General features: G+C 37.8%; 3 protein-coding genes across 4 annotated transcripts; 1 reads left to right on the forward strand and 2 right to left on the reverse strand.

The window, feature by feature from the left end:
• Nucleotides 1-4,923: 4,923 nt before the first annotated feature.
• Nucleotides 4,924-5,433, reverse strand: LOC117326531. The gene has a single exon (XM_033883287.1). It carries the CDS (start codon nt 5,431-5,433, stop codon nt 4,924-4,926), a length of 510 nt encoding a protein of 169 aa, XP_033739178.1.
• Nucleotides 5,434-12,860: 7,427 nt separating this feature from the next.
• LOC117326027 (DNA excision repair protein ERCC-6-like 2) lies at nt 12,861-42,836 on the reverse strand. 2 transcript variants are annotated; one of them, XM_033882611.1, is made up of 27 exons: nt 42,686-42,836; nt 42,062-42,256; nt 41,396-41,477; nt 40,850-40,975; nt 40,048-40,301; nt 39,455-39,561; nt 35,988-36,116; nt 34,369-34,452; nt 32,352-32,479; nt 32,045-32,144; nt 31,464-31,523; nt 31,006-31,121; nt 30,060-30,175; nt 29,612-29,695; nt 28,940-29,085; nt 27,677-27,913; nt 26,951-27,022; nt 23,755-23,900; nt 22,860-22,955; nt 21,382-21,481; nt 20,093-20,245; nt 17,711-17,921; nt 17,234-17,413; nt 16,869-17,020; nt 15,797-15,945; nt 14,915-15,093; nt 12,861-14,211 (listed from the first exon to the last, which is right to left on the reverse strand). In XM_033882611.1, exons 1-27 carry the CDS (start codon nt 42,717-42,719, stop codon nt 13,340-13,342), a joined length of 4,308 nt encoding a protein of 1,435 aa, XP_033738502.1. In that variant the 5' UTR covers nt 42,720-42,836; the 3' UTR covers nt 12,861-13,339. The 2 variants fall into 2 exon arrangements, with proteins under 2 accessions (XP_033738502.1, XP_033738500.1); XM_033882609.1 differs by having other exon boundaries at nt 17,675-17,921.
• Nucleotides 42,837-45,039: 2,203 nt separating this feature from the next.
• On the forward strand, nt 45,040-50,141 carry LOC117326030 (E3 ubiquitin-protein ligase Topors-like). The gene is made up of 2 exons (XM_033882614.1): nt 45,040-45,110; nt 47,963-50,141. Exon 2 carries the CDS (start codon nt 47,985-47,987, stop codon nt 50,097-50,099), a length of 2,115 nt encoding a protein of 704 aa, XP_033738505.1. The 5' UTR covers nt 45,040-45,110; nt 47,963-47,984; the 3' UTR covers nt 50,100-50,141.
• Nucleotides 50,142-60,570: the final 10,429 nt, after the last annotated feature.

Consider the following 60,570-nt stretch of genomic DNA (forward strand, 5'->3'; position numbering starts at 1 on the left):
CGTGATATACCATCCTACTGTAACACAGTCACACACCGTGATATACCATCCTACTGTAACAGTCATATACCGTGATATACCATCCTACTGTAACACAGTCACACACCGTGATATACCATCCTACTGTAACAGTCACACACCGTGATATACCATCCTACTGTAACAGTCACACACCGTGATATACCATCCCACTGTAACACAGTCACACACCGTGATATACCATCCTACTGTAATATAGTCACACACCGTGATATACCATCCTACTGTAACAGTCACACACCGTGATATACCATCCTACTGTAACAGTCACACACCGCGATATACCATCCTACTGTAATATAGTCACACACCGTGATATACCATCCTACTGTAACAGTCACACACCGTGATATACCATCCTACTGTAACAGTCACACACCGTGATATACCATCCTACTGTAACAGTCACACACCGTGATATACCATCCTACTGTAACAGTCACACACCGTGATATACCATCCTAATGTAACACAGTCACACACCGTGATATACCATCCTACTGTAACAGTCACACACCGCGATATACCATCCTACTGTAATATAGTCACACACCGTGATATACCATCCTACTGTAACAGTCACACACCGTGATATACCATCCTACTGTAACAGTCACACACCGTGATATACCATCCTACTGTAACAGTCACACACCGTGATATACCATCCTACTGTAACAGTCACACACCATGATATACCATCCTACTGTAACAGTCACACACCGTGATATACCATCCTACTGTAACAGTCACACACCGTGATATACCATCCTACTGTAACACAGTCACACAACGTGATATACCATCCTACTGTAACAGTCACACACCGTGATATACCATCCTACTGTAACAGTCACACACCGCGATATACCATCCTACTGTAACAGTCACACACCGTGATATACCATCCTACTGTAACACAGTCACACACCGTGATATACCATCCTACTGTAACACAGTCACACACCGTGATATACCATCCTACTGTAACAGTCACACACCGTGATATACCATCCTACTGTAACAGTCACACACCGTGATATACCATCCTACTGTAACACAGTCACACACCGTGATATACCATACTACTGTAACAGTCACACACCGTGATATACCATCCTACTGTAACAGTCACACACCGTGATATACCATCCTACTGTAACAGTCACACACCGTGATATACCATCCTACTGTAACAGTCACACACCGTGATATACCATCCTACTGTAACAGTCACACACCGTGATATACCATCCTACTGTAATATAGTCACACACCGTGATATACCATCCTACTGTAACAGTCACACACCATGATATACCATCCTACTGTAACAGTCACACACCGCGATATACCATCCTACTGTAACAGTCACACACCATGATATACCATCCTACTGTAACAGTCACACACCGTGATATACCATCCTACTGTAACAGTCACACACCGTGATATACCATCCTACTGTAACAGTCACACACCGTGATATACCATCCTACTGTAACACAGTTACACACCGTGATATACCATCCTACTGTAACAGTCACACACCGTGATATACCATCCTACTGTAACAGTCACACACCGTGATATACCATCCTACTGTAACACAGTCACACACCGTGATATACCATCCTACTGTAACACAGTCACACACCGTGATATACCATCCTACTGTAACAGTCACACACCGTGATATACCATCCTACTGTAACAGTCATATACCGTGATATACCATCCTACTGTAACACAGTCACACACCGTGATATACCATCCTACAGTAACACAGTCACACACCGTGATATACCATCCTACTGTAACAGTCACACACCGTGATATACCATCCTACTGTAACAGTCACACACCGTGATATACCATCCTACTGTAACACAGTCACACACCGTGATATACCATCCTACTGTTACACAGTCACACACCGTGATATACCATCCTACTGTAACAGTCACACACCGTGATATACCATCCTACTGTAACAGTCACACACCGTGATATACCATCCTACTGTAACAGTCATATACCGTGATATACCATCCTACTGTAACACAGTCACACACCGTGATATACCATCCTACTGTAACAGTCACACACCGTGATATACCATCCTACTGTAACAGTCACACACCGTGATATGCCATCCTACTGTAACACAGTCACACACCGTGATATACCATCCTACTGTAACAGTCACACACCGTGATATACCATCCTACTGTAACAGTCAAACACCGTGATATACCATCCTACTGTAACAGTCACACACCGTGATATACCATCCTACTGTAACAGTCACACACCGTGATATACCATCCTACTGTAACAGTCAAACACCGTGATATACCATCCTACTGTAACAGTCACACACCGTGATATACCATCCTACTGTAACAGTCACACACCATGATATACCATCCTACTGTAACAGTCACACACCGTGATATACCATCCTACTGTAACAGTCACACACCGTGATATACCATCCTATTGTAACAGTCACACACCGTGATATACCATCCTACTGTAACAGACACACACCGTGATATACCATCCTACTGTAACACAGTCACACACCGTGATATACCATCCTACTGTAACAGTCACACACCGTGATATACCATCCTACTGTAACAGTCACACACCGTGATATACCATACTACTGTAACAGTCACACACCGTGATATACCATCCTAGTGTAACAGTCACACACCGTGATATATCATCCTACTGTAACACAGTCACACACCGTGATATACCATCCTACTGTGACAGTCACATACCGTGATATACCATCCTACTGTAACAGTCACACACCGTGATATACCATCCTACTGTAACAGTCACACACCGTGATATACCATCCTACTGTAACAGTCACACACCGTGATATACCATACTACTGTAACAGTCACACACCGTGATATACCATCCTACTGTAACAGTCCCACACCGTGATATACCATCCTACTGTAACAGTCACACACCGTGATATACCATCCTACTGTAACACAGTCACACACCGTGATATACCATCCTACTGTAACAGTCACACACCGTGATATACCATCCTACTGTAACAGTCACACACCGTGATATACCATCCTACTGTAACACAGTCACACACCGTGATATACCATCCTACTGTAACACAGTCACACACCGTGATATACCATCCTACTGTAACACAGTCACACACCGTGATATACCATCCTACTGTAACACAGTCACACACCGTGATATACCATCCTACTGTAACACAGTCACACACCGTGATATACCATCCTACTGTAACACAGTCACACACCGTGATATACCATCCTACTATAACACAGTCACACACCGTGATATACAATCCTACTGTAACAGTCACACACCGTGATATACCATCCTACTGTAACACAGTCACACACCGTGATATACCATCCTACTGTAACAGTCACACACCGTGATATACCATACTACTGTAACAGTCACACACCGTGATATACCATCCTACTGTAACAGTCACACACCGTGATATACCATCCTACTGTAACAGTCACACACCGTGATATACCATCCTACTGTAACAGTCACACACCGTGATATACCATCCTACTGTAACAGTCACACACCGTGATATACCATCCTACTGTAACAGTCACACACCGTGATATACCATCCTACTGTAACACAGTCACACACTGTGATATACCATCCTACTGTAACAGTCACACACCGTGATATACCATCCTGCTGTAACAGTCACACACCGTGATATACCATACTACTGTAACAGTCACACACCGTGATATACCATCCTACTGTAACACAGTCACACACCGTGATATACCATCCTACTGTAACACAGTCACACACCGTGATATACCATCCTGCTGTAACACAGTCACACACCGTGATATACCATCCTACTGTAACAGTCCCACACCGTGATATACCATCCTACTGTAACAGTCACACACCGTGATATACCATCCTACTGTAACACAGTCACACACCGTGATATACCATCCTGCTGTAACAGTCACACACCGTGATATACCATACTACTGTAACAGTCACACACCGTGATATACCATCCTACTGTAACACAGTCACACACCGTGATATACCATCCTACTGTAACACAGTCACACACCGTGATATACCATCCTACTGTAACACAGTCACACACCGTGATATACCATCCTACTGTAACACAGTCACACACCGTGATATACCATCCTACTGTAACAGTCACACACCGTGATATACCATCCTGCTGTAACAGTCCCACACCGTGATATACCATACTACTGTAACAGTCACACACCGTGATATACCATCCTACTGTAACAGTCACACACCGTGATATACCATCCTGCTGTAACAGTCACACACCGTGATATACCATCCTGCTGTAACAGTCCCACACCGTGATATACCATCCTACTGTAACAGTCACACACCGTGATATACCATCCTACTGTAACAGTCCCACACCGTGATATACCATCCTACTGTAACAGTCCCACACCGTGATATACCATCCTACTGTAACAGTCCCACACCGTGATATACCATCCTACTGTAACAGTCCCACACCGTGATATACTATCCTACTGTAACAGTCACACACCGTGATATACCATCCTACTGTAACAGTCACATACCGTGATATACCATCCTACTGTAACAGTCCCACACCGTGATATACTATCCTACGTATCGTTGCAGAGAAATGTCGTAAGAGACGACTAAATGTTGACCATGGAAGAAGTTCTGTTCAGGGGACATTGTAGAACTCAAGTATAAGGCTTGACGTATCCCACTGCATTTAAATCGTGTGGTAGCCCTGAGGATTCGAGGATTTTCTTCCTTGCCCTCTGATTAGAAGGGACATTGATGACGAAGAGAAAGATCTGCTGTATCCATTGCAACTGTTGTGATTGATCTATTCATCTCACAATGGACATCCGTCCTTGTATGACCACGGCTGTTAGCCTCACCCTGGATACCGGTCCTTGTATGACTATAGCTGTTGGCCTCACTCTGGACACCCGTCCTTGTATGACAACGGCTATTGGCCTCACCCTGGACATCCGTCCTTGTATGACCATGGCTGTTGGCCTCACCCTGGACATCCGTCCTCGTATGACCATGGCTGTTGGCCTCACCCTGGACATCCGTCCTTGTATGATCACGGCTATTGGCCTCACCCTGGACATCCATCCTTGTATGATCACGGCTATTGGCCTCACCCTGGACATCCATCCTTGTATGACCATAATTGTTGGCCTCACTCTGGACACCCGTCCTTATATGATCATGGCTGTTGGCCTCATTCTGGACATCCGTCCTGGTATGACCATGGTTATTGGCCTCATTCTGGACACCCATCCTTGTATGACCATAGCTGTTGGCCTCACCCTGGACGCCCGTCCTTGTATAACCACGGCCGTTGGCCTCACCCTGGACATCCGTCCTGGTATTACCATGAGTGTAGTTGTTATATTTAATCCTGATCAATAAATAATTTAAGGACCAAAAGTCCCATACTGACGGGTCAGAGTTTCTTCTGAGCTAGTTGTCCATACTATCAATTATTTCCATTGCATGTATTGATATTTCTATGCCAAATCTTTAGGGAAATAAAACGTTTGGTACCTAAACAACATCTTCTAAACAATTTGCTGATATCCTAAATGTCTCTTAGGAAAGAACATTCATTTGCCGTTTACTGTAAACGAATTTATTTTAACGCACTCAAACCTGATTAGCGAGATGATGAATAGGTGCATCTACACTTCTTGTAGGAAACAACACACAACTAACTTCAACTAAAGCAATCGAATACAGCTGAAAGCTCTATGATAATATAGTACGTTTGTCCAAAAATTTCGGTACCAATAATTTGTGACCTGAAATTGTCTAATTAAAATTTATAATGACTAAGATATCATTTAACAAAATCATTTAAGTTCCATATTCGCTACTAAAGATTCACCAAGAGCCATTGACCTTTGACTTCTTGCGATGTCATTTGTCTTTTCTGGCGTAATACACTTAGTATAGACAGTGAAATACGGCCCTGTCGAGTCTCGGACTGGCTGTGTGGTCCCCTGCTACTCCGAGTACGTCTGCACCGACCGTGTGCTATAGAAACAATACATTTTAATTAGGGTATCCCGATAAAGATACAATGCGTGATGTGTTGTTACGATCATTATCTCAATCATTCCCAGACTACCATTTGGTACATAAATTTATGCCGCGCGCGTACAACCACAAACCACATACGTAAATTGTAGGAGATGTCTTTGTTTGTTTCATAATTTTGAGTTGTTGACAACAGAAAGTACCTGTAATCTAGCTGGACACACCAACGTAAAATCTATGGAAAAAAATTGAACTAAAGTACAACATGTGATTTGAATAAAAAAAATAATTAAATATTAATATATTAATCAAGGTAGTTTCAGCACATGCCAAAAGATGAATTAATACTGCATCGACGAATCTTTTACGTCAGTTTAGTACTATTGGAGCAAAACTGTGGAAATCAAGAAAGTAAAACAGTATATCAAAATAGGACTAGGTATACAGGGGCGGGGCGGGGCGGGGGGAGGGGCGGGGCTCGCCATAATGGGATATATTCCGGCCTTTGTGTATGCTGAAGAATTCTAAACATTGAATACGTGTGTACATTTAAGAATTCAAACATAGATGTACGAATGCGACAAAATCTAGGAAATGAAAAACTGCAACGACGAATTTGACATTACAACCAAGTATTGAACAAAATGTCCACATGTGGATAATACGTCTGACCATGAAGTTGTGATCTTGGTCAATCTTTAAGAACGAAGAAACGCTAGACAATCCGACCACCAGAAACATCTGTAGTTAAAACCATCAAGTTCTAGTGTAGCATTTAGTACGGGACACCTATCAAACTGACTCGTTCGAATTCAGGAAAGTATGACAGCCGCTCAAACTAAACTTATGTGAAAATACATCCAACCGTGGCAGACAACGATAATCCGGTTGGCTATTGATAAAGACTATATACAGAACGAAACATCCTGATACTTCAAACAATGCTGTCTCGGAGGAATAAACTTTGGCCTATTTCATGGATCCGTTTTGGAACCAAAAACAACCATTCCAATTCAATTGTTTCATACATATTTATTTTGGTGTACTTAAATCTTAGCTTATGACCGAATTCTCGCAGATTAGCGCAATGACAATCAGGCCTAACTGATAATGCTTGCCATAAAAAACAATACATAGGAACTCCAATAGGCGCATTATTCATGATTTAGCGGAAGGCCTTCAACGCGATAATCGTTAATATAAGAATACCCATACCATTAGATACGATTAAAGTAAAGATGGCCAAGCTAGGCAAGACTTCGTTCAACAGGAAGCACGTGTTTATTGGACGTGAAAGTCTCGTTGAGATCTATCACGTTGCATTTCATTTAGAATATAACGCTACATTTGTTATTCAAAACACCAGGGCAACATATATCGGTTACCCATATATCAATCCATCCTAAGAGTTAGCGTCAGTCTCATCCATGGAAAACGGTCAGTGGTTCCCGGACTTCAAAAATAGGTGATAACAAACACTCGGATTCCTTTCAGTTACCAATCGTACATTTTGTTGACAGTGACATTTCTGTTCTTTGTTAATATTGATAGATCTGTATTGGTCCTCTCTCAGTTTGTAGTTAAATCTCTGCTTCTTCTATCTAAGGTATTTTCCATGTCTAAGTTGACTCGATAGGTCAGGCCAGTCGATTTCAGGAGTGGCTTCGTGATTTTTGCAATGGAAAAAACACCAAACGCCAATTTCTTGTTGGTTTTTTTTTCTTCTTTATTCTTTTATGATGATTGACCATCAATATTTTATCCTCTGTGAAATAAGGTCGGCGTTTTGGGATCATGCTCACTGATGTGCTTTATGGTTTTTCACTACCGGAGGCCCATCGCATGCAATCCAGAGCAATTAGGGTAAAGTGTCTTGTCCAAGGACACAACCACGACAACACAGACGGGCCCGTTTCTCAGCTTCCCGAGAAATACAACCCGACACGGGTAGGGAGCGTCGAACCTCGGATCTTCGTTTGAGGTTACGTGGCCAGCGCTCTAACCGACTGAACTATCGCAATCCCCTCACTTGAGATTACGTGGCCAGCACTCTAACCGACTGAGCTATCGCGATCCCCTCACCTGAGGTTACGTGGCCAGAGCTCTAACCGACTGAACTATCGCAATCCCCTCACCTGAGGTTACGTGGCCAGCACTCTAACCGACTGAGCTATCGCGATCCCCTCACCTGAGGTTACGTGGCCAGCGCTCTAACCGACTGAGCTATCGCGATCCCCTCACCTGAGGTTACGTGGCCAGCGCTCTAACCGACTGAACTATCGCAATCTCCTCACCTGAGGTTACGTGGCCAGCGCTCTAACCGACTGAACTATCGCGGCCTCCTGGCAAAGTGGAAGAGGGAAATATAGTGTACCTTTCGTTTGTACATATTTGTGCGTACTTGCATGTAGTTAGATTTTTGTTTTCGTTCAATGGAATTAAATCAAACTTCATATATCAGTAGAGTATGAGAATACCTCGAACACCTTCTTGTTTCAGGGTGCCCAAGTCAAGGTCTTTGTCATTACTTCATATCTCACGAATTCACTATCATATTGGTCAAGCATGGGAATACCTCAAGCATGGGAATACCTCATGTTTTCATGTTGGTACGCAAGGGATTTGTATCGTTTGCAATGACTTCTTATAAATAAATCACTTGTTCACATTCTAGGTGATTTTACCAGTTTTTCAATCTCCATTTACGATTTCCTCTAATTTCTGTAGCCAAATACATTTCCTCTGGAACAGTGAAATGTTGTGCTAATGTAAGTTTTGTGTTGTTGTTATTTTCATTACAGTAATCATGGTAAAATACTCTCAATTAAGAAATATTACAACTTTTTTCTTTCTTTTTGAGCCGCCTCTTCCAACAACAGTTCAAACCAAATGTTGACCAAATGGAGTCATTCTTAAATAAGAATAAGGATTTTTAAAGAATTTGCTAAACATCTGTTTCTCCCTATTGGGCACCACCTATCCTTCCCCAGTAAAGCCTCCTCACTTACACATCGGATATCCTTTGACAATAATGCTTCAGACCAAATTTGATCAAAATCTACTCAGTAGTTCAGGAAAGTAGGATTTAAAGATATACCTCAATTTCCCCTATTGGGGTCTGCCCCTCCAGCCCTACAGGAGCCACACACTTCGTTTATGCAACACTGATGATGGACGATGGATGCCACACCATGGCATAGAAAATTTCAGAAAGAATCTAATTCACTCATATCAAATGGAAAAGTATTGTCAACATTAATGTTTACCATGACGCCTAAAGCAACCCCCTCCTTTTACTTAGTTAGAACTTTTCTTGACAGCATACAATGCATACACAAAAATATCCTTTAGCCCTTTAGAAGATTCATCCCAGAATTTTTTCCTACCACCTTTTCTCACTCAAGGAAATGCATTGGCCCAATCTCAAGTTTCCTGTATCGGAAAGTGTTTGCTTGATGTACAATAGTGAGGAACCTCTTCTCCAAAGAGGATAAAGCATCCACTCTCATCGGGGAGAAGAATGCCCCCAAGGACTCACAGAAGGCAAGAATACTAGCCACTGCGACTTTGTTGACACTATGTTTACAAATATCAAACTAGCAATAGGAGAGGTAGATGCTATGATCTTCATTGAGTTGTTGAAGATATTGAATTTTTTGTGATATGTAAATTGATCCTATTAGCACCTACAGATATCAGCAATCATGTGATTGCCAATGTGATGCTTTACATAAAAAGAACATCTTCCAGATAAGAAAATACAATATGCCTTTTCACTTGTATGGTAGATTTCTAGAACTCTTAATTGGCCAACAATCTGTCATTCACAAACCCCAACAAACAAAACCAATTTTGAAAGCAAAAAAAAAAGTCATTCACAAACTCCAACACCATATACATGTTAGCATTGTAGTACTGTACCCATATACACCACACTATATGGCACAGTACATGTGTATATCTCAATATCCAAAGGACAAATGTTTGATTTTACATGTAAAATGTTGACTAGATCACAAAGGTTATCTCCCTTTAGTTCCGAATGTGGAAATAATACAAGCACCATTATTATCATATATATAAACAGGTTTAATACAGTTTTAATATATAATATACATGTACTACAAAAGTCTTAAAATCATCAATCATTCAGAAACTCTGATTAACAAAAACAACTTTGAAAGAAAACAAATCTCATTCAAAAACTCTCAAAAAAATGATTGTTTTAAAAATAAACAGTGATTCACATAATCTGTGAAACGTGAAGATTTTGAGATAAAACTGACATGCTGCTGATGAACACTCAAAAATAGCATACAAAATTTATTTCATTCACAAACTCTGACAACCTTCATGATTTTAAAATTTTGAAAAACTTGCTCACTTCATATCTATTCATTGAAATTTAGATTTTGTAAAACATCTGCCATCTATTGAATTTGATATAGATCAGTATCATCCTAACCTGCTAAATCACATATCATCCTAACCCGCTAAATCACACATGTTCCTAACCCGCTAAATCACATATCATCTTTACCCGCTAAATCACATATCATCCTAACCCGCTAAATCACACATCATCCTAACCCGCTAAATCACATATCATCCTAACCCGCTAAATCACATATCATCCTAACCCGCTAAATCACACATCATACTTAACCCACTAAATCATATATCATCCTAACCCGCTAAATCACATATCATCCTAACCCGCTAAATCACATATCATCCTAACCCGCTAAATCACATATCATCCTAACCCGCTAAATCACATATCATCCTAACCCACTAAATCACATATCATCCTAACATGCTAAACCACATATCATCCTAACCCACTAAATCACATATCATACTAACCCGCTTAATCATATATCATCCTAACCCGCTATATCACATATCATCCTAACCCGCTAAATCACATATCATCCTAACCCACTTAATCACATATCATCCTAACCCGCTAAATCACATATCATCCTAACCCGCTAAATCACATATCATCCTAACCCGCTAAATCACATATCATCCTAACCCGCTAAATCACATATCATCCTAACCTGCTAAATCACATATCATCCTAACCCGCTAACTCACATATCATCCTAACCCACTTAATCACATATCATCCTAACCCGCTAAATCACATATCATCCTAACCCGCTAAATCACATATCATCCTAACCCGCTAAATCACATATCATCCTAACCCGCTAAATCACACATCATCCTAACCCACTAAATCACATATCATCCTAACCCGCTAAATCACATATCATCCTACCATGCAAAATCACATATCATCCTAACCCACTAAATCACATATCATCCTAACCCACTAAATCACATATCATCCTACCATGCAAAATCACATATCATCCTAACCCACTAAATCATATATCATCCTACACACATGCTTCAAGCTTCAAATTAGCACCATAGGATAAACTGTCATGCAAGAGCTTGTTTTCCATTCTATGAATATTCTAAATTAAAAAAAAAAAAAAAAAATGAAAACTGTGTCTTTGAGATTATATAATATCAATGCTACCAACATCGAATTATGATTGAGAAGTTATCTTCTACAAAAAGCTTTGGTTATTGTTAACTTCAGCAGTATGACCATGACCCTAGCAGTAACCTTAACTCTAGGATATCTGTGATATTGACCTTTGGTTGTGTGATGTTACACTGGTCAAGCATGTATGGTAACCAACAAGCACCATAATGAAGAATTTCTGTCAACAATATATTTTGTTCTTGTGGCCATTTCAAGCAAACATATTTAAACATAGCTTCCACTTTTAAACAAATCTTATACATGTCACTATTATATATTATAGAATGCAATCTAATCAAAACATAGATGCTCATTATCACTACGTTATATGAACGTTCATGTAACGTAGTGAAAATGACCATCTAGATTTGAATTAAATTGTATACAATGGTACACCATCTAATGAATGTAGGTTGATGGAATTCATTCTTTTATTAAAATACTCCTACATTGTACGTAATTATTAATTACTGTCAACTCACACACAATTAAAGTTCAGCAGAATTTGTTTAAACAAAGCTGGTAGATTATATATGTTAACATGGGTTTTTGATGCCTTGCATTGATCTGGTCTATAAGAGTATTTACCTGTAAAAAAGCCCCTTCTTCATTTATGCAGTTTTGAAATAGTAAGGTAAGGAATAAGCCCTCCCCAAATTTCAATACTAAACTTTTACACTAGCAAAGGAGTGATTATTTGAGGATAAATATGGTGCTAAACTTTTACACTAGGGGATGGGCGTTATTTAAGGATTAACATCAATTATTTTTTCTGTTATACAGTCATAACAGAAAAAACTGGAGTGTACTCTAAATAAACCGCGAAGCGGTTTATGAAGAGAGTACACTCCAGTTTTTTTATGTTATGACTGTATAACAGAAAAAATAATTAATGTTAATTCTTATAATTTAATTTCGTCTTATACACACCAAGATATTTCACTTTCTTTGACGAACTCTTTTCTGTGATAAATTATTACGCAACGTCATCAGCCAATCAAAAATGACGTTACATTGCGCAACGTCAAAAAATTTGTTATGGAGGTATAACAAAATTATTTCAGCCAATGAAAATGCGTGTTTCATACAAAATTAAATTATACAACAATAAAGAATCTTGACACTAGAAAACTAATGCAGTTGCTATTATCCTCAAAATTCCTGGGGATACTTTCATGAAATTTGAACTCAGGCTCAGGAAATATTTTCCCTCTGACCAATACTGTATAGTTGGTTATCTTCAAGGAGGATTTAATTTTGTACCAGCAAATGTATAGAAGTGTTTACTGGTGAATCTTCACAGGGCAGTGTTGTGCAAAATTGAAATGCCCACAATCTAGTTTTAGTTTTGTATTTGTAATGCCCTATCAACAGCTAATGCCCATGAATTGGTAGCACTGACTAGGGCATCCGTGACATATTAGCTCCATGAAATTTAACAATATATAGTACATTTTTGACCCATTTAAAGTTTCATGAGATTTGATATAAGTAATAAATCATCCTCTGTGTAATACAAGATTCAAAATGGAAAATGTCAAATGGTCGCATAAGTTTCCAAGCATTCAGTAATACTGATTATTAAAACAAACTTGGTGTCTGTTCTGCCAAACTTTTACTGTCATCTTTTATTTCCACAACAGGTAAAACTTTGTCTTTTTTTCTCATTTTTCCTTTTGCAAAGAGGCTTAAGAAATCAGCATCTCCATCAGAAATGAGTTTGTCTACCCCCGCTTGTGGCAAGGCTTTCTTCTTTTTCTTCCATTTGAGAGGGTCACTGAAGCAGTCGAAGCTGTCATCCTTCAGTGTGCTGTCATTGAGGAGTTCAATATTGGATTCTGACACTACGACTGAAGTATCACGATCTGTCGTATCACCTGGAGGAACATTCCTGTCTCTCCCCTTACCTTCAGCACCTTCCCTCTCTCTTCCTCTACCAGGGGCAGGTTTCCTCACTGATTTGGAGGATTTCCGATCACAAAGGAATATACTGTCTATGTCCTCATAAACAGAAACATCGAGAGTACATTCATCAGTTTTTCCAGAGACTGTGTCCTTTTTTGTATCTACACCAATCTCCTCCAGCAGTTCAGTAGAGAGAGGCCCTGACTGGCAAGTCCTCAGTCCCTCGTCCTCTTCCTTGTCCGAGTCCTGGACTGACCACACAGGTGACATGGCTAGACCATGAATCTTGGCTCCACTACTATGACTACTATTACCAGTTGTCCTTTTACTGGGTCGACGAGTTCTTGTTGTCATTGAAGCATTTCCTTTCCTCTTTTTTACTTTCCTACCAATTTCTAAACTGTCTGATGGATCACTGTCCCGACTGCTGGTCCGTGTTATGGTCTTTGCTCCAAGAGATTCACTGTCAGACATGTAGCTGACCCCTAAAGTGGGGTTATCTTTCATTTTCCTTGGGGGTTTGGAAGATCTACTTCTGTACAAGGAGTCTACAAAAAAACATATTAAAAGGAAATAGATTATCCCAATATTTTACATTGTTTATAAAATTTATAGGATTAAATTTCCATAGGATTAAACATTTTTTTAACCAAATAAATAAATGTACCTTTATATATCGGTGTAATTAAATCCCTTTTCCCCCAGAATATAGGGCTATAGTCACTAAAATGTCCATCAATCATTTAATATCTTATCTAGATACAAGTCATGTGGTGTAATCAGGAAGATTTTAACATTCATTCTCAACTTTTCATATGATTTGCTGCCCAGATCTTATCAAAGATAAAATATCATGTTATAATACTACAATAAGACCTCGCTATTATATATTATATATATCGCCACCTTCTGTTCTCCACGATTTTGGTGACATAACAAGTTTGGCTGTATATCAGGTTTGCTGATCAAACCAGAGTTTGCTGTCCAAACACTTTAGCTAGCTTTTCCATAACAACTGTACATGTGTATACCCAAAATATGCTAAAATTATATTTCCCAAATGTATTATAAAATGCATTTTGCATTCTGCGAGCTATCATCCCAAGCAGGTAAATATGTCTAATACCCAGGAAGCTCAATCCTCGGTCAAATTTGTTGTAGTGAGGGATTAACTGAATAACAACAGCATACATGTAAAAAAAAACTACTGTATCATTCTGAGAGTGAACAGGATTATGTATAAGTGAATACCATTGCTAGGCGACGCCTGTTGCTGCTGTGGAGATTCTCTGAAGATTCTGGACAGATCTGGGTTAGCCTTCACATAAAAATCCTCCAACATCTTAGTCCTGGTACTGCGATCTGCCAGTAACACTGTCTGGGCAAAGTTCACTAACGATTCCTGTCCAGCCATCTGCTGAAACTGTCGTCTACAACAATATATATTTAAAAAAGTTATAATGTACAAAGCAAATAAATTCTGAGGATCTGCATCAAATAGTTTATATAAATATGTTTCATATCAATTTCATAGGTCTCAATATTAATCCCACTAAAAAGTTTGTAAATCAAATCAAAGTTATTGTCCAAACGGAAGTTTCTCATTTGCTAATACATGATCCCTTCCACAAATTGTGCCAAAGGTTGTGAAAATGTAGGCATGTTTGCCTGATTGAGTTAACTGAATTAACTTTCAACCACCCATTTTGGAATAGATTTTAATAACATAAGTTAGAATGACTTTACCTCTGAATCCTATAATGTTTCAGAATTTGGCTTTAAATTGGAAATTAGTGATTTTAGTAGGTATTCCATAGCACAGTCCTAGAGAAAACAATTCACTATAAGTATGCAGGTTAGTAACAGAAAAAAATATAAGTATATATATTAGTATACATCTGGTATTATGTTGTGTGTTGCTTTGGTTTCAAATTCTGTTAGTGTTTTGCTTTGGGTGAATGTTGAATTAGCCTGATGTAGGCGTCTGTGCTTTGAGGTGAATCTCCACAGTAGGATGTCTGAAACTTTTAGTTATGCTAGAACTTATATTTTTAGTTTGGTTTTTGGTATGACATATACAATATCCATCGTGTTTTGATGGATGATGTTAACCACCCACTGTAGAATACTTACTGCCGTATTCCTCTGGGGGTCTGACCAATCAGGACTTTTGAATTACCGATCACTTCAACTCTGGATCTGTCAATGTTAGAGCTACCAGCGGACTTTTTCTTTCCCCGACCCTTACTTTTTGGAGGTGGAGTTTCACCCTCTGATGATGACTAAAACAAAAAGTTAGTAAGTTTTGGAATCAAATGTCCCTAACATTTTATTGTGGTCAGTCATATAGTGAAAACAATTATACACAGACTCTAGTTAAGATCGATGAGTCACAGTCGTGTTTTAACGGAAGTAATTCTATGTCAGAAACGATTGAGAGATAACTCTTCGAAAAAGTTGAGGTCGAAATAAAAAGGGTAGCATTATGAAATATCCATTCTCCATATGGGTTGAGTATCAAGCTAAAATTAAAGAAATTTATTTCATGAATGCTTAAATATCTGAAAGTCAATAAAAAATGATGAGAAATAATCAGACTTTGTACATGAATTTGCATATTTTAAAAATATATTTCAAAGACACTGAATCAAAATAAACATGTAATTTTCATGGGATACATTTTTGTAAACGGTGCTGCATCACATGTCATTTTCATAGAGCTTTAGTGCATGAATAAGCAGAGTGACATGCTATTTTCTTTCCCGAATTGAATCTGGCATTAACTCTTCTTTCAACATAACCAAAGTTAAAAAAGTTAAAAAAGTTAAATTTTCACCACAGACACGATCCAGCCATAATACCCACATCAAAGAGAAATTTACAACAGCCAATAACATCATACAGCCACACACAACAGAGAGTGAAAACCCATACATACATACATATACGTTAAGATATCTCCCATCAGTTGTTAAATATTCAAAATTAAAGAAATATTGGCCTGAATTAACAGTCTTTTCAACAGCCAGATGATATATTGTCAATTGAAGATTAATGTTGCCAAATTTATATGAGTCCAAATTCAGCATTGAAAGGAAAGATAATACCTTTATTGTACACAAAACATGCAGAACAGACAAAAACAGACAGATAAACAATATTATTATGATTTTAAAGTCATGGTAGTTCTGTGACTTTGACTTACATCAGAGTAGGGGGCGCAGTAAGCGGCTGGGGCTTGTGAATTTTGATTGAATTCATATACGTCTTGAATAGCACATCTGGTCATGTGATCCTCAGCTTTACTGGCCCCAATGACCTTCTTGTTCTGATGAACATGGAGAACTCCACATTTCTCTGTAGATATACCACAACAAAAATCTCAGCACTTAAAAGCTGTTACAGTAACAACCACAGTGTGTATTTTATATATTTCTTCATAAATTTAATAAATATATCTTTAAAGCAAAAGAGAAAAGAACTTACACAACTTCTAGTAGAATACACAGATTCTCCTATAGCTATATATACATTAAGAACAAATTAATTTACTGAGATAACACTACCTACCAAATACTGCTCCAACAGAGGAAAAGCTAAGATTGGAACTGGGTATCTGACCATGGTCACCATCTACACTGTCAAACTGACCACTGCTATCAGGATTAATTTTCATCCTCTTTGTTGATTTTGGCTTTATGGACTTCACTTCCTGTACTTTGGAAGTCTTTTTCTCTTTTCTGGTCCTCTCTGAAGGGTAAATAGAAATTGTCAGACATTTTAATGATATTATACTTCTAGCCCAAACCCTCTAATCGATTCTACAGTCTGGTTGTTTTTGAAAGATTAATTATCTTAGAGTTACATGTATGAAAAACATTAATTGTCTAAAAGAAGCAAAACTGCTCAAAAAAGCTCAAACTGTGACAGGGTCGTTTAGAGATCATGCAGACACAATAGTCAGACCACTACATTAATGTCTATATCATAATAAATGTTGACTGTCGGTACCCCTATTAACAGAACTGGTTTCCATTTCTATGTCACCTGTAGACGAATGTCTGCCTTCTTCATTCAATGTTCCTGGCTCTGCCTCTGCCGGTGACTCCCCCTCCATCATATCGTTGTCCGACTCATCGTCACTTACAATGGATACGTCCTCTCCAGAGTCGTCTTCGTTCTGTTTGGGAGACTCTACTGGAGGAATGTATTTGGCCAAGTCATATCCAGCTAGACCCATCTCTAAGTTAGTATTTCTCTGTTAAAAACAACTTTAATGTTACTAGCTTTCTTCCAAAATAAATTCAGAAGTTTTGCATTTTGTTTTTCAATGCAAAAGCTAAGTCATATGGAGAGCTACAATAGCATATCGCTGTAAATAGGAAATGTTGTAAGCTTTGTTTTTCAATTCTAAATGTAAAATTGTGAAACTTCTGAATAAAAGATCATTTAAACAAAGCATTAAGCTAAATCAAATACCCAACAAAGATACAATTAGTGGCTGATGATCGAAAATTATTTGTAATACATGTAAAACAAGAGGCCCAGAGGGCCTGTATCGCTCACCTGGATTTCATGAGATATGAAACAAGAATGATGATTAAGTATATTTGTCACTGCATGCCAGGTATTGCTATGTCAATATATCATACGCATTTTATATGGGTACATGAGGATTTGATGTAAAAAAATGCATTAATCCATGAAATAAAAATTAACTTTTGGCACAACCCCATAGGGATGCTACCACACAAATGTGAGTGATATCCATCGCTTAGTTTCAGAAAAGAAGTTGTTTAAACCAATTGACCCCTTTTGACCCCGCCTTCTGCACCCCGGGGGGAGTGGGGGTCAGTTCCTTCCTTTATAAAATTTTGAATCCCTACCCAATAGTGATGCTACCAGGCAAATATGAGCAATATCCATTGCTTGGTTTCAGAGAAGAAGTCGCTAATATCAATATAGCCCAAATGACCACATTTGGCCCTGCCCCTCAGGCCCTCAGGGGGTCAGCTCCATCATTTGTACAATTTTTAATCCCCACCCCATAGTGATGCTACCAGGCAAATATGAGCGATATCCATCGCTCGGTTTCAGAGAAGAAGTCGTTTATATTAAGAGCCAAATTGACCCCTTTTGGCCCCTCCCCTCATGCAGACCCCTTGGGGGTCAGCCCCACCATTTGTACATTTTTGAATCCCCGCTCCATAGGGATGCTACCAGGTAAATATGAGTGATATCCATTGCTCAGTTTCAGAGCAGAAGTCGTTTATATCAATTCTGTAAAACTGACCCCTTTTGGCCCCGCCCCTCAGACCCCAGGGGGTCAGCCCCATCATTTGTACAATTTCAAATTCCTACCCCAAGGTGATGCTACCAGTAAAATATGAGAGATATCCATTGTTTGGTTCCAGAGAAGAAGTCAATTATATGAATATAGCCTGATTGACCACATTTGGCCCCACCCCTCAGGCCCCTGGGGGGGTAAGTCCCATCATTTGTACAATTTTAAATCCCAACCCCATAGTGATGCTACCAGGTAAATATGAGTGACAGGCATTGCTCGGTTTCAGAGAAGAAGTCGTTTATATCAATAAAGCCAAATTGACCACATTCGGCCCCACCCCTCAGGCCCCTGGGGGGTCAGCCCCATCATTTGTACAATTTTGAATCCCCACCCCATAATGATGCTACCAGGCAAATATGAGCGATAGCCATTGCTTGGTTTCAGAGAAGAAGTCGTTTATATCAATATAGCCAGATTGACCACATTTGGCCCCGCCCCTCAGGCCCCTGGGGGGTCAGGCCCATCATTTGTACAATTTTGAATCCCCACCCCATAGTGATGCTACCAGGCAAATATGAGTGATAGACATTGCTTGGTTTCAGAGAAGAAGTCGTTTATATCAATAGCGCAAAAATGACCCCTTTTGGCCCCGCCCCAGAGGCCCTCAGGGGGTCAGCCCCATCATTTGTACAATTCTGAGTCCCCTACCCATAGGGATGCTTCTGACCAAATTTGGTCAAATTCTGATGTGTGGTTATGAAGAAGAAGTCAATTGTTGACGGACGGACGGACGACGGACGACAGACGGACGGACGGACGACGGACGACGGACGCAACGGTATGGCATAAGCTCACCTTGGTCCTTCGGACCAGGTGAGCTAACAAAACAGTATTAAAAATATTGATACAAAGACTAAGACGTGTAATAAATGTACTTGAGATGTACATACATTTTCTACAAAAGGGTAATTCGTGTTAAATTTATAAAACCGATTATGATTGATAATCGATTGATTTCAAGTTTTCGATTGTTAATTCTGAAAGTGAAACTGATACCCATCACTAGACACAATGGCCAAATCTCCCCTGTACTACTGTGACTGTGAATTACCGATACCATCACTACTGTCTGTCATTCTTACCTGAAGTATATCCATAGTCAAACATCTGTCTCCACTGTGGAGCTTAAACATGTTTTTCACACCAAAGAGTTCACCTTTCTGGTCACTGTCACCAGAAATAGCATTGAAGTATCTCTTTGCATTCATAGTTCCGACGGCAACACTGTCCAGTTGCTGCAATGAACAGGAGAGTAGATAAGAAAATTTGGTGTCTTAAACAAATGGTCAGAGGAAATTTTGTTCAATGTTGAATTCTAGCTTAAGAATGTGTTCCACTCTGGGGTACATATCAACATAGTGCTTCAAATCTATCAAAGGGCAAGAACAGGAACACTGCATGGAGATCTCCAGCTTGGAAAGACATTCAAAACTGGAGATTTTTGGTTTGTACCTTAAAAATTAAATTTGTTTAACATCTTTACTGCTTATAAGCATTAGTATTAACACAACTCTCCTGAAATCAGCTCATTTTAACGTGCTAAACATATTAGATATTATTTCGAGTAGTTACTTACCTGTATATACACCTGTGTCAGGTAAATGTCCTCTATGTTACTTACCTGTATATACCTGTGTCAGGTAAATGTCCTCTATGTTACTTACCTGTATATACCTGTGTCAGGTAAATGTCCTCTATGTTACTTACCTGTGTACACCTGTGTCAGGTAAATGTCCTCTATGTTACTTACCTGTGTACACCTGTGTCAGGTAAATGTCCTCTATGTTACTTACCTGTGTATACCTGTGTCAGGTAAATGTCCTCTATGATACTTACCTGTGTATACCTGTGTCAGGTAAATGTCCTTTATGTTACTTGCCTGTGTATACCTGTGTCAGGTAAATGTCTTCTATGTTACTTACCTGTATATACCTGTGTCAGGTAAATGTCCTCTATGTCACTTACCTTTGTATACCTGTGTCAGGTAAATGTCCTCTATGTTACTTACCTGTGTCAGGTAAATGTCCTCTATGTTACTTACCTGTATATACCTGTGTCAGGTAAATGTCCTCTATGTTACTTACCTGTGTCAGGTAAATGTCCTCTATGTTACTTACCCGTATATACCTGTGTCAGGTAAATGTCCTCTATGTTACTAACCTGTATATACCTGTGTCAGGTAAATGCCCTCTATGTTACTTACCTGTATATACCTGTGTCAGGTAAATGTCCTCTATGTTACTTACCTGTATATACCTGTGTCAGTTAAATGTCCTTTATGTTACTTACCTGCGTATACCTGTGTCAGGTAAATGTCCTATAATACTTACCTGTATATCTGTGTCAGGTAAATGTCCTCTATGCTACTTACCTGCTTGTACACCTGCCTTAGATACATATTCTCCTCTATTGATCCTGCCGAGATCAGGCGATACACCTGGACATTTCTTCTCTGACCAATGCGGTATGCCCTATAAAGAACGAAATCCTTGTATACCTTTGAGATACTATGACAGCAAACAATACTGTGTATTCTTATCAATATCATGTCAACAAAATCATATACTATTGGACCAAGCAATATTTGCTCTTTCTCCTGAAATATTTTCAAGATTTTCAAGGACAGATGAACTGGAACTAGATCAGTGTTAAATAAATCACATTCCACAACTATAGTTTTAAGCCCTTACCTGTGTCAATCATAGCTCTTGATTTACAATTATTGTGATGTCACTTTAGCATACAAGGCCACATATTTTCATCTTCAGTTAATGAAAAGTTCACATAACACCAGGAAAAAAGTTTCCGACACAAAATCACTTCACATATCCCCAGGGAAATGTTTCAGACACAAATTCAGTTCAAGTAACCCCTGAAAAGTTTTTTCTGACAAAATTTCTGACTCTAGAAATCAGTTGGCATACGTACATTACTGTTAGACCAGAACAAATATTTTGGACTCAGAAATAAGTTTCCAAACACCAGATTTTTTTTTACTCAGAAATCAGTCCACATAAATTAACACAAGAACAAATATTTACTGTCTTTTTTTTTTTTTATAGTCGGGTGGTACAGTGGTAACACACATGCCTTCACCTAGGCGGCCGGGGTTTGATTCCCCGATTGGAGATGAAAAGCTATGGGGTTACCTGCCTGACCATCGAGGGCTTTCTATGAGTACTCCGGTTTCCTCCCACAGTAAAACCCCCTGCTCACTTCCATCCGGACCAACAAGCTTGATTAATACTAGTTTTATTAAATTGTTTTGCAATTGTTGTAAAATAAATAAAGTTAACATTTAAGATTGTTTTGGTTTTTTATAATGTAGTCACACACTAAGTGTAAAATCAAACATGGAAAAAAGATCAAAAGGTTAAGCAGTAAACTGTATTTCAGGTCAAGGTCGAAGGTCAAATAGAGGTCACAATATTCCTATATACCGTAAAAAACTCATGTAATTTGCACATTTTTTTTTGTACTATACAGTATGCATGAAATATTTACCATGTACAATATGTTTCAGAAATCTGCATAATGATAAATGAACAGAAAGACAGCTATGAAATAAATTAAAAACATATCTTCTTAACTTTGTTCATAGTAGGGTTACAACAATGAATGGATCACTGTCTGAATTTAAATTGTTTTATTTGATAAACAAAATAATAATTTTGGGTTCAATCTGCCTCAACACAAGTCAAAAACCAATTGTGAGTGATTCAAATTTTTTTTACTTACAGTTTATATCTGAAAATTTGGTATTTACTTGATGAAATCTAACATGAATTTATAAGGAAACTAACAAAGAAACAATTATATATAACATCCATTTACCAACATGATGCTAACCTGTCTTGAGCCTGAAGGTCATGGGTTGGATTCCAGTTGGGGTCAAATATTACCACTCTGTTAGCACCAGTCAGATTAAGGCCAAGTCCACCAGCTCTGGCAAAAGTGAAATTCAAATTATTTAAAATTTTATTTTCAAAAAAAAAATCATAGAATTAATAAATGATTTGGGCTAGCTTTGTAACACTAGATATATTGCATGCTGGAATACTTTAAGAAAGTTAATAAGTATTTAACCTTTATTCAGGGAGTACAATGGATTCAATTGTTTTGCCTAATACTGCTAATAAACATTTAGTTAGACATACTAATGTAATATTCATTAATTGAAAACATAAAGATTGCTTATCTTAGCATATATATCTATAATTTTAAACTGATGAATTGATCTCAAAATGTCGCTGGACAGGTTCTCTTCAATGTACTACCGATAATGGCTGCAGATCAGAGAAGGGGAGACAACTTTAATTGGGGATGTACTGTATCCAGTGTCTTTTTTTTTTTCTCACACACTGCAGTATTTTACAGACTCATATCAAGTTTTCAGGGCCTATTTGACTTTAACTTGCTACTTTCTGTAACTTTTGTAGTTGAAGACACCTTCAGAAATTGTGGCACAGCTGGCTGGAATATCAGGCAATAGCTTATAACTAGAGTACTTTGAAACAGCTACAGTAGACAAGCTAGTACATTGTAATTGAACAGGAATTAATATATACTAGCAAATATGTTAAAAAGATTCATTTCACTCCATAAATATTATGTCACATGTAAAGTATCCAAATGTTTTGAAAATTGTCTGGTACGTATCACCTCGATGTATATATCTTTTAAAATACCTAGCCTCAACATATTACCCAGTTCTTGATATGAATTGAGCATAAAATATACTTACTTTGTTGATATGAGGAAGATAAAGATGGAGGGATCCTTGTTAAATTCACGGACCAATTCCATCCGCTTCTTGACACTGGTGCTGCCATCTAGCCTACGATACTCATAGCCTGTAGTCATCATGTACTGCTCTAGGATGTCAAGTACCTATACAGCAATGTAGGTTGTGTTAATAGTTAAATACCGACGTAGTAGTGAGGGACAACTGGCACCCACTCGCTCTAAAGATAGTAACATCAGGTTAATATACTGAAATATTAACTCGCACACAGAAAAGTCTCAAATAATATCTAGGGATATTTAATTAAAAATAAAAAATACATTACTCAACACACACAGCAAATTCAGTCTCAAAGTCCAATATAAAATTCATGAGTTACTGCGATAAAAATATTATAAATTTACCTGTGAACCATGACAAAAATACAAGTTCTGTGTATAGGCAGTTGGACACTAAGATACTTGTTTGATAGGAAGATTTGATTGTAAGGGTCTGACTTGGTAATCAAGACTTCCTGTTTTGAGAGAAGTTGGTGTGTAGGTTAGAGCATGGTATAAGACTTACTCTGGCTGTAGAAGATCGGTGTTAGAGGTAGAGTTGGTAACTAGACTTACCTTTGTGGTAGGAGAGAGTGGGGTAGGGGATTTGTAACTAACACTCACCTTTCTTAAGAGATGGTGTGAGCAGTTAGAGTTTAACTATAAGGACTTACCTGTCCTGTAGGAGAGAGTTGTGTAGGGTTAAGTGTTAACTACATAGACTCATACCATTGCACCTATCAAAGAATTGTAAGTCAGGGTTAGATTGGTAACTGACTATATATATATAAGTTGACTGTTTCATAAGAAAATATTTAGTAAAGTTGTACCCTGGAAAAGAAATGAGACCAATGGGTACATAAGAGTGATGACAAGATTAATCTCAGCGATGTAAAGGGTTAGGAGTTGGTAACTAAGGACTTACCTTTGTGATGTAGGAGAGAGTTGGTGGTGTAGAGGGTTAGGAGTTGGTAACTAAGGACTTACCTTTGTGATGTAGGAGAGAGTTGGTGGTGTAGAGGGTTAGGAGTTAGTAACTAAGGACTTACATTTGTGATGTAGGAGAGAGTTGGTGGTGTAGAGGGTTAGGAGTTAGTAACTAAGGACTTACATTTGTCCTGTAGGAGAGAGTTGGTGGTGTAGAGGGTTAGGAGTTGGTAACTAAGGACTTACCTTTGTGCTGTAGGAGAGAGTTGGTGATGTAGAGGGTTAGGAGTTGGTAACTATGGACTTACATTTGTGTTGTAGGAGAGAGTCGGTGGTGTAGAGGGTTAGGAGTTGGTAACTAAGGACTTACCTTTGTGTTGTAGGAGAGAGTTGGTGGTGTAGAGGGTTAGGAGTTGGTAACTAAGGACTTACCTTTGTGCTGTAGGAGAGAGTTGGTGGTGTAGAGGGTTAGGAGTTGGTAACTAAGGACTTACCTTTGTGCTGTAGGAGAGAGTTGGTGGTGTAGAGGGTTAGGAGTTGGTAACTAAGGACTTACCTTTGTGCTGTAAGAGAGAGTTGGTGGTGTAGAGGGTTAGGAGTTGGTAACTAAGGACTTACCTTTGTGCTGTAGGAGAGAGTTGGTGGTGTAAAGGGTTAGGAGTTGGTAACTAAGGACTTACATTTGTGTTGTAGGAGAGAGTTGGTGGTGTAGAGGGTTAGGAGTTGGTAACTAAGGACTTACCTTTGTGCTGTAGGAGAGAGTTGGTGGTGTAGAGGGTTAGGAGTTGGTAACTAAGGACTTACCTTTGTGCTGTAAGGAGAGAGTCGGTGGTGTAGAGGGTTAGGAGTTGGTAACTAAGGACTTACCTTTGTGCTGTAGGAGAGAGTTGGTGGTGTAGAGGGTTAGGAGTTGGTAACTAAGGACTTACCTTTGTGCTGTAGGAGAGAGTTGGTGGTGTAGAGGGTTAGGAGTTGGTAACTAAGGACTTACCTTTGTGCTGTAGGAGAGAGTTGGTGGTGTAGAGGGTTAGGAGTTGGTAACTAAGGACTTACCTTTGTGCTGTAGGAGAGAGTTGGTGGTGTAGAGGGTTAGGAGTTGGTAACTAAGGACTTACATTTGTGTTGTAGGAGAGAGTTGGTGGTGTAGAGGGTTAGGAGTTGGTAACTAAGGACTTACCTTTGTGATGTAGGAGAGAGTTGGTGATGTAGAGGGTTAGGTGTTGGTAACTAAGGACTTACCTTTGTCCTGTAGGAGAGAGTTGGTGGTGTAAAGGGTTAGGAGTTGGTAACTAAGGACTTACATTTGTGTTGTAGGAGAGAGTTGGTGGTGTAAAGGGTTAGGAGTTGGTAACTAAGGACTTACATTTGTGTTGTAGGAGAGAGTTGGTGGTGTAGAGGGTTAGGAGTTGGTAACTAAGGACTTACCTTTGTGATGTAGGAGAGAGTCGGTGGTGTAGAGGGTTAGGAGTTGGTAACTAAGGACTTACCTTTGTGATGTAGGAGAGAGTTGGTGGTGTAGAGGGTTAGGAGTTTGTAACTAAGGACTTACCTTTGTGATGAAGGAGAGAATTGGTGGTGTAGAGGGTTAGGAGTTGGTAACTAAGGACTTACCTTTGTGCTGTAGGAGAGAGTTGGTGGTGTAGAGGGTTAGGAGTTGGTAACTAATTAGGACTTACCTTTGTGATGAAGGAGAGAGTTGGTGGTGTAGAGGGTTAGGAGTTGGTAACTAAGGACTTACCTTTGTGCTGTAGGAGAGAGTTGGTGGTGTAGAGGGTTAGGAGTTGGTAACTAAGGACTTACCTTTGTGCTGTAAGAGAGAGTTGGTGGTGTAGAGGGTTAGGAGTTGGTAACTAAGGACTTACCTTTGTGCTGTAGGAGAGAGTTGGTGGTGTAGAGGGTTAGGAGTTGGTAACTAAGGACTTACCTTTGTGCTGTAAGAGAGAGTTGGTGGTGTAGAGGGTTAGGAGTTGGTAACTAAGGACTTACCTTTGTGCTGTAAGAGAGAGTTGGTGGTGTAGAGGGTTAGGAGTTGATAACTAAGGACTTACCTTTGTCCTGTAGGAGAGAGTTGGTGGTGTAGAGGGTTAGGAGTTGATAACTAAGGACTTACCTTTGTCCTGTAGGAGAGAGTTGGTGGTGTAGAGGGTTAGGAGTTGATAACTAAGGACTTACCTTTGCCCTGTAGGAGAGAGTCAGTGTAGAGGGTTAGGAGTTGGTAACTAAGGACTTACCTTTGTGCTGTAAGAGAAGAGGAGCACCTTGCTATGGTCCCTACTAAATACAGACAGCAGTCCTTTCAGGATCTATGAAAGGGTCAGAAGTCAAATATTTAATTAGGTATGGAACATCTTTATTAATATTTTTCTCTGAACCATGAGAGTGCAAAATCTTTTTCAGCATATCCTTCACTGACAGTAACATGCCTTTTGTGTAGAAATTAGGTATAGATATTCATAACAGTTCCATCAATGCAGGAGGTACATGGCATGACAGGCCTTCTTGAAGAAAGACTTTAAATAGGTCGCTGCATATATACACAAATCCAATTTTTCAATCATCCTATCATTCCCCCACATCATAACTTTGTATTTTATTTTTATATATTTTTTTTCTCATTTATATTTATATTTTATTGTCATGGAATCAATAATTGGAAAGCAAACTGGGTATTGCTAAAGCAGTACATGTCCCCTACCGGTCCCTGCTAAAAAATGTAAGTGACCTTGACCCATAATCACTGTTACTTGAACTTGTTTATTAATATATTATGTCATTTATCAAATTATCATTGTGTGAAATTTGATCAAAATCCCTAAATGAATGATACCGTTAGAGCGCTGACAAATGCTGACATATGTTACATACATATGTACAGGTCAGGCAGCATATAACCAAATAAAATACAGGTGGTTGGGATATTCTGCGTTTTACTGTTAATAGATAATAAATGATGGTACCTTCATCTTTCCGCAGTATTTGGGATCAGACAGGGTACGGAAGGCAGCCTCTCTGGTTTCACTGAAAAACTCCGGGAATTTTTCCTGGATATACTTGATAACCTCTTTGGAGAATTCAGTTAACTGTTTGTCTGACTTCTCAGAACGAACTAACAAAGCCACATGGTTAGCTATTTTCAACAGGATGTGCATGAATGTGAATCGCATCTGCCTGGTAGACACACCATCTGGGGTTTTCTGTAATATTTATCAAACAAAATTCACATACAACATACATCGTATGATAAACAATATCTATGTTATTATAAACACTGCTCAATATTTTTTTTTCATTTTTTTTTAAACAGCATACATTGCATGATGAATGTCATACAGTTCATGACTAATTTAATGACATAAAAGGAAAGTGGATATTTTTCTAAAACCAATTGTAAGTCAGTGGATATTAAATTTGTACATATATCACCAATCACTTATCTAGTGTTAAGAATATGAAGCTGAACAATACATTTTCTCTGTAACTTTCTTACACTTGAGATTTTCACAGAGAACTTTTACTTTAAACGGTGATTTAGAAAATAAATCTGCAAACTCTATTTGTCAGCCTTTGAATGAATGACCAAACCAGTTGAATCTAGTTCAATGAGAAATTAAATATCAAACCACTTGTAAGTTGTATAGTACCAATAACAGCTAATACTTATTCACTGACATTGTGGCAGCTAATACTTATTCACTGACATTGTGGCAGCTTATACTTATTCACTGACATTGTGGCAGCTTATACTTATTCACAGACATTGTGGCAGCTGATACTTATTCACTGACACTGTGGCAGTTAATACTTATTCACTAACATTGTGGCAGGCAATACTTATTCACTGATATTGTGGCAGCTAATACTTATTCACTGACATTGTGGCAGCTAATACTTATTCACAGACATTGTGGCAGCTGATACTTATTCACTGACATTGTGGCAGCTTATACTTATTCACTGACATTGTGGCAGCTTATACTTATTCACAGACATTGTGGCAGCTGATACTTATTCACTGACATTGTGGCAGCTTATACTTATTCACTGACATTGTGGCAGCTGATACTTATTCACTGACATTGTGGCAGCCGATACTTATTCACTGACATTGTGGCAGTTAATACTTATTCACAGACATTGTGGCAGCTGATACTTATTCACTGACACTGTGGCAGTTAATACTTATTCACTAACATTGTGGCAGGCAATACTTATTCACTGACATTGTGGCAGCGGCCTTTGATGACATCACTTCCACAATCACAAGGCTCGTCCATATTCAGCACAAACCTCATCCCAGGGTGAGTGAGAACAGCCTGATACACTGATGTCTGGAAGTCTGTCAGTTTACAGAACACTATGTTGTCATCTGAAAAAGGTACAAGCCAATTTAAAGATGCCTGACCAATATGTGTCAGAGATTGACAGACCAATCTTTGTCAATAGATATTGGACACACAGATATTCATAGCAACAGATATCTGATATGCAGATCTGAGTCGATGTGTATCAGATACAAATATCTGAGGCCACTAATGTAGGTGTTTGACAAACATTTGAGTCGATGTGTATCTGATACAAATATCTGAGGCCATTATGTAGGTGTCTGACAAACATTTCTGAGTCAATGGGTATCAGACACAGATCATAGTATATAGGTACATAATTATATATCTGACACATATATCTGAGTCAATAGGTACAATGTATCAGACACAAATATTTGAGTCAATTTTCAAGTCAGGAATTTGACAAACAATTAGTGTTAGTGGAAGTATGTACATATTCTCCAGTCAGTGGAGACATATATTGTAAGTTGTAGTATACCAGTGTCCTGTATATCTAGATCTATTCCTACAATGTTGTATGTGTCAGAAGCTTGTATATAAACCAACCTTTATTGGGGAGTTGTTCAGATATCAGATCTTTTGTCCTCCTCAGTAACATCTTGCCTCGCCTCTCTCCAAACTCCTGATTTTCTATAATGTATTACACACCATTCAACAAAAGTCATCTAGACAATTCCTGACAAAGTACTTGAAAACTGTTTCCATGACAACCATACAATTGGTTGTCATCACAAGCTATAAAATGTTCAAGTATATATCATACCTAGAGAAACTATTACAATGTACATTCAATTACACAATATCAAACTCCTGTGTCTTGACTAATCTAACTGAATAATTATTAAGCAATTACATTGTATAACAGAACAGTAATACAACAAATTACATTGTAAAACAAAACAGTAATACTGTATAACAAATTACATTGTATAACAAAATAGTAATACAACAAATTACATTGTATAACAAAATAGTAATATATATCAAGCATTACTTTTTCTTGCAAATGCCAGCTCTCTTTTTGTCACGGTTTTCTTCTGTCCCTTCTCTATTGGGTCCACATAATCTTCCTTGAAATCTGACAACAGTCCAAGGCATCCTGGCTGAGCCCTTAAGGATGTATGAAAGTCAATTAAAGACCATGTTCAAGGGAGACAATTCATAGCAATATAAGGTAATAGTATCAAAGACTAACAAAATGTATAAAGAGTTTTAACAGAGACTTCTCAGGGAATCACAAATTCCATAGGTGAGGATTTTTTTACCTGAATGACAACATCATTGCCAACATGGTAACTCAAATTATTATTCTAATAATGTTGCATTCGCAGAAGACACAATATCATTATGGTATTCAAAGGAATTTACTTTCTGGCAAAGTTCTTACAGATACAACGTGATGGAACAGGACAGATATGGGTAGCACTATATGCCTCTCCATTTCATGGCAGGGGCATAAAAAGTAATATTGTATTTTCAAAGCAAGTCTACTAACAAAGTATTGTACATAAATTGTGTAGCTAGCATTATTAGAGAGAGATTTCATCTCCTTTATTGTCATATCATACTGGTACATATGTACTTACCAATCTAGGATGCTCCAGACCTCTATCATACTGGTACATATGTACTTACCAATCTAGGATGCTCCAGACCTCTACCATACTGGTACATATATGTACTTACCAATCTAGGATGCTCCAGACCTCTATCATACTGGTACATATGTACTTACCAATCTAGGATGCTCCAGACCTCTATCATACTGGTACATATGTACTTACCAATCTAGGATGCTCCAGACCTCTATCATACTGGTACATGTGTACTTACCAATCTAGGATGCTCCAGACCTCTATCATACTGGTACATATGTACTTACCAATCTAGGATGCTCCAGACCTCTAGCATACTGGTACATATAAAAATTATGTACTTACCAATCTAGGATGCTCCAGAGCTCTATCATACTGTTTTGGAGGGCTGTCCCTGTCAGCCCAAACCTCCTCATACACTTCAATTTTCTCAAAGATTTTGTTACTTGAGCTGTCAGGCCCTGTTAAAGGAGAGTGAAAACTAGGGTAATCAGGGTTCATACTTTAACCTAATAAATATATATACAAATACTTTTCAGATACTGTTCAACATTTTTTTTTTTTTTTTTAATTCCAACTGCTGGTGTGAAAAGCACCCGTTTTAAGATACAAGCATATATGGTAACACAACTATAGAACCATGTCACTGTGTGGATAGAAGGTGTGAGTCCTGAAAATTTAGTTGATAATTTTAAGATATTTGATACAGCTTAATGATCTGACAACAAAGCTATTATACGGCTGATGATACTAAGAGTAAACCTGGCTGTATGTAAAGTATACTGTACTGAACCATAATGTACCTTGATCCTATGGACCTCATCCACGAAGACAGCGTCCCACTGTATATCGTTGAGTTCCTTCTATTTAAATAAAATCAAACACATTTTATTGAAGATTAAATAATACGATAGCCTGTAAAAGATGTAAAACAGCATATTACTAGAAAAGAAAATATACGTCTTTTCTCCACAAATGTGCTGAACATCAAGTAATTACAGCATTGATTGTGTGTATGTGGAAGTGTTTGAAAACACTAAAATGGTTAGAAACAAAATGCCAAGTGGTTCTGGAGTAAATGCATTGCTAAAATCCATGCATCTATAAAATGTATCAATAATGCATCTATCAAATGTATCAATACTCCTTTATATCTGTTTTTATACAAAATTTTTGGCTCAGTCATCAAGTAGGATTAACCCCCCCCCCCCCCCCCCCCCCCCCATGTCAACATCATTGCCCTGCCCTACCCCATCCCATGTCAACAACATCGCCCTGCCCACCCCCACCCCATGTCAAGATCATCGCCCTGCCCTACCCTCCTCAAACTTTCATTTGTTCACAGTATATGCTCACCCATCAATACAGGAAGTTACCTACTTACTCTATTATCACGAAATGTTTCGTAAGTGGTCACCACCACCTCATACTTTCCACGCTGAACATCTGATAGGCAACGGACCTTTTCTGTTGCATGGTATTTTCTGTTGGAATAAAACATGTTTTACTTGTACCTTCTGAAATTTAGTGAAAGAAATAAAAATGTTACTATTCTTACTGGAAAGAAAAGGTCTTTTACAAACCAAGACAATTTCACTTTAAAGAGTAAATGTCAATCATACATGGTCCTTTACAGTAACAGGAATTAGTATTTTCGGTAACATTCACACACAAAATGTAACACATCGTACCCTACAGTGAAATATCCCCACACCTCCAGTTCATCCAGCCAGTTGTATAGTACACTCCCTGGACCAATGATCAAGAACGGTCCATGCTGAGGGACTCCAGTGTCCGACAGTGACACAGCATCAGACATCTGGTGGAACAACGAAAGATAAAAAGGTTCAACAAATATCTTAATCTATCTTTATTGAGTATCATGATCCATAAATCATTCCAAAAAACTCATTAATTACCACTAAATACACTCTACAAAATATTCAATATTTTCATACTTTCAATGTCTGGCATGATCCTAAATAACCATAACACACACATTCTACTTGTCTCGCACAACTCATCCACCATACGTACTCATGTCTCATATCTCACCTGTCACACACACTCATGTCTCATATATCTCACCTGTCACACACACTCACATCTCATATATCTCACCTGTCACACACACTCATGTCTTGTATATTGCACCTGTCTCACACACTCACATATCATGTATCTCACTTGTCTTACATACTTATGTCTCATATATCTCACCTGTCTCACATGCTTATGTCTCATATATATCACCTGTCTCACATACTCATGTCTCTCACCTGTCTCATATATCTCACCTGTCTAACATCCTCATGTCTCATATATCTCACCTGTCACACACTCATGTCTCATATATCTCACCTGTCACACACTCACATCTCATATATCTCACCTGTCTCACATACTCATGTCTCATATATCTCACCTGTCTCACACACTCATGTCTCATATATCTCACCTGTCACACACTCACATCTCATATATCTCACCTGTCACACACCCATGTCTCATGTATCTAACCTGTCTCACACTCATGTCTCATATATCTCACCTGTCTCACACACTCACATCTCATGTATCTCACCTGTCTCACACTCATGTCTCATATATCTCACCTGTCTCACACACTCACATCTCATATATCTCACCTGTCACACACTCATGTCTCATATATCTCACCTGTCACACACACTCACATCTCATATATCTCACCTGTCTAACATCCTCATGTCTCATGTATCTCACCTGTCACACACACACATGCCTCATATATCACCTGTCACATCCTCATGTTTCATATCTCACCTGTTACACACACTCATGTCTCTTATATCTCACATGTCACACCCTCACATCTCATGTATCTCACCTGTCACATACTCATGTCTCATGTATCTCACCTGTCACACACACTCACATCTCATGTATCTCACCTGTCACATACTCATGTCTCATATATCTCACCTGTCACACACACTCACATCTCATATATCTCACCTGTCACACACTCATGTCTCATATATCTCACCTGTCACACACTCATGTCTCATATATCTCACCTGTCACACACTCGTGTATCATATATCTCACCTGTCACACACTCATGTCTCATATATCTCACCTGTCTTACACACTAATGTCTCACCTGTCTCACACGATCATGTCTCACATATCTCACACACTCACGTCTAATATATCTCACCTGTCACACACTCATATATCTCACCTGTCTTACATACTCATGTCTCATATCTCACCTGTTACACACACTCATGTCTCATATATCACACCTGTCACACACTCATGTCTTGTATATCTCACCTGTCTCACGTCTCATATATCTCACCTGCTTATGTCTCATATATATCACCTGTCTCACATACTCATGTCTCATATATATCTCACCTGTCTCACATGCTCATGTCTCTCACCTGTCTCTTATATCTCACCTGTCTCACATCCTCATGTCTCATATATCTCACCTGTCTCACATCCTCATGTCTCATATATCTCACCTGTCTCACTCACATCTCATATATCTCACCTGTCACACACTCATGTCTTGTATATCTCACCTGTCACATGTCTCACATATCTCGCATGTCTCACAAACTCATGTCTCATAGATCTTGCCTGTCTCACAGGCTCATGTCTCATACATTGTATATCTTCCCTTTTTCACACACTCATATCTCACTAAGAGATTACCTGTCTGATGAACTTAGGTTTCTGCTTCTGTACATCTATTTTGTTCCCTTTCTTGTGCAATAGAGCAGACAGCAAACCAATCACCTAAAAGCATTTAGAAAGTTTACAGAGATTTGGAAGTTATACATGTATATTACACTGTGACAGACATTTTCATACAGATTACGACACACAATTAGGACAGTAATGATCATACGAAAATAATCCACGAGTATAAACTACATAATATATACATTTCATTATCTGTAGACAGAACAGAATACCTTAAATGACCAAACAGTGTACCTGAGAAAGAGCAACTTGAACAAGACTGCACAAGCAGTTTATCTGAACTAGACTAAACAGTTTACCTGAACAAAACTGAACAGTTTACCTGAACAAGACTGAACAGTTTACCTGAACAAGACTGAACAGTTTACCTGAACAGGACTGGACAGTTTACCTGAACAAGACTGCACGAGCAGTTTATCTGAACTAGACTGAACAGTTTACCTGAACAGGACTGGACAGTTTACCTGAACAAGACTGCATGAGCAGTTTATCTGAACTAGACTGAACAGTTTACCTGAACAAGACTGAACAGTTTGTACCTGAACTAGACTAAACAGTTTACCTGAACAAGACTGCACGAGCAGTTTATCTGAACCAGACTAAAGAGTTTACCTGAACAAGACAGCATGAGCAGTTTATCTGAACTAGACTGAACAGTTTACCTGAACAGGACTGGACAGTTTACCTGAACAAGACTGCACGAGCAGTTTATCTGAACTAGACTGAACAGTTTACCTGAACAAGACAGCATGAGCAGTTTATCTGAACTAGACTAAACAGTTTACCTGAACAAGACTGAACAGTTTGTACCTGAACTAGACTAAACAGTTTACCTGAACAAGACTGTACGAGCAGTTTATCTGAACTAGACTAAACAGTTTACCTGAACAGGACTGGACAGTTTGTACCTGAACTAGACTAAACAGTTTACCTGAACAAGACTGAACAGTTTGTACCTGAACTAGACTAAACAGTTTACCTGAACAAGACTGCATGAGCAGTTTATCTGAACTAGACTAAACAGTTTACCTGAATAAGACTGAACAGTTTGTACCTGAACAAGACTAAACAGTTTACTTGAGATAGAACAACTTGAACAAGACTGCACAAGCAGTTTATCTGAACTAGACTAAACAGTTTACCTGAACAAGACAGCATGAGCAGTTTATCTGAACATGACCAAACAGTTTACCTGAACAAGATGGAACAGTTTATCTGAACAAGACTGAACAGTTTATCTGAACATGACCAAACAGTTTACCTGAACAAGATGGAACAGTTTACCTGAACAAGACTGAACAGTTTATCTGAACAAGACTGAACAGTTTACCTGACAGGGTAGAAATCCATTTTAAAATATTTTCAAGGCCCTAATCAAATCTCTAAAGGAATCTTAATGCTCTAAACTTCTGTGTGTTATTTCAACTATTGACCATATGTATGTCACTGGGCCCAAAAGTAAAATCCAATCCTTAAGCAACACAGCATTGCAAGGAGTTTTCAAGACTGTATTGCAACCTACTTGAAGATGAGCGAATAATCTACATCAAGATGGCCAAAGAATTTACCTGAACAGTTTTTCCGAGGCCCATATCATCTCCCAGGATGGCGCCTCTATCCTTCCTGTAGTGACTATACATAAACTTAATGCCATCCCGCTGGTAATCTCTCAAGTACTGGTTGATTGTTGCAGGTACCTGTCATTTTGATGATTTAAAATATTGTAACAAAACCAAAAATATTATTTCATAGAAACAATGCAGTAATTTCCTGTATATATCCTGAAATAATCCCCTCCCCTAATGTTAAAGTTTGGTACTAAATTTATCCTCAAATAAACCCCCTCCCCTAGTATAAAAGTTAAGTACTACATTTATCCTCAAATAAGCCCCCTCCCCTAGTATAAAAGTTTAGTACTACATTTATCCTCAAATAAGCCCCCTCCCCTAATATAAAAGTTAAGTACTACATTTATCCTCAAATAAACACCCTCCCCTAGTATAAAAGTTAAGTGCTACATTTATCCTCAAATAAACCCCCTCCCCTAGTATAAAAGTTTAGTACTACATTTATCCTCAAATAAACCCCCTCCCCTAGTATAAAAGTTAAGTACTACATTTATCCTCAAATAAACCCCCTCCCCTCGTATAAAAGATAAGTTCTACATTTATCCTCAAATAAACCTAGTATACATCATCCTCAAATAATTTATAAGCTTACTCTTATAGCATAAAAGCCTGAGGAGGGCTTTTTAATGAACCACTTTTAGCTTACTACAAAAATTTCAACTTTTTTTTTTTTAATTTAGGGCGCATTTATGGGCAGGGGCTTACAGCATATTTGTGGGCAGGTAGTTATATGAGGATAAATATGGTACCATTAATGTTCTTACTTCCCATCACTGATAATTGTCAGATCAATTCTGGTCTGAAGAATCTCTTAATTAAAGTACTATTAGAGTTGACCAGTGTCATTTTATCATTTATTATTTCTTCAAAGGAATTATTCTTTTCAGACAAACACACACATGAAAGGGAAGAAAATATGGCATTTTGTTTTGATAATCAAATTAATCAAATTTCAAAGAAATTAACTTCCTTTTTTATGGTAATTTAATAAGAAAAATGTTTTTCACTGTTACAGCTTGTAGCTCTATCTGTATAAAGTAAGAATCACTTGGATTTTAGAATTTGATATAGAGTTAATGCTTATTACACTTCAAGATGTCTAAAGTAACTTCTAAATACAGTGTGATCAATGGAATGATCTCTTAATGATGAATGGACAGATATATACCGTTAGTATCAATTAGTAGATACAATCTGTCAAGGCATTTGACGTTTTAAGTTAACATTGTTGGAAGTGTAAATGTTGACATTAAATCTGAAATTAGATTATCAACAGCAACTATTGCACATTAATAAGACACAAAAACAATGAGTCAACCCTTTAACATTTTGTAGGATATTAAAATAAGACAAGAGGCCCATGGGCCTTAACGGTCATCTGACTCAAAATTAAAGACCCTTATACTATTGTAGTATGCATTCTCTGTAGCGAGTAAAGTGGCACTGTTGGCCATGGCGGCCATCTTGGATTTCTGACCGACCTGAAAAATAGCAACACTAGGTCAAGACCATCTCAGGATCATTTCTGGTAAGTTAGAGCTAAATCCCACTGATGGACTTTGAGAAGAAGTTTTAAATAGGTGTTGTTAAGGAAGAACCATGATTGTGCAATCATGTTACAAAATGGCCGCCGTGGCTGCCATGTCAAATTTTTTAAGAGGCCGAAAAATAAAAACACTTTGTTGGCTCTCCTTCCTTAACATCCACACCAATTTCCAGCTCAATGGCACCAGTGGAACTGGGGAAGAAGTTTAAAATGTGTTTTTCAAGATGGCTGCCATGGTGGCCATCTTGGATTTCTGACTGACCCGATAAATAACAACACTTGGTCAGGATCATTTCTGGTAAGTTAGAGCTGAATCCCACTGATGGAATTTGAGAAGAAGTTTGAAATAAGTGTTATTAAGAAGAACCATGATTGCTCAATCATGTTACAAAATGGCCACCGTGGCTGCCATGTCAAAGTTTTTACGGGGCCGAAAAATAACAACACTTTGTTGCCTCTCCTTCCTTAACATCCTCACCAATTTCCAGCTCAATGGCATGAGTGGAACTGGAAAAGAAGTTTAAAATGTGTTTTTCAAGATGGCTGCCATGGCGGCCATCTTGGATTTCTGACTGACCCGATAAATAACAACACTTGGCCAGGACCATCTCAGGATCATTTCTGGTAAGTTAGAGCAGAATCACACTGGTGGAATTTGAGAAGAAGTTTTAAATAGGTGTAGTTAAGGAAGAACCATGATTGCGCAATCATGTTACAAAATAGCCACCATGGCTGCCATGTCAAAGTTTTTACGGGGCCGAAAAATAACAACACTTTGTTGCCGCTCCTTCCTTAATATCCTCACCAATTTCCAGCTCAATGGCACCAGTGGAACTGGAGAAGAAGTTTAAAATGTGTTTTTCAAGATGGCTGCCATGGCGGCCATCTTGGATTTCTGACCGACCTGAAAAATAACAACACTTGGTCAGGACCATCTCAGGATCATTTCTGGTAAGTAAGAGCTGAATCCCACTGATGGTATTTGAGAAGAAGTTTGAAATAGGTGTTGTTCAGAAGAACAATGATTGCGCAATCATGTTACAAAATGGCTGCCGTGGCTGCCATGTCAAAGTTTTTACGAAGCCGAAAAATAACAACACTTTATTGGCTCTCCTTCCTTAACATCCTCACCAATTTCCAGCTCAATGGCATGAGTGGAACTGGAGAAGAAGTTTAAAATGTGTTTTTCAAGATGGTTGCCGTGGCGACCATCTTGGATTTCTGACCGACCTGAAAAATAACAACACTTCCTCAGGACCATCCCAGCATCATTTCAGGCAAGTTTCAGCTCAATCTGACTAGTGGAACTTGAGAAGAAGTTTAAAATGTGTTTTCAAGATGGCGGCTGTGGCGGCCATCTTGGATTTCAGACCGACCCGAAAAATAACAACACTTGGTCAGGACCATCCCAGCATCATTTCAGGCAAGTTTCAGCTCAATCCCACTGGTGGAACTTGAGAAGAAGTTTGAAATGTGAAAAGTTTACGCACGGCGGACGGCGCACGGCGGACGGCGCACGACGACGGACGAAACATGATGACTATAGGTCATCCTGACCCTTCGGGTCAGATGACCTAAAAAGGGGTAAAATTAATTTGTCATCAACTTTTGAGAGACATGAATATACATAAGTCCACAAAAAGAGAAAATTTTAGAAAGCTCTCTACTACAGTAATTTTGAAGATAAAGTTGAAATTATTGGAGTTCGAGATAATGAAGTTTCATTGTATAGATTAACACTAAACTATTTTTAATTTCCAACTGGCAATACAGCCAAATTTCAGTTATTATATTATCAATCTCTCGGAATTAAATATGATATAATCAAGGATCTATAACAAACCTGCCTATCAACATTTACCTGGATAGGATGCTTGTCTGGAGAACCAGCTGAGAGTTGGAATGGTAGCTTGGCGGCTGCTTGAGTAAACTTAAACCTGGGCTTCTCCAGTTCTTCTTCATCAAACCCTGGTGAAAACAGTGGAAAAACATTTTACATGCCAATGCTCTGTTACCGCATGATATCGTTGTTATATTGCATCTTTAAAGTGAAATTGAACATGTTATGTGTAACTTATAGTGTTATAGGAGTTATAACACTAATCCAAAGGAGTTAGAACACTAATCTATCATTTAGAGGAAACTATGGTGTTTCAGATTTTTCATGATATGGTTTTGTACATGTAATAGGAAGAGGAGAAAATGCAAGACCTCACTGGAACTTGAACCTAGAACCTCCGAATTCTAGATGGATACTCTAATCATTTGAGTTACTTGGCCACCAGTTGTCAGCCCAGTACAGTGTCTCTGCAGTATATTATGATTTTAAAGCTGGTGAATGAGTCAGCAAAACTAATAAATGCATAATATTCATGTTGTATGGTGAACATCATTACAGCTGACCAATCAAAACCCACATTACACGTCAACTGAAATAGAACTCTGAATATTTACCCTCACACCCCGTAGTCTCTCTGATTTCCTCCTCTTCCTCATCATCATCAATTTGTAGCTCTGTATCCAACCTTCTCCACTTTGAGGCCGAGACTCTAGCCAATGATGACCCAGTTTGTGGACTTTTCAAGCTTCCAACTGACCCAGATTCTGATGCATGTTCACCCGTAACATTTCCACAAGGCCGGTCACGTTTCTGTGGAGACCTGCCCAACTTCTCCCCTGACCTTTCCGAGGTCAGCTCAGCTTTACCCCTGAAATATAACAATAAATTATGTGAACACACACCAACAGTTCTAGTACCACTATCATTTCTTCCATCATAAACCAGTACCACTATCATCATTTCTTCCATCATAAACCAGTACCACAATCATCATTTCTTCCATCATAAACTAATCTTACACAAGCTTAAAACTAATAACTTTATCTATTTTACAACAATTGCAAAACAAGTTACATATACATGTATATAAATGTATACCAACTTATATTATCAGTCTTGTTAGCCCGGATGCCAGATGGAAGCATGATGTCAATGTGTATATTTTTGTGTGTGATGAGTGTGTGTTGGCACAGTGGTAACCAAGATAACCCAAAACCTTTTCAGGTCAGATCATGGAATCAAACCCGGTCATCTTGGTTACCACTGTGCCACGCAACCACACACTTATCATCCATGTACTGAATTAATACAACTACTAAACATACATACCATCACCAACTTGCTACATAAACCCCCTTAATCAATGAAACACACACCACAACCATCACCACCCATACATAGCCTTAAGATTTTTACCTTTTCCTCTGACGGATGTCTAATCTGTTTTTAGAAGCCCCTCCTGTCACCACGACTCCTTTAACTTTTTTCTTGAGTACATGATGATCCTCTTCCTCCTCCTCATCTATATTTGCATACTTATCACTGAAAACACAATTCATGTTATTTTTACATAAAGCAAGCAAACAAGGTATACCTATCTATTCCAAAGATCTAAATTTCGTAAATGATTTTAAATTTGAATACTTCACAGTCCTTATTTTATGTGTCTACATTTGATATGAAAAAAACTTCCAATGCAGACAGCAATATATGTGTAATATTAGATTAAAATATCACAGCTTTGAAATTATATATATGTTTGTGTTAAATCCTCCAATATATACAGGCAATTTGTACTTGGTCAATGGCTTTTCTTCCTTGTTCCCATACTATATACATGTATCTAAATATTTCTGAAGAATAGAAAATGTTTCCATGCTTAGTGGTAATGTATGTTAAAATTATCTAGACAAATTTATTTGTAAATAAAGCCAAATGGATCAGTGTTAAACCAGTGTATACCTTAACCAGGAAACCTGTTCCTTGCCATCCAGGGGCTGAAACAGGCTATCATTGTGACCAGCTGGTTCTATGATGCTAACATCTGAAAATGCAAACACACCATTGAAAATGCAAACACACCATTGAAAATGCAAACACACCATTGTTATTTTATATGAACTACATGTAGGTTTTAAAATGAACTGTTTAGTTGAGTCCAACATGAAATCAGATAAGACCATTTTCAGGGTACAACTAGCTTAATTCTAGTTTGCTGTCTTGTGTCAATTTTAAATTTTCATTTTTTTTTTTTGGTATTATGTACTACTTACTTAACACATCACATACATTCCTAATGGCTTTATCAATATATCATGGTGTGTACAGATTTTTAACACCAAAATCCAAGCACTCTTCCAGCACTTTTTCTCATTTTTCCAGGTGAGTTTTATGTCAAATCTTGTAGGAAATTGAGGGTATTTTTTGTCTTTAATATAATAAAATCAAAACTTATGTCATAAGTTAAAGAGCTCAAACAAAACGCATTTAAAATAAATAACTATAACTATAAACACAGCACTCTAGATATTATTGAAAAGTAAATTAAATAATGCTGATGATTAAAATTATCTTTATAATTGTCTTGTGATAAATAACAGTTTATATAATAAGATATTGTTATTTTACCTGGTGTTGCTTTTTTCCTTGAAATTTTTTGTAGAGAATTGATATCAACATCTTCTGTATCATCCAATGAATAACCAACAAAACTAATGGTAGCAATCACACTGCCATGTTTATGTGTCAGTTTTTCTATTCTAGCTTTGTAATATTCAGCATCATCAGAATAAGGGGCTCTGCACAGCTCTCCAACACTCCAAACTGTTTAAAATAAAAGATACATTTAAATATAAGTAAACAAGGCCCAATACACATATTTAATAATGTCAATGATGCACAAATCAAAAACAATTTGTCATATTTAGGTTTTGTAGTCATGTAATTATAAGTATGTTATACTGTAATACACCAGATGTTAGACTGTACACTAGCGGATCCAGGGAGGAGGGGTCCTGGGGGTCAAGAAAAATAACGGTATTTCTTTAAAACAAGAACTATCTCAATTTACTGCAGATTTAAAACGCCTGTGTTAGTATACAAGCATTCGGTACGTTACTGCAGTAGTCGTTACACCACAGGGGCAAGTCTAGTTTTATATTACAAAAAATAGTCAGAAATACCTATATATTGACTATTTTTTGTAATATAAAACTAGACATGCCCCTGTGGTTACACCGTAATAACTGTTACCTTTGCCTCGACCCTCTTCACTCGGTCCAAACATCTGACAATTTACGCACAAGGATATATATGATACATAGCAGGTGAAATTTGCTGTATGGCCATCATAACAAGTCAAGAAGGGTTGCTCACACAGCAAAATAACAAGTTCGTTTACTACCGATCTGCCGGGTTTGTAAAATTATGGAACGGAATACGGAGTGAATATACGGAACGACAGGAACTTTACAATATATACGTTGCAACATCATATAAATCTCTGATTGCAAGCTTGGTTGGTTAGTTGAATTTTGTATCCAGAAAACGTGGTAATATATATCACAAGGGGAGCGTACGTCCCTGATGTGGGACCTATTGATATCGATACTATAATGTTTGATATTAGGGTAAGTATCTCCAAATGCTACATGTACATTGCACCGGACTGATATTATTTAATTATTATTTCTTTGTAATTTACTGGATATGGATATAGAGGCTTTCAGCCTGCGTCCATAATGTTTCCTAATAAAGTATTGGAAATTGATATATCGAGCTTTGAAATATAGATTTCCTAATCCGCTGAATAAACTAGTTTCCTATTTGCAAAAGTTCATGACATTTGTCGAAGCATTATGAATTATGCCTAGGCAAAAATAATTTTTCTTCGATTAGATCTATCAGAGACATATATTAGACAGTATATATGTCTCTGGATCTATTGCCTAGGCAATATTCTATTTATGCCATCCTTCCCGCGCCATATCAATTTGGGTACACAGACGTTATCTAACAAACATATAACTGGTCATTTGGGTATACTAACAAAGAACCATACTATCAGAGACATATCTATATATGTCTCTGATACTATCAAAGAAGTCAACTAGCCTAGCTCAAAACCATACTGTAACGGAGTCCAGGGTCATTCCCGCCAATGAATTCAAAAGGCTCTATGCCTGACTATATACTAGTATATAGGTCTCTGGTCCAGGCCATTTAGATTTATAGACATGTTTGGGTATGCAAATTAGATAAAGTTATTTTTGTTGATGTTACATATTTGAAATGTCAACAAACAGGAACATATTATCGGGGAACATGTGCACACCATTAAACTCTAAGATAAACATAGTACGTAACTAACGGTGAGAACTTACCAACGGTATAACGTATGTTCAAATGTTCATAAAAAAAAAAAAAAACGTTTTATAGACCTATTATGAAAATTTTATTTTGAAATCAAAATAAATGTCAGGCGGTTGTAGTATGTATCAATATATCATACGCATTGTTAGCATACATATGTAGCAGTAACGTATGTTTCGGATAGGTAACGAATGTTATGCTGTTGTGCTAGTATGTCTTATATGAGTCATTTTTGAAAACTGTGAAACCTTACTTGAAATTTATCAACCTAGAACAAAATTGATATTTCACTACCATAAATTGTAGATGCATGTCGTTATTGAGCAACAGTGACAGGACCCTCTTAGCTCGACCACATGTACTCGCAGGTACTCGCCTTGTCTGTCAATACACACAATATATACATGTAATATACATGTAGATTGTACATTGATATTCGATGTGACAAATGTGACGAGGATATATGTGGCTCAGAGCTCTATTTATATCCCTTTTGCTGATACTGGCTCACTGTAATATATATAGTACTACCAATAAGGATTTTTAGTAATAATGTAGCGGAACTGGACCGGGTCGATTTAGTGTTCGGAGGTCCCGGGTTCGAACCCCGGTCTGGCCGTGCATTTTTCCACTCCTAGCTACTACAATAAAATACAGAAAACTTCGATATTTAATTACTATTCCATATGTTTTTTTTCTTCAATGAAATCAAAAGAAGGTCGAATATATCAATAAAGGCACTTTTTTTTTATGAAATGAACTTAAATATCCACAATAAAAACACTAATCATATTCATTGGAAATAATGGACTTATATTCAATATTCCTGCCACACTTTATATAATCATTATTTGTTTATAATTTATTTTAGCTCTTTTAAACATACTTAGAAACAAACAAACGCAAAAAAATAGGAAAATAAAACTCCGTTTTGAAACAGTTGATAAAATCCGCGTTCCGTTCCGCGCAATTATGGTCACCCAATTACGTATGGTTGATGCACATGCTAGTCATATAGGCGTTTTAGCAGAATATAAACCAACAACTATGATTATAAGTATTATTTTCATGTCGTAATTTAGACAGTTAATCAGGCGCTGAAATGTTAATGGCCAATAACATTAACAAATAATGACTTCTCCCACGAAAATGTTAAAATAGTTTTGATTGGATAGGTGAAATTATTCTGGACCAATCGTATCTTTTCTTATAAATGACAATGACAATTCATGAAGTTGAAGGATGGCCAACACTGACGAACACTGGGCCGATAGGCCTATTTGTTAAAAGTTTATCCGATTTGTTGGTAAGATCACCTTAAAGAATGTCGTCACCGTAATTTTTATATCATGTGAGCATGGTTCTATAAACTTTCCCATGAACAGGTCGGTTTCACGGTCTTTAAACAGATATGGCGGATATTTTTGTTGAGGTCATGTCTATAAACTGGACCGGAATAACAATACTGATACCATGTTTGTCTCGTACCGAAAATACATTTACGTGTTTAAGATAGATATGCTTTCATTTTGGACTAGAGAAAATCACAAAACATGAATCTCGGATTGACGATCAGACTGACTTTCAGATTGATATTGTCGAGCGCAATGGCCGACAAACTGGCTATTCAGAAAACATGCATAGAAACGTTTTCGAACAAATTAGTTATTCACAGACGTTACATTTAGAAGAGGATAAAATGTTGGGGATATGTGGCAAAAGTGAAATTTGTCGATTTCATTATAAGTTATCACATGCTTTGTCGGTGTTAACAGGGCTGCATTGTTCTAGATTTATGAGCGATAATTTATTTTCTTACCTTCACATGTGTAATCCTGTATTTATGGATTATGTGTCAACCTGTCGAGTTTTCTTCTTTTTTTTTTGTTAGAGAAAACTGGCGAAAAACATCACAAAACCACATTAATTCCATATCCACAATATCCAAAACATTAGCAGAGGTGACAAGGCTTTTTATACTGCACTATATAAATATTACTGTGTCAATAGGTGGCTTCTGAGCTATATGAAGGTGTCCTCATACATGCCTTGTCACCTCAGCTACTTTTGATGAAAAAGACAAATTTCTCTTTTGCCAACATTTCCCCAATATTTAATCCTCTTATTAACATCGGAGAATAACTAAATTTTGTGCATAAACGTTTATATGCATGCTTTCTGAATTACCTGTTTTCACCTGATCGTGTCTGCCATTGCACTCAGCAATAACTTTAAATGTGAAATTTGTAGATGTGTTCATTAAAATTGTTCAAATTATAATTTGGCACAAAACATTGTCAGATAATATAAGTACATGTTTTCCTATAGCAGTGCCCTTTGGCACCACACCAGACATTTGTCTGTCTGTCTAAATGTCTATTATTAGGTGTTTGGGCCAGAGGAAACTACAACTAGAATTAATCAACATGTAGTACCACCCAACTCTTATTAGGTAGATCAGCTGATCATGGCTTTGTAATTAATTCAAATATGACTGTGCTGTTTAACGATTGAATTTTTAACCAAGTAGATTGAGTAACTCGGAGTATAGCTCTTAAGGAGAAGCACCACATTTTCATGAGTGAGGGAAATCCCCATGATAATCAAAATGAAGATTACACTGTCAAAATTATAGATTTATATAAACAAAATAGATTCAACATCACAAACAATTGCAATCAATAATGCAAGAGCTTTCAGGCCTTCCTGGCTATCTTTTTTGTTTATATATCTATTAGCGATACACAATACACAATGTCTTTATCTTTTTGAACTATATACATGTATATATGACTCTCAAGCAATTATTGAACTATGAATTACACACGCTATATATTGAAATGTTAATATACAATGTCCTGTTATTATAGCAATTTAATTTATGTATGCAAAATAATTAAGCACATAGATGAAAAATAAATGAAAATGAAGTATTTACAAATGTGAAATTTTGGTGATACTTTTGAACAATAGTAGCTATGAAATTGGATGAAGAATATATTACAATGGGGAAAAGAATGTGCAATTTTTACACCCAAACAAGATAATATATTGGAAAATCATAACTGCAATCTCATGAAGTGTAGGTGGCAAAAGTTTTAAGTAACTATAAACACAAAATAGATCCATTTAGCATTATATCTATTTAATAAACATCATATGTTTGATGACAAATGGAAAAAGTTGATCTGCTCAAAGTACCGAAACAACTTTCATATAAACACTGAAACAGCTACAGAAATGGCTTCCTCAAGTACCGAAATGACTGGATACTGAAACAACTAGAATTCTGCCTGCCTGTATTTATATGTATAATAAACAGGTTGGGAACTCCCATGGAGAGAGTAATAGTCTCATTTGGACTCTAGTTGATTGCATCCAATAAAAAAAACATCAAAATTTAGGATTGAAATGTATATTTTGTTGACTTCACAGAATAGATCACAGGTCATATTTTTGCATATAGCCACATTCTGTAAATATTACTTTCCTCTAAGCTTTCAACAGTTAGTGAAAATTCATACCCATATCACATTGATTTAAGATCGTCACCAGAGCTACATTCTTCAAAATTTTGTTTTTGTCAATTCCCATGAGTGGATAGTCATGAATATCAAGGCTTTTCCCTAATTATAATGAGTTAATATGGTGCACAGATGGTCCTAATTAAAATTCAGCCTTACATGTACACCATATTCAACATGCACGTGCACGTGGCTTCTAGAAAAGTTATCACTATATCATGATCACCTCAAGGATAGTTGTGAGAGAGGCATTGGTGATTTTAGCTGAAATTTCAATTCATGCCCTGTGGAAAACGGCCAACATAACAAAATAGCTACTATCTAGTAAATCCTGAATGGCATGTTGTTCAATTAAACCTTCAAATCGATTTGCAGACTCAAAACGTTTGGCACCAGTAAAAGCTTTAATTATAATTTAGTCAAAATTAGGTGGAATGATGTTTTTCTGTATGACCATTCTTTCAAATTTAAATTTGCTGTGTTAGATAAATAGGGCTTGGGAGGGGCCATATTTTATTAATGATGGTTGCTTTGAAATGGAAGCATTATATGCATACCTACATGTTTAAGGTGTCGTGATTAAATAGTAATAACATTATGTACATGTTCTATAGACATTTCTTTTTCTTTTCAGATACTGTACAACACAAGATACCATGGACGACAGTTCCAATAGGAGAAAGACAAGGTCCTCTGGTAGGAAGAAGTCAAGTACTAAGGTAGCCGATAGTCAGGATAGCAACCAGATTCCTGATGGAGCAGAGGCTAAGAGTAAGTCCAATGGAGCATCTCCTGGCCGTTCCTCACCAGAACCAGACTGTGCAATATGCCTGGGGCGCCTCCAAAACAAGTCATTCACAGATCGCTGCTTCCACATGTTCTGTTTTGTCTGTCTACAGGAATGGTCCAAAGTCAAAGCTGAGTGCCCACTGTGTAAACAAAAGTTCACCAGTATCATCCACAATGTACGATCAAATGAGGACTATGACCAATACCCCATCCCGCCAAAGATTCCTTCCTGGGAAGAGCAGGCTCGCAACTTTCGCTATCACACAACACTCACCCTGGAGCGAAGGCTGCAAATCAATATTCCTGATTTTCGGCAGCATCCACAGTACCAGGAACATGATTATACACTCCAGCGACCTAGTCTCCACAACCACATGACCACCCGGTCACACTGGCGCCGTCAGAGACAGGCATCCAGTTCAGACTTCCGCAGGAGGATCTACACAAATAATCTAAGACTCGTTGAGGTAACAGACCCAAGAATGCGTACTAGAGATACAACTCCAAGTTTTTTCAGGAGTAATCCAGCGTGTACTCACAGACTTGTCCCATGGTTAAATCGAGAACTAAATGCTCTCCTTCAGGGTCAGCATGAACATGTTCAATTTGTTCTGGAACTCATCATGGACAGGATAAAGAATGTAGCTATCACAAGTGAGGAATTTTACCAGGGCGTTTATCCATACGTGGGTCGATACACCCGACATTTCATGCATGAATTTGAACACTTTGCTAGGTCTCCATATAACATTGCTGCATATGACCAACATGCAGTGTATCAACCACAAACCTTGGCTGTCGAGTCAGACTCGGACACAGACTCCATTCTTTCGGTAGGCAATGACAATGATGATGATGATGATGATGATGATGATGACGATGATGTAATTGTGATTTCTCCAAGTCAAGAAACAGGAAGGAGGCATCAGCCATCCCCTCCTCATCGGCAGAGAGAGAGAGGATCACTGACATACCGTGACCTCTCACCATTGCTGCACAGGGTACGGAGCTTACTGGAATATCCAGATAGTAGTCACCTGAGTGTCAACACACCAGGGTGGGACTCGCCTACACCAGGACCGTCCTGGGCAGCCGAGACTGAGGTGTCGGACTTATCAGCAGCAGTAGCAGCTGTAGATGAGGAGACTGTGTTAGAGGATGGACTTCGTACAATGGGAAATGCACATACATTAAAAACAGAGGATGAACGTGACATTGATGTTGAAAACTCGAGGAGTAACTCCTCTAGTGATGACTCTGATTCTGATTCTAGCAAAGCTGGAAGTGACATTGTGTTTGTAGGTTATGACCGGCCCTGGCAGGAACGTTCTCCAATATTGCTGTTATCATCTAGCGATGATGATGATAATGTTACTCGATCAACTGCAAACAGTGCAGTTGATAGAAAGTCCAAACATGATAAAAAGTCAAAAACCGAGAGACATAAAAAACGTGACTCCGAGATGTCAAAGAATCACTGGAAACCATCCAAGAGACGAAGATCACGGTCACGGTCATGGTCACGATCTCGCTCAAGGTCAAGGTCTTCACCACGGCATGAAAGCTATTGGAGAAAGAGGAGCCATTCAAGGTCAAGATCAAAGTATGTGTCTGGACATCGTAGACATAGGTCAAGATCAAGAGAACGATCAGGTTCGAAAAGAAAAAGAATATCTTCTCCCTCTAGTTTAGAGCAGTCCTTTACATATGACAGATCGAGGTCAAGCTTGCTGTCATGGGACCAGAAACGTCACAGGAGTAAATCAAGTAGTGTTGAAATCACTTATGTAAAGCGAAAGAAATCCAAACACAAGAAAAAGGAGAAGAAACATCATAAAAAACACAAAAACAGAAAGCATAAAAAACGAAGAAGAGTATCAGACTCTGAGGACAGCCAGGCAAGCAAGATTCCAAGTGTAAGCAGGCCTAGGAGTTCAGGTTACTGTTGTCATCAAATCACAGGAATCACTACAGAAACCTGAAGACCACCATCGAAAAGAAAATAAAACTCCAGATAGTGACAAAAGTACAGATATTTATCATTCTTCTATTTTACAACCCATATCATCTGACTCTTCCAAAACCTCAAGTGCAAAGACAGCGACACCAGATTCAAAATCATTGGGCTCAACCACCATAACAGGATCCCCGGATTCAAAAGTTACAAGTAATTATTCCTCAGATTCAAAAGCTACATCTGTAGAATCAAACATCAATAAAAAACCATACAAGAAACACCCAACTGGCCACAAAAAGAGTAGCCAGAACAAAGCCCTCTCTCAGTGTACATCTGTGGACCACGAGCATAACTCCTATGACAGTGCTCAGCCTTCAAATTCATACGAATCCTCCTCACCTGTAAAGAATGGAAATATGTCCGGAGCTAGCTCACAATCTACTGAGAACAGTGACAGAGACATTGATGGTCAGGCATCAAATATTACAGACCAGGAAAAGCTGATAAGGGAATGCCAAGTTTTGTCACCCTCTGCTGTACGATGTCCATCAGAGTCTGGTGGTGATGGACTGGACATTGAAGTGGGTGACCACAATAGTGAAAATATAACTGTCCCTAATGGTAGACTAGAAATCCAGAGAGACGGTATTAGTTCTAATGTAGCTGATGAAGACAACTGTAATTCGGACATTAGCTGTGAAAATAGCTTATCGGGTACTACAGAAAGCTGTACTGAATTTCAGCCAAACACTAACAACAAATCTATTCATCAAAATCTGATTCCAACACCAGCTGTAATAGTGAGTACTTCTAATGGTAAAGATTCCAAACAACCATCGTCAGATTGTACATCGGACGAGAACAAAAAGGTTCACTGTGAATTGCAAGGAAGGGATATTCTTCCAGTGTTGTCAAGTAATGCAGAATCTAGCTTTAACACTACAGATGATGGGACAGACAGCTGTGTGGATACAACTGGGAAATACCAGTCCTCCCCTGGTATGGCCAACAGTCCAGGGCCATCAACACCTCCGCTTGTACACCAAACAAGCACCATAGAAATCCTGGACTCTGACTCCTCACTCAACAGTGACTCTGACAATGAATCGACAGATTGTGAGGAAAGTGTCGAATCTGGTGCGTGTAATGACCGTAGATCATGTGTTATTGTAACCTCTCCCTCAAATGCAGCCATTGGATACCCATCAGACGGTGCCACAGAATACCCTAGGTACTCCAGTGAACAGGAGATCTCCTCCAGTGCTATGTCAGAGGCCAACATACTTGCCAATTCAAATTCAAACCTATCACAACCAAGTAGTCCCTGTCTCTACAGTAGCCCCAGTCTAATGTATAGCTCCCCAATGGGAACAAGCCTAGCCATACCCAGCTTTAACAGTCTCTTCCATTCCTCTAGTGCCAGTATTATGAGGACAGACGGCTTTGTCAGTAACATGGCAGTGTCAATATCCACCGCTGGCGTACAGAGCCAGCACATGACAAACCATGTGTATCGGGCTAGTCCGGGCGGTCAGTGGGAATCTCATCACTCTGCACATAGTATTTCACGCGCAAACATGGGCAATGTTGAACTAGTACAGACAATGTCAGGGGTGGCTCACAATAACCTGTACGGCTCCACATGCAGTGCTACTTCATCAACCATGGCCTACATACCACGCACCACTTGTGGGACATGCTTACCCAATGCCACTTCAGTACAGACATACACAAATACAGAACAGTCATTCAACCACAGTATAAGTTCAGGTCAGCAGCATGTCCCTACAACTAGTCAGACATTGGTTACGCCCAACACCTCATCTCAGAATAACTGTCCGCTAAACAGGGCCCGAAATGAAGATAACTCGCAAATATCACTGTCCTCCTTACCTAGCTATTACACAAGTCCTAGCTCCAGCAGTTTGTGGTCACATGACAGACATATCGAGGTGGCTGACAGTAGTGAGGGGGATGCTGATGTTGATGTTTTATATTTGTCCGATAATGAGGATGAATTTAGGGAAATCAACATCATGGATGTCACTGATGAGGAGGAGTCCGATGATGAATCCCACATGGTAGATCTAGGAAGTGTTGATCTCATTAGCGATGACAGCGATGTAGAGATTGAGGAAACATCGGGACCGACAGACAGTGTATGTCGGAGCATGATACGAGCCGTTTTACCTCATGGAAGTGTGAGTGAGGCAGTGCTAGAGGATGATGCCGAGAGAAGTCGCAGGACAACATGTGATCTTAGTGTGTGTGTTAGTGATGAGGAGGACACTACTTCACACATTAACGGACATTTAAACGTTTGTTCTTCCTCAGAGGAAGACAGTAATTTATTGTGCGGTGCAAGCTCTTCAGAGGATAAAATATTAGATGAAAATGTAAATGGCAAAGAAAACGTTTCTTCTAATCAGAAAACTTTAGGTACTATAAAATCCTGTGAAAACTTGAATGAGGAATCTGACTATATCACACCATCTAGGTCAACTGTTAACTATCAAAGTACTAGTATTATTGATTCCTATGAAGAAACTGATAAACAAGTATCAGCCGGTTCAAGTCCAAATTGTCACTATTCCGGCTCCCAGCCGTACAAAGCTGTTCCATCTGATTATAGTTCCGATTGTCCTAGTTCCGGTTCAGAGTTGGACAAACCTATATCATCTGATTCTAGGCTTGGCTTTCATGATTCTAGTTCACAAAAGTACAGCCCTTCAAATGAGAGTAATACAGAGAGGGAATGTTAACAATAGGATAGGTAACTTGTCGTATAGTTATAACAGGGTCATTTGTGAAGTGCCAAATACAGATAATGACATTCATATGTGTGATTCGTCAGAAAAACATGACAGGAGGATTTCCAGCATGTGTGGTTCATCAGACAATGAAGACCAGCACAATGACTGTGGTTCATCAGAAAATGAAAACCAGAATATCGAAAGTATGTGTGGTTCATCAGATAATGAAGAACGAAATATTGACAGTATGTGTGGTTCATCAAATAATGAAGAGCATAACATTAACAGTGCATGTGGTTCATCAGACAATGAAGACCAGCTCATTGACTGTAGTTCATCAGAAAATGAAAACCAGAATGTTGAAAGTGTGTGTGGTTCTGCATCAGATAATGAAGACCGGAACATTGACAGTATGTGTGGTTCATCAGAACATAATGACAGAAACACTAACCTCTGTAATTCACCAGACAATAACTCATCTCTCTCAACTCATAGAAATGCAATAAGCCCAGTCTGTGATGAAAGTAGTAGTGGTGTCAATGAATTTGTGGGGGTGAATGAAAACCCTAATTCATCAGGTGATTGTAACAATATAGAAGCTAGTGAAGGTATGTCCACCTGTGGTAGTGATACAGAGGGAATAATGGACAGTGGCAAATAGCTAATTATATTTACTGAATAGGTTTCTATTTTGGCTTGACATCGTAAAGATTGCATAGTGTAAACCTGAAAGAAATGAATTAATGATTTGACTCAAAATAACCAATCTGTATACAAATTGTATTTTTTCACTGAAAGTTGTCTGGTGGAAATGTGTACCGCATGCATGGAGAAATTGCAATTGGAGACCATTACAGTAGTGTTCATGTGAGGCTGGTGTACATCTGTGCGAGAAAGCTGATAAAAAGAATGATTGATCTTTAAATGTATATTTATATAATATATATATATTATGATATAGTATTCCATTTATTTAGGTAGTGTATACAGGATGTAGCTATTGATCTGCATACAATGTATGTTCTTAAATGTAGCACATGACAGCAACATCAGCGTACACCAACTACAGTCAAACCTATCCTAAAGGCCACCTGTAAGTGACAAAATCCTGTCTTTAAAGGCCATCTGTATGTGACAAAACCCTGTTTATAAAGGCCATCTGTATGTGACAAAACCCTGTCTATAATGGACACCTGTGAAGTGACAAAACCCTGTCTATAATGGACACCTGTAAGTGACAAAACCCTGTTTATAAAGGCCATCTGTAAGTGACAAAACCCTGTCTATAAAGGCCATCTGTAAGTGACAAAACCCTGTCTATAAAGGACACATGTAAGTGACAAAACCCTGTCTATAATGGACACCTGTAAAGTGACAAAACCCTGTCTATAAATGACACCTGTATGTGACTGTCTATAAAGGCCATATGTATGTTACAAAACCCTGCCTATAAGGCCACCTCTTTTGTTTCCCTGATGTAAAAACAACTCAGTTTATTTGGATATCATCGTTAATGCCTACCTGGCCGTAAAGGCCACTTTTATCAGCTGCATTGTGTGGCCTCTATTGACAGGTTTGACTGTATGTGTATAGTATCTCTCCTATAGACAATAGCTTTGTGTTTTTCTCAACATCCATATGATACACTCCAAGTTATTAACACAATATAAGTTTTGCATCATGATCACAGGATGTTTCTGTGGTTGCACTAGTACTCACAGCATCATTTTTTAGCCATTTCTCTCTGAAATGTACCATATTTATTCACAAATGAGCCTCCTCTCCTAGTGTAAAAGTTATTAAAATGTGTGGGGTGGGGTGGCGTTTATATGTGAACCACTTTTTAGCTTTTCTGTTTTAATATTGACAACAAATTCTATAAAATGAAGAAGGGGTCTTATTTTTGACCAGGGATCCCGGACTTGTTTTTGGACAAATAGTTAAGTACCGTAATTTCTTATGTGTTTAACTATATTAAGCAATTTTAGGCTCCAAAGAGAAGATAATTGGATGTGGGCTAGGCCAATACTTCCTGAAAAAAGTTTTTACAACTAATAGATGATCATCACAGTGGGAAAAAAAACCCAATAATAATAATAATCCTGCAAGGCCCTACATTTGTATGAGAAATAGAAGTAAATCTCTCGATAGATAAATGGGTTTTTACCCAATTTAATCTTGAGTATTATTGGATGAATGAGACTGTGTGATTGGGGAGGGAAGAGGGATGGGGAAGCAATATACATAAATGACTGATCAGGGGTTGCAGGCTATAGTAACACAGACCTACAGACCTATATAGGTCTCTCAAAGCTACATGTAGTATCCAGGTCAACAAGAGTGATTTGTATAATTTAAGTTTGTATAATTTGTTTGACAATGAATACAGATATTTAACCATGTAATCAAATGTTAACTAAAGGAAAGGTGTTCATTTCAAAATGGAGAAATATTTTTAAAATTACTACAGGTAGTATGAATGAGACTCTTAAAATGGCTGTTGAAATATTCGTATGAGTGATTGATGCAGGCCCTCTAGGCCTCTTGTTATACTATAAAATACATAATATATGCCTTATCTACATGTAGATCAAACTGAATGCCATACTAATTTATTAAATTGTATATAGATGCAATTGTACACATTCAGATATACAGTATGTATTTTTGCTGAAATATATGGATTTCACAGATTAAGGGCCAAACCACAGGTACTCACTATATCTGTCAATACGTATACCCAATATCTGTACACGCTTCGTCTGTCAATACACCCAATATATAATCTTGGATGTATTTACAGACGAGGCGAGTACCTGTGGCCTGAACTATAGTAGTCAGAAATTTAATCCTAATATTGTAAATATAGTTATCTAAGTTAACATTATGTTGCAGTAATATATCAACAACCAACTCTTTATATGTACTGTACAGTATGAATTTTTATGAATTGTGAATAAAAACACAAAGATATCTGTATAAATGTAGTTCCAGTATGTACCTGGATGATTGAGTTGAGCATGGGTTCAGCTTTGATTTAGGTTACTGCCTTTGCTCAAGAGTTTTCCACTATTACTGTTACTGTTGATGGTTACAGCTAGCTGTGTTCCCCTCCTCCTCCTTTCTTGACTTAGGACTGTAAGAATAGCTAACAGTAAAAAAAGAAAAAAATATTAACTTTTACATTTCTGTTTTCTTTAATCTAAATAAGGTCACCTAGAGGATTTATGGACATACTTTTTTTTAACTGTTTTCCATACTGCAGTGTATAGAGTTTTAAACATTTTAGCTTGTTTTTAGATTCCATGATATCCTAAGGAATATTCTTGTTTAGGCTTTGGGACAAGGTCCTACAACTATACTTCAAGATTATTTTTGATTTGGAAATCTTGCAGTACAATCTTGGAGGATAAAAATGTATTAAAGCTCTTTATGAATGTTCAGTTTCATTGCCATAGGGTTAAATATATTGCTCAGGATAGAAGGCAAACATTTCTTTATTTTTTCTTTGGAAATTATCAATTTGGTCAGAAGTATCGGTATTATGGTAACATAGCCCTTAGGTATTATGAAAAGTATGACTCCAAGCTACCTTAAAATGTAGACAATACTATGAGGCCTAAAGTGGAAAAGCAGATTGAAAAATATGTTTATTAGACTCAGAAATGGAAAAGACTTAATATGCTTTATCCAAATTAGAGAGAGTTTAATGTATTTTTCCATTTTTTTTTTTTTTTTGGAAAAAAAATGTTTTTTTTTTTTAATTTTCCTTACAAAATACAATTGTAATTAAAAATCTTACGAAGAGTATTGATGACTTCAGATGAACTCAGTTTCTTTTAAGATAAATACTTACTTTGATCAGAGGGTATGCGTTGTCAGACATCTATTTATAACACAATACATATTTATTTGAAAAATAGATGATAATCTTGTTGAAGCATATTTTAGAATTGAGTAGAAAAAAATAAAAATTGTATATGATAATTTTTATTCCCCTTGTTTTATGTCAGTTTTTATAAAAGAAGGTTCAAATATTGTTTATTGTTTTAGTCATTCTGTATCAGCAGTTTCTCATGATTTATAATACGTATCAGCAGTTTCTCATGATTTATAATACCGTTAGTTCAGCAAATGTTACATGGATTCAAGTTGAATAATTTTTTTCTGGTAATCATCATTGGAGACACACCGCTGATTGTACTATGCTATGCTACACTTGTCACGTGGTGATTCAGTTAACCATTGATCTCTGACAATGTCAGTTCATTTGACACCAATATTTTTTGCAGAATACATTATGATTACAAACCAACTGTATAGCATGATTACAAATTTACTTTTAATAGTATTTTGAATGCATGTCATGAATGTTTTAATTTTTTTTCTGTTTTTTTTTTTTTAAGTACCCAGTAGTATTGTTAAACAATAATAATTGTTTTATAGAGAAATTTTACAACAAACTTTTGTTAATGCACGGATTGTAAACCATATAACAATATAAATTTAGTAGAGAGAAAAAACATATTTCAGATCACATGTTGTCACAACAACACAATCACGAAGGGAGGTAACCCCTACACTCTTATACTCGGAATAACCTCCCTATCTCTTCCTCTCTGGTGCCATACAGTCCTTGATGACATAGCTGTTTGTGTAAATAGCTTGTAAAACAATGTGAAACTAAAGTAGTGTTATGGAAAATAGTAAACAGGTTGTCACATAACACTTAGTCAAATGTAGGTTATCCTGTGAATTCTTTTTATTATTATTTTACTTTGGAAAGAGTCTTAGAATGTAAATGTACCTGGATATGCATGTCTTCCAAAAAAAAAAAAAAAAAAATACTTCGAACAAAATAATTTGAATAACAGATCAGAATTGGGATAGGTACTGGTTTTGGATATGTGGTGTTGCTGTGATGTCAGTATAACTGCATTCTCATGGCCCGGTCGGCTATCAATTTATTACTACAATGTAAGCTATGTACTGACAGAACGAAACAAAGGGAAGTAACTCTGATCGATCAGGATGTATTCTATGTGGTGCATGCAAGTTGGCGTTGAATTTACATATACGTGTACCTTGTATACACATGGCAAGAAACACTATCACTGTGGTAAGGACACTTTTTATTTATATTAAATATACAAAAGAGTACAGATATGCAGTACGTATATAATCCAGATTTTTTTTTAAAGTTTTGCAAATGTTTCTTATATTGTATTGCATAGAATTACTTTGTACATGTATTTCCTAGCAGTGTATTCAATACATGTAGTTAGTGTAGAGATAGATATGTGTTCTCTTTCCTTGACAAGAAATTTATCATTAGTTCAAAGCAATTATGAAACGGGTCTTAACAAATAACGGTTCTTCTTTTTTTTTCTGTGGATGGAGCACACAGATAGATAGACTTTAAATGTTGTAACTGGAAACTATGCTATGATTTGTAAAAAGTTTATGTCCTGCAGGAAGCGGAATCATATAATTGAAAGCACATATGTGCTGTCCACTGTTTCACCATCCTAAGAATAAGGATGATAAAAGAAATAAAACATAAGAAAATTTCTGGTGTATGTTAAAATCATCAATTTAGTTCACTTTAAAAAATGATGAACATATTTTTATATTTTCATCAGTTATGCAAATAGTATGAAGGCAAGGGCATACATACATAGCACTAGATATAATCTAGATGAAAACAAAAAAAATAAATATATACGATATACAGTATTTTTAGTATGAAGGAAAGGGTATTAATTAACTGCTGAAATATATAAAAGCAATTCACCAGATGTAAACTATGTTTGGTTTGAAACATAGGAAAATTCTATAACATACAGCATAGATTTTTAGCCCACCATCATCAGATGGTGGGCTATTCAAATCGCCCTGCGTCCGTGGTCCGTGGTCCGTCCGTCCCTCCGTCCGTCCCTCCGTCCGTAAACAATTCTTGTTATCGCTATTTCTCAGAAAGTATTGAAGGGATCTTTCTCAAATTTCATATGTAGGTTCCCCTTGGTGCCTAGTTATGCATATTGCGTTTTGAGACCAATCTGAAAACAACATGGCCGACAGGCAGCCATCTTGGATTTTGACAATTGAAGTTTGTTATCGCTATTTCTGAGAAAGCACTGAAGGGATCTTTCTCAAATTTCATATGAAGGTTCCCCTTGGTGCCTAGTTATGCATATTGCATTTTGAGACCAATCGGATAACAACATGGCCGACAGGCAGCCATCTTGGATTTTGACAATTGAAGTTTGTTATCACTATTTCTGAGAAAGTACTGAAGGGATCTTTCTCAAATTTCATATGTAGGTTCCCCTTGGTGCCTAGTTATGCATTTTGCGTTTTGAGACCAATCGGATAACAACATGGCCGACAGGCAGCCATCTTGGATTTTGACAATTGAAGTTTGTTATCGCTATTTCTGAGAAAGTACTGAAGGGATCTTTCTCAAATTTCATATGTAGGTTCCCCTTGGTGCTTAGTTATGCATATTGCGATTTAAGACCAATCGGAAAACAACATGGCCGACAGGCAGCCATCTTGGATTTTGACAATTGAAGTTTGTTATCACTATTTCTGAGAAAGTACTGAATGGATCTTTCTGAAATTTCATATGTATGTTTCCCTTGGTGCCTAGTTATGCATATTGCGTTTTGAGACCAATCCGAAAACAACATGGCCGACAGGCAGCCATCTTGGATTTTGACAATTGAAGTTTGTTATTGCTATTTCTGAGAATGTACTGAATGGATCTTTCTGAAATTTCATATGTAGGTTTCCCTTGGTGCCTAGTTATGCAAATTGGGTTTTGAGACCAATCTGAAAACAACATGGCCGACAGACAGCCATCTTGGATTTTGACAATTGAAGTTTGTTATCGCTAATTCTGAGAAAGTACTGAAGGGATCTTTATCAAATTTCAAATGGAGGTTCCCCTTGGTGCCTCGTTATGCTTATTGCATTTTGAGATCAATTGGAAAACAATATGGCCGACAGACCGCCATCTTGGATTTTGACAATTGAAGTTTGTTATCTCTATTTCTCAAAGTACTGAATGGATCTTTCTCAAATTTCATAAGTAGGTTCCCCTTGGTCCCTTGTATTGCATTTTTGGACCAGTCTGTCCTGAAAACAACCTGACAAACAAACAGCCATTATCGTTAAATCTCAAATTTCTTATATAACTAGGATTTCCTTGTTTGAAAAGTACTGGAGGGATGTCTCAATTTGCATAGATTAGTAAAATGAAGGGAAAAGTAGAGAAAAGATCAATCTGACATGGAACCTATGAAGATCATTCAATGGTGGGCGCCAAGATCCCTCTGGGATCTCTTGTTAGACATGTTATATCACAAATGTAAAATGTTTGTTTTTTGTTATTTTTTTAAATGTTTTTTTTCTTTGCTAAAATGGTTCTTACTTTACTTTTAAAGAAATATGAGTGTATGGTATGCACAGGTGGCAGTCGTATATACAAATGTAGTGACCAATACTGGCGGAAATCTTATCAGATTGCAAAATATTCCAAATATGTACAGAAAAGGCTAAACAAAGAATAAAATGGAATGAAAAGAAAAAAAGTGTGAATGATATTGTTGGAGAAAGCTGGCTGTCATGAGCAAATGCTATGTATGTACTCTGTGGAGGAGGGCTGAGTGTTACAAGAGAAAATGATTATTAGACAAAGCCTTCATTAATGTTATTTACATGTACTATTCAAATGTGATG

This window comes from Pecten maximus, chromosome 4, assembly GCF_902652985.1.
Source record: "Pecten maximus chromosome 4, xPecMax1.1, whole genome shotgun sequence".
Taxonomy (NCBI): Eukaryota; Metazoa; Mollusca; class Bivalvia; order Pectinida; family Pectinidae; genus Pecten; species Pecten maximus.

What these genes read in the sequence shown, in the direction of transcription:
- LOC117326531 (XM_033883287.1), bottom strand. Translation starts at nt 5,433, where the DNA reads ATGGGTGTCCAGAATGAGGCCAATAACCATGGTCATACCAGGACGGAT.
- LOC117326027 (XM_033882609.1), bottom strand. Translation starts at nt 42,719, where the DNA reads ATGTTTGGACCGAGTGAAGAGGGTCGAGGCAAAG. An exon ending in GACATCCGTCAGAGGAAAAG is followed by an intron (nt 40,302 to 40,849) that starts GTAAAAATCTTA and finishes GTTATATTTCAG; the next exon opens with GGGTAAAGCTGAGCTGACCT. An exon ending in TCTTCTCTTACAGCACAAAG is followed by an intron (nt 23,901 to 26,950) that starts GTAAGTCCTTAG and finishes ATTGCTGTATAG; the next exon opens with GTACTTGACATCCTAGAGCA.
- LOC117326030 (XM_033882614.1), top strand. Translation starts at nt 47,985, where the DNA reads ATGGACGACAGTTCCAATAGGAGAAAGACAAGGTCCTCTGGTAGGAAG.